Source organism: Schistocerca gregaria, chromosome X (genome assembly GCF_023897955.1).
Source record: "Schistocerca gregaria isolate iqSchGreg1 chromosome X, iqSchGreg1.2, whole genome shotgun sequence".
Taxonomy (NCBI): domain Eukaryota; kingdom Metazoa; phylum Arthropoda; class Insecta; order Orthoptera; family Acrididae; genus Schistocerca; species Schistocerca gregaria.
The window spans coordinates 512,861,036-512,933,124 of NC_064931.1; the positions used below are offsets into that span (position 1 = coordinate 512,861,036).

General features: G+C 39.3%; 1 protein-coding gene across 1 annotated transcript; it reads right to left on the reverse strand.

Moving 5' to 3' along the window:
* Window positions 1-4,360: 4,360 nt before the first annotated feature.
* On the reverse strand, window positions 4,361-46,304 carry LOC126298712 (leucine-rich melanocyte differentiation-associated protein-like). Its single transcript, XM_049990135.1, has 6 exons — window positions 46,026-46,304; window positions 44,818-45,045; window positions 31,889-32,028; window positions 27,067-27,190; window positions 9,384-9,468; window positions 4,361-7,132 (listed from the first exon to the last, which is right to left on the reverse strand). Exons 1-6 carry the CDS (start codon window positions 46,107-46,109, stop codon window positions 7,053-7,055), a joined length of 741 nt encoding a protein of 246 aa, XP_049846092.1. The 5' UTR covers window positions 46,110-46,304; the 3' UTR covers window positions 4,361-7,052.
* Window positions 46,305-72,089: the final 25,785 nt, after the last annotated feature.

Consider the following 72,089-nt stretch of genomic DNA (forward strand, 5'->3'; position numbering starts at 1 on the left):
TATCACCATCTTCAAAATTTCATGAATATATAGCCCATAAGAAGAAAAACTTGCAATGGGTGGAACATATTGCTTTGACATCAAATATTTGGTTGTTAGAAAATAAAAATTTGTTTTCAGTTTGATCACTGATTTCGTATATGAAATTGCAATCAAACCAGTTCACAAACCATGCATATGCCACTGAGAGAAATTAACACTATTAGGATTTTCCTACCAACTCGGTTTGGTTACCGCATCTTAACAGAAGTTACGATCCAAGCAGATGTGAACATGGCTAACGACATCCTGCTGACTGCAAAATTTTGGTTGGTTAACTGAACTGAATTGTAATTTGTGCTGATGTGAGCGAGAGAACAATGTTTAATGTTCTCTCAGCCTTTGTTCCAACTAGGTTTGAACTTGGCTTACGCACAGTTTCAACTCGGTTTGGTGTAAACTCTTATTGAATCCCCAATAGGGTCGGTTTGACAACATCTTTCAACACAAGCAACTTATCTTTTGGCACCTGCCCTCTCCCCCTTTTCCCTCGTAGGGTTTCAACCATGTCAGTTTTCACTACTACCTGTAATACACACTGTATACAACTCACACTGATGCTTGTTCCCGCTTGTCACCCCAAGCAGCTACTACTAATTGTGATATGTCCTGTATAGAAAACTTAACAACTGTCTCTCCCCAGGTGTTCCTTTCAGCTTGGCACCCTCCAAGCAGTGGCTTGTGTTGCACAAGCCCTAAATCAGCACCGGCACTGTCGACACACAGTCCATGTGATGCCTGTTTGGTAGAGGTCATTTCTTTATGATATTACTATGAACAACTGCCACTGTGACAACAGCGTGCATTTAGTCTGTGGTTGAGAGAAAGGCTTCTTCTCACAGGTAGGGCATGTGAACTCATGTACTGCTCCCAGTTAATTCTTAAATAGTCTTTTCGTTTTTTTTTTTGTTTTTTGTTTTTTTTTTTTTTTCTTTCTTTCTTATGATCAGTTCCTGCACCCCCTTTGCACCTGCACCCTTGGCAGAGGCCAATCTTGCCAAGACCTTGGTACGGTCCTGGTCATATGAATTAGAAAATGAATTCCCTTTTCCATAAGGTGTGATATAATAAACGTCTTTCAACTTATTTAAACCTCTATACATATTTTGCTAGTTTGAACACATTGCTTACTAGCATTGCTACTGCTACCCAGTACAAGTGCCTGAGCAATAATATTTTTTATCTTTATGTGTAGTATATTGTGCGAGAATATTACTCATCTGGTAAGCTACCTCATATAAACTTGAAATCTTATCTACTTGTATAGCTTTTCAACCATTATTTCATCAACAGACTATGTGAAACAGACAAAATATACATAAGAAGGAATAGTAATAATTGGATTCTACTCCGTCAAAGACCTTGCATCGTGCTGGCTGTAAATGATAGAATTTTTTTTTCCTCCACTCTTACTCTGAGTCTAATGGGTGTGAGCACTGAGATACAGATTAAGCTTTGTCAAAAATAAGAACACAACAACACACTGATGGAAAGGAAATTCACAACACCAAAAAATAATTAATGTTGAGTGATGAAATTTCAGGAATGCATTTGTCTAGGTAACATATTTAAGTGGTTGACATTGCAAGATCACAGGTTAACGTAAGCACGAGATAAGCTGTTGCAAATGTGAAAAGCTGGTACATTAATAACGAGTGTAACCACAAGAATGTTGCACGCAGGCATGCAGACGTGCATGCATTGCGTTGTGCAGGTGCGAGATGTTAATTTGTAGGCTGGAGTTCCATGCCTGTCGCACTCACCACATCCATTCTCAAAGGTAATTAATGCTCACAACCGTTACAATGTGTATTTAAAGCAAAACTGATCTGCATCCTCAGAGGCGCTACTAATGCCACTCTTATGCAACTGGCACAAAATTTGAAGAGACATCATCTTTCAGGTGTAGAAACATGCCTACCAACTTTAGTTTGTCATGCAACTCCTCCTCGGTGTTGTGATTTTTTTTCCCCCCCGTCAGTGTATTTTCATTCACTATTCACGGATAAATGCTTCACAAACTACATTTAATATAAAATGTAGTATTTATATTCATTTTTATTCCTTGCCAGTTTGTGTGGTTATTAATACAGTAGCAACTGCAGACAGTATGATTTCTAAATAAAATAATATTACAACTCCTCCTCAACAAAATTGGTGAAAATATCCACATCTCTTGGCAGATTATTTCCCTCCCACACCATTTATTTGCAGCATACCTTAATCATTTTCAGTATATTCATGAAGTTCACACTCAAACACACATCTCTGTCCAGTCTCCTCCTTTTCTCAGACTATGACTGTTAGACTCTTATTTTGAATTTGCAATATCAACATATTTGGCAGCATACCTTTTGCCAGTGCCTTTCACATTGAGAAATCATATCTCTCTCTCCCTCCCCTCCCCCCCCCCCCCCCCCCCCCTCTCTCTCTCTCTCTCTCTCTCTCTCTCTCTCTCTCTCTCTCTCTCTCTCTCTCTCTCTCATCCTCCCCCCCACCCCTCAAAAAAAGTTATTGCTATTTGTGATGATAGTAGAGGAACAAAAATACATACACTGAGGTAACTAAAGTTATGGGACATCTGCTAATGTTGCGTCGGACCTCCTCTTGCCCAGCACAGTGCAGAAACTCAACATGGGATGGACACAACAAGCCATTGGAAGTCTCCTGCAAAAATATCGAGCCATGCTGCCTATGTAGCCATCCATAAAAGGGAAAGTGTTGCCAGTACAGAACTTTGTTCACAAACTGATCTCTTGACTAAGTCAAATAGATGTTTCATGCTATTCTTGTCAGGTAATATGGGTGGCCACTTCATTCGCTCAAATTGTCCAGAATGTTCTTCGAGCCAACTGTGAAAAATTGTGGTCTGTTTACACATTTGATGGGAACATGGAGCCACCACCAGATTGCACAGTGCCTTGATGACAACTTTGGTCCCTGGCCTCCAGATTGCACAGTGCCTTGATGACAACTTTGGTCCCTGGCCTCAAGGGAATTGTATCACACTCGAACCCTATCATCAGGTCTTACCAACGGAGATTGGGACTCATCTGAGCAGACTACAGCTTTCCAGTCATCTAGGGTCCATCTGATATGGTCATAAGCCCAGGAGAGGTGCTACAGGCGATGATGTGCTGTTAGCATCAGTCATCTGCTGCTGCACTCTACTGATGGATACATTCACTGTAAGTTCCACATTGAGTTCTGTGGTTATTTCAAACAGTGTTGCTTGTCTGTTAGCACTGACAGCTCTACGAAAACGCCGCTGCTCTGTCGTTAAGCAAATCAGAGTGGCTACTGTGTTGTCCACGGTGAGAGGTAATGCCCAAAATTCAGTATTCTTGGCACACTCTTGACACTGGATCTAAGAATACTGAATTCCCTAATGGTTTCCAAAATGAAATGTCCCATGCATCTAGCTCCAACTACCATTCTGAGTTCAAAGTCTGTTAATTCCCGTAGTGCAGCCATAATTACGTTAGAAACCTTTTCATGTGAATCACCTGAGTACAAATGACTACTTTCCACTGCACTGCCCTATATTTCCCTGTGTACACAATACTACTGCCATCTGTGTACGCACATATTGCTACCCCATGACTTTTTTCACCTTAGTGTAAGTTCATATGAAAAAGAAACTTTGTTATGTCCAGACCAGCAGAAGAAAAAAATATATTAAGTCACTTCAAGTGTTACATACTTAGGTGCTCTCTAATCTTAGACTACTCACTGGATAGTTTCAAGTTATATATGCACACTGTGGTGTTCCTCACTGCACAGTTTGAAGTTACCTATCCTCCCCAATCAGTGTCCCTCAGTGTACACCATGAGGTTACATTCAGACACATATGCAAATATGTACACAAAAGGAGAACATCATCATTCTATCCTTCTCCCCCACACATGAGTGTGTGCCACATATCTCCCCCCCCCCCCCTCCTCCCCCCAAACCTTCAGCACTGCCAACATACTTTAAGAGTCAGTTATATTTTATGAAAAAATTACTAACTATTGCACTGAATACAAATATTATTCTTGCCCAGCTTATGCTGCTAACAGTCCATGCCTCTGAATTTGAACTGAATTAGTTTCATTATTTTTGCAGTTTTGGAACATAATATGTATACCATCATGTCCACTCCTTCTGTAGAAAAACATCTATGTACTGTAAGTAGAAAGTTTCAAGGCTGTTTAGTCTTCAGACGACACTGTTTCACTTACAATAAAACTACCCAGTATTGAATGAAAAAGGAAGCCCTATAACAGCAAGAAATACACTGAGGATCATCTAAAATGTAGAGGACAACAAACATTAACCAACTGTTAACTATATTTATTTACAAAATCTCGCATACAATACAAAATCTGTTACGTATCAAAGAGTTATACACACAAAGGCCTTAATAGAATAACATGATTCATATGAGAGAAGTATTTGTACATGTTTCAGATCTTTGTTGGTGACATCACAGTTGTTAGATATACCACTCAGTTTATTAAGATAATAAAATATTTTTCTACAAAAGTATCAAGAGATATTTCACAATATCAACCGCTGAAAACAAACATCAATACCTTCTTACCGTCATGTTATTAAAGAGTATCATTTCTCACATGAGATTCTTAATATTGCAGTAAAGCTCATACAGGATTAGTCTATCTTGGTCAAATTTATTTCTGCCATGAAACAGTGGTACAATGTTAAGGCACAACTTTTATTTTTGCACATGACTATTCCACTTTCGCAATTTTTAAGATCAACTTATAATGGTAGTAGCAATTGTAGTAAATAATAACAATGGCAAAGTTTATTAAGAATATGTTTCTTCTGTAGCTTTTGTCCAGTTTATCTCTAAGATGAGACTTGAACTGACAGTTATGAAATTAACAACTCCTACACAATTTTATTGTGTTATGAATGACCACAGTTTTCATCAATTTTTCTTCTTTTTATGACCTGCCAATACAGTAGTCTCAAAAATTAGGATGACTAACTTTATCATCATTAGCTTTCACTTTTCTTTGACACATTTCTAACATGTACTCAATCTCCTTGGTCAATTGTTGCACAATTCGTTTTGGAAACAGATCTAATGACGCAAAACACACTGTATATTTTAGTGAAAAAAAATGTGGTATTAAATTTGTATTTGATTCAGTAGTTCTCTCCATTCAAATAAAAGATCAGTTAACAATTGCACTACTTAAAATGGCCATAGGCATCAGAACCCAATTTACAGGTAGAAGTTTATAACTTGTCAATTATAAAATGACAATGGCTACATTTCATGTTAATGTCAATTCTAACTATATCACAAAACTTATTTTCTGTGCTGCTGCTGCTAGATTAGGTTTTCCACTTGATATAGAAACAATAGTTCCAAAGCACCCAAATAATGTAAATTCAATCATATCTGTTAACTAGATCTGACATATACATCTACAGTCCTATGGCGTGTAGTGGAAGTAATGAACATGTAATGGATTCACATATTGTGAATTAGCATCAGCTACTTGTGGCAAAAATAAAAGTTTGTGCTGGACTGGGACTCGAACCTGGATTTTCCACTTGACACTAGCAACTGCCTTAACCACTCAGGTTATCTGAACATGCCCTCAGTGGTGCTCCAAACATTAGATTCAGCTATTTAAGCATGCCCCCCCGTACCAATCTGAACCTTGGATAGCCAAGGTTTGGACCGGCAATGAGGGCATGCTCTGACAGCCGAAGTGATTAAGGCAACTGCTGATGACAAGTTGGAAATCTGGATTAGAGTCCCCATCCAGCACAAATTTTCATTTGTTACAAGTTGCTGATGCTAATACATATTCATGATATGTTAATCCATTTCATAATTCCCACAGCTGCAAATCATCAAAGACAGTGTCTGTTTGTTCAGACATGGATGCATGTCTGAAGGACATAGTATTTTAATAAATGCAGACACTGTTGCCATTAATAATGAACAGATATTAATTTCATACCAATCTAAGAAAGGCCTGCAGAGGTAACCCCATGTCAGAGTAACAGAAAATATTCACTAACACCTGTTCTTGTTACTGTTGTAATGTACCAGCACCTACCTCAATTACACTGGATTACAGGGCTCTAGGCATCAAGGGAATGTAATTCCTATTGTGGAGTTTTTAGTTCAATGCAATTCTGTCACAGGATGACAAACTGAGGTGTTTAACAGACTAACAAGATTGACAAATTTCACTTCTTTTATGATGAAGTTGAAAAAACATTTACAGTTACAACAGAACTCTGCTTGCCACAATCAGCAGTGACTACTTTTCTCAATGTATCCAGGTGGTTTCATTTCCTACTCTGGAAATTCCTTTCTTTTTGGCTATCTGAAGCAGTAAATATTTCATACTAGGTTGGTAAATATGAGGTAGCTGAAAAAATATATATAAAATGACATACCAAATCATGTCATGGTTAGTTTGAGCAATGTGTGCAACATAAAAGTGTACTCTCATAGTGTGCCAATATACAAGAAATGTACTTCACACATGTACGCCACAGAATGTAAGCTAGTAAGTGGATTTTCTTTTTGATACATTGAACATAAGCTCTCATTTACAATTAAAATAAGTTCTGTAAAACATGAAATACTTATGACCACTATGCTGTCTATAAAAAAAAAAAAAAAAAAAAAAGGGAAAGGCACAACAAAATAATGGTTACACATCATTGCTTTTGGGCAAAGCCCTTCAGCAAAGAAAACACACATACACATTTACACAAGCAAGTCCATGTTTTCTTTGCTGGAAAAATCTTTTTGTTCTGCCTGACTACAACTCAATGGGCCATTTTTACAGTGGGTAGCAATCTATCCTTTTCCTAATATTGTTAATATTCCAGCCTGGAGTTTCCACTGTTTGATTATGCTATGGGAAAGTAACTTAATGATTATGAGAGAAGTGCAAGGAGAGAAAACAAGATAATGACAATACCACATTAAATTTACAGTGACATCAGCTGCATGTCTTGCTTCTATTTCCTAAAGGTCATTATTCTTAATGAAACGATTCCCTTCAGAGTGTTTCCCAGAGTAGCGGTACCGACATTTACCATATGCACCTGAAAAAAGGAGACACTAAGTATTTACTTTCTGAGACTAATGATGATTATAAAATATGTTTCAATGTTTTGTATCAATATGTAGTTCAATAAACAAATAGCAATTTGAATGTGGTGCACAAATTTTTAGAACTACAAATTAGAATTACTATTCCTTTTAGGGACTGGCTCTGTAGATAATCAATATATTAATTTTCATGCTGGTGAAATAAACTGCATTTTTAGAAGACCCTGAAAATTTTAAAAAGAATGCAGTTTTTTTCATATAATTTTCAGAAGCAATCAATGTTGTTTTAAAGCTTTCTACAAGACATTTTTCATGGAACAGCCATTTTGGATTGCTGTAACTGCTGTTAGTTAAGGTGACATGTCTTAAATGGTTGGAGGATGTGACACAATGGAATTCTAAGTCAGTCCATGAGGCACAATTGGTTGGTGTAATTATTAGTGCACAGCAAACAAAATGTAGAGATATGTACAAACTAGCACAGAGTTTTAAATTGAACATATAATCCTTTCCCGGCAGCTCTCTCTCTCTCTCTCTCTCTCTCTCTCTCTCTCTCTCTCTCTGGGAGGTGAGAATGCTTCAATACTTCATTAAGGTTTGCTAACCACCTGTCCTATATTCACATGTTGCTTCTGATGTGGCAAAACCAAATAGTACATGCGCTATAGAAATTATGACCAAGCTCAACAGGAAAGTGACTTATGGAGCCTTGTCTGTTGCGTCTCAAATGTAGTGTGTTGACTCAACTTGTGTTTTTCACACAAAATTGGACAAGATACACTTAAGACATTACTTAAGTGACCCCTATCTAGTAAGGCACATCCTCATACCATGACAGTAATACAATATACTCTGTAACTTCTACTCTCAGCCTCAAGTATTTGTGGCACCACAGAAATGTACTAGTACTTTGATTTCCACTCATTCTTAACAGGTTTCAGCACCCAGAATGGTTGTTTATCGACCATGGCATATTTAACTTTGGACATCAGGGGAAATTTGTCACACAATTAATCGACATGCTAACATGTATCAGTATCCCTATTTAGCTGTGTTCAACTTCATAGTGAGTTTCCTTAGTCTATGAAACACAAAAACTCTCTACAGTAAATTGTGCTGTAGAACTGCAGCTCAGCACAGGTCCAGATGTCTACGTGATTCACAGGTGGTAAAGAAGATTGGAGGCAGACAGTTCCCTAAGCGTATGTTCTCCATCTCTGTCATCTCGACACACTGATTAGCAGCTGGATATAATGATCTTTAAAGTAACTTTGATTGGCAGAACAATGACTGCCAGAGACATTTCAGCTACTGTACATACCAATTAGCTGATCTCTTGCTGGTAGTGGTACTATGTTCCTTTGGTATGTTTATCATTGACACTGGTTTATCTGAGAGTCTGTTTCTGGTATTAAGCTGACTGTCTCTGATGAAATGACAGTTTTATGTCCTTAGATGTGATGACATGCAAAACACATTGTGGGCTCACAACCTCTGTTCAGAACCAACAGGTACAATAAGCTGCACATGCCAATTGTCGCTGGGGGTGGGGGGTGGGTTAATAATCCGCTAATCCAGAGGAATCTGGGAATCTGGCAAGTGATTTTTTACATCTGTGTGGTCATCAGTCCTGTCACCAGAACATATCTGAACCTTTTTCAGAACCCAATCTGACAATGCACATCTCCACACCACTTGGTCAATGTAGCATGCTCTGTATCTTCTACTTGAGCTGTCTAAGCAACTAAATCTCAGCCCCATCAAGCATACATGGGACAGCAGAGCTGTCATTGATGTCTATTAGCGCATTGGCCCATAATGGCCACAATCCAGTTACACCAAAATTAAATAAAAGCCTTTGTTTCTTTAGCACAAACACACATTCAACACCATAAAAACACATCACAAGAGATATTAGATTCTTGTGTGGTCTCACACACTGGCCCTACTCATTATCAAGGGCTATTAGCTCAGAGAGAGAGAGAGAGAGAGAGAGAGAGAGAGAGAGAGAGAGAGAGAGAGAGAGAGAGAGAGAGAGAGAGTTAAAAACAGGAAGAAAGTGAGACAATAATCTTTCTGGAAGACTGGACTTTGCTTTATTAATGAAACTGAAGTGCGAGAAGTCTACGCACAATACCATAATTCTAAAATAGCCAAAAAAACATGCTGTATATTTTAATAAAAATAATCTTGCAACAATATTTGTACGGAGAAATTAATATGATATTCTGAGTCTTTATTCACCTTGATGATCTCCAATACTTCGCTTAGAACCTGGTAGTGGTGTGTACTTGGAATTGAAGGTTGCAGGCGAGTCATCTCTACCTTCCTGCAGAATTAACAAAAACGAAAGTACTGTATAAATATTTTTTGCAACACATTTTGCTGTAAAAGTTGATTACTTTCTAAACAAAATATAAGAGCTGATAGTGATAGTCTTGTAAATCACTACTGATCAATTACCTCATCAATCCATTTAAATGTCTTAATTGTAAACTATTCCTCGTTTATGCAAAAATCCCTTGATTGATCTTTTATTATAACACCGCTGCTGTTATTCTCAAAGTGATAAAAAAGGAAGGAAGGAACGAAGGAAGGTAGATTAGAGATTGTCTCATCAACAGTACAGTCATTACGGATGGAGCACTAGCACAGATTATGAAAGGATGGGGAATGAAATCGTCCATGTACTTTTTAAAGGAACCATCTCAGCATTTGCCTGAAGCGATTTAGGGAAATTGTGGAAAACCTAAATATGGATGGCTGGACAGGAATTTGAACTGTCGTCCTCCCGAATGTGAGCCCACTGTACTAGCCACTGCACCACTTTGCTCTGTCACAAAGTGACAGTTTGTAACAAGTGTAACAGCAAAAGTTCATTACAAAATTTATTTATGAAACTTTGGTGCAGGATTAGTAATCGTACTTTACAGGACCAGATTGTGATTTAAGATTTGCTCCCTTTGGTGCAAGTCAATAGAATTTATTATAATATGTCAATTGATTGTGTTTTCTACATTACACACACATTGTACAGTAGATGGTGGATTAAATTTTTTGCATGATACACAATGCAAAATCAGTTTTTCATGTCCACTATATCCAAAAGATACAGGTTGTACATGGGCTGTTAATACAGCAATGCAACAAAACAGAAATCGCAAAGGGAAAAAAGGACAACAAATCGGTACAACTACCACTTTTGGCAACACATTTTCCTGTCATGATTCATTAATTTCTGTATCAAAATATCAAAAGTTCGCAATAATAGCTAATTTTAATAGTCTTATAATTTACAAATGATACATTAAATTCTCTACAAACCATTTTACAAACAAGATACAGAGTGAGGTGGTTTAGTGTTAAGGAACTAGACCCTGCATTTGGGACGGTGTGGTTCAACGTTCAAATCCAGCCATCCAGATTATGTTTTATGTGCTTTAGATAAGTAGCTAAGGTGAATGCTGGCATGGTTTCGCTGAACGTGCCACAGCTGACTTCCTGTTTCATCCTTTAAGAATCCAAAGCGAGCTTCCTTAGTTTTCTCATAAAAACACTTGTCTCAAAATTTCTGTAATGTATTTACATGTTTTATATTATTATATCAACAACCATATGTTATATCAAGAAGTAACTAAAAGTAATAGAGCATATTTCCTAATAACGCCATAGTTGCTATTTCTTTCAGCCATATGCTGAAAACAGTCTTTAACACTCGAACCCCTTGTTTCTTTGGTGTTATTTTTTGAAATTTCATGCAGCTCAGCCCCATGTGTAAAATATAAGTGATGGAGTGAACTATTAGCCCTTAATGTCCAAATAACTGAAGGGAATGCAGCTGCATGGCATTGCTGACAGCTGCAGGTGGGTTTTTACAATGTCACTTAGTTGCATTCCCAAGTTATTTGAACATTGTATATGTCGGGAGAAACTGAGGTCTCACATTAGCTCGTAATGTTTGTTCTTTACATGGTATATAAAAATGTTATGTAATCTTATAACACATCCTATATTGTAACCAGCAGAAGGAACAGGCAACTGTCTTTTTTTAATTCCCTGAAATGAATTTCATGTGACTTGGTGTTCACTTTTGTAGTGATAAAAAATAGTAACGCTCTTCCTCTTTTAGTAAATAGGATCTGGTTGTGCATTTGAAATATTTTTTCATCCTAATAGGGATTTACAGTTAATTGTTATGTTTGAAAAAATTCTTCTGTGAGTGACATGTGACACCACAGTAACAATGATCTTGATCTAACTTATATGATGAACTTGAAGGTTAAGTGGAAACTGTTAAAGGCAAAAAGTAGTACCAAGAAGCTGTTTTGAAGCCTCCATTTAAGATCTTACATTATACAGTTTTTGGAAGCACAATATACCATAGTGTTATCTATGCACTGAGTAGGACAGCAGCCAACACATACAGTGGTACAGACAACTGTCCACAATGTCACAGAGCAATAAGTGTTATAAAACCTGATATGGAGCCATGGGGGCAAGGTGCATGTTTGTGATTGCAGCATATTGACTCTGACAGGGAGTCAAGACACCGATCTGCCGTCAAAGTGATGCAATACTTAGCACAAAAATCACATGAGATGTGACCATGGTAGATGTAACACACTTTACAACCAGTGGTAGTGTGGCCACAAGCCAATTGCTGCTGTTTTGAGGCTTTGTGTCTTGTGCCATACAAATGTTAGTACCACAACCCTGCTGTCCAATGGATTTCTATGGAAATTGTTTCCAATTTGTTTATTCACTACTGACGCGGCATTCTCTTCAGATCAGTGCTCACTTTGTGAATCTCATCACTTGTGAAGCAACTGCTACATCTCACCAAAGGTGGACTGTAACAACTATCTTAACAGACCTTAGTATCTGGTATCAGGACATTATACCAAGACATGTAATGTGGATCTACAGCATTGTATATTACACCCAGTACCAACGTTAGTCGATCTCAAAGCCTGTCTGATCATTACCCAAAGTCAACTACAGAACTGGACCCACCCGGTACACATGCAATCTACAGCTCCCAACGCACAGCAGGCAATGGTTGGAAGGACCACACAACAAAAGGAGTCACAGCTTCACGTCTTGTGGAGGAGGAGGAGGAGGAGGAGGAGGAGATTAGTGTCCAATATCTTGTCAACAACAATGTCTATCTTGTAAACAACGAGGTCAATACAGGCAGAGCACAAGCTCAGATTAGGGAAGGATGGGGAGGGAGATTGGCTATGCCCTTTCAAAGGAACCATTCTGCCATTTGCCTGAAGCGATTTGGGGAAATCACACAAAACCTAAATCAGAACGGCCGGATGCAGGTTTGAACCATCGTCCTCCAGATTGCGAGTACAGTGTGCTAATCACTGCCTCACTTCTTGCACAAATGAGGTTCATTAGAGTGACATCTACATAATATTCCATCATGAAAGATTAGCATGTGACATAGGTGTGTCTTTATGGAAAATGAGGACTGAGCGTGAACCTTTTCAGTGACACATACTGTGCAGCAGGGGAGGGACTAAAGCTCCATGGCCACAGAATGTGGTAGAGTCCATCCTCCATGAGAACAGACTGGGTGCAAAAAAAATTAAAACTTAAAATACGGAAATTGTTTTGGTATGAAAACGAATCAATCAGCCAGAAAAAAAAGTGTTATGAACAGTAATGAAAGACTAAATGTGTAATGAGTGCCCATGGAAATGACACAGAACAGCCTGTCATGCTTGGGTGCAAGGAACAAATGAAAGAAGACCTTGGTGCTGTCAAGAGGTGTAATAGCACTTGTGGAAGGTCCTCAGTAATACTAAAATAAGGAAGATATGACTGCAGGCAGTGAGTTGCACTGGAAGCATGAGGAACTACATGGGGTGAGCATGAGGGGCACATAGTCTCCAGTTCAAGATGAGCCAGTCATGTGGCAATGGCAAATGATGCTCTGTGTAAATACAGCAGTAAAGTTAGAAGGGTGTAAGTTATGCAAAACAAGCAGCTAAAAATTATAGAAAAAAGGCAGCTGCAGCATTCGAAATGCAGTACTGATGAAAAGACAAATGTATTACACCAACTAGAGATGAATGAAAACCAGAAACAGATCTCGACATAAATATAATTTATATATAAAGTAGCTGATCAGTGTATTAGAATGAATGATTAAGGTTTGTTCTGTGTAAATGTGGCAATAGACTTAATGAAGAAACTTTAATGTGGTAAAGAATGCAAAAAGAGCTGTGCCTCAGTTACATAGTGTGTGCAGCTGGTCCAGTTTATCTGTCATGTATAGGTTAATAACCAGAGAAGGTCTAGGAGAAAAGTGTATGCTGCAAAGTGAGTGACATAAAAACTGAGGCTCGGCAGCAGTGGTGGTGGTGGTGGTGGTTGTTGGGATGTTTAAGGGGGACTAAACAGCTAAGGTCATCAGTCCCCCGGCAGCAGTGGTCCTTTAAAGAATGTGTACAGGACTGGCTGAATTGAATGAGTCAAGGAAATGACATATTGACAGAACACTTGGACAGTTTAAAACACAGTAGTGTCTATTGCAGTTGCTATGTTATATTTTTATTTCATGTACATACAATTATGTGAGAAGAAAAGGAAAAATTTAAGCATATCAGTTATAATACTAGTAATCTCTTTCAGGGTTATGGATGTTTATACTGATCAGTGGAGATAAAGATAGTGTTATGTTTTATGTAATGCCTAAAATTTAAAAGCAATTCAAGTCTAAGTGGCAAGTACAAACATGCCAGAATACTGTGATGCCACATCAAGCGATGAAGTGATTTCTGGATTAGGAAGCAGGGCTGCTCCTGAAAAGAGCAATAATGAAGCTGCCAGCATCCTTTGCGTGTTTATGTGGAATGCATTGTGCTGTGTATGTAGCCATATGATATACAGTAAGACCAAGACCACGCCACCAAGCAGACACTATTCATGCCATAGTGGCACACTGAGATCCAACCCATTGTCACCTACATGGCATTCATATTATGGAACTGATTTCTTCTTCTGCCAGTCAGATCCATGTGCTGCTAATTCTGTCAGCCATCACAAGAGGCACTGATACTCTAACTGCTTTTCTGTTTTTGCCAATGAGATTGCTGGTACAAAATTATTCCACTGGCTGCAGATAAATGGAGATGTGCAACCACACTCACCCATTTTCTGCAATTCCACAGCGGCAGATACAGTTACGATTCATCAGTTTTTCTGTGCTACAGTTCCAACCAACACTGATCATCCACTGCCACCACAACAGCAAGCCACTAAATATGAGCGATTGCTGGACAGTTCAACACTGAGTGTCTCATGAAATTCACATTCAAAGACAGAACTTAACAACTGTCATAGACAGTAGTCCAAACAGAACTTCATAGACTAGATAGTTGGCTACACCTGGAAAGACAGCGTCGATTTTGATCCGATGACGGAATATGCCAGCTGGGGGATAGTAGACATACTGATAATGGTTTCAACGTTATCTGATTACAGATAGTGTAGTGGCATAACTACCAGAGCACTATCTATGTCTACTATTCAATAGGGAATGCTGACAGCAAGACGGCTCAGTGTAGTGCAAATGCCTGAAGCAAGCTCGCAACCATGTCACAGAAACACATTCTTGCTTCCTACCGTCAACTGAGCAAGTTTGAAAGGGGTCAAATTGTGGCCTTCCGAGTTGCACGATGGTCCTTATGGAGAATTACCACACCAGTTGCATGTGCTGTGTCAATTGCGCAACAATGCTGGCATGACTAGTCATGTGAATATTCTCACACCCGTAGATGCAGAAAGCCACCAGGATTATTGTATTGAGATCATACACCTACCACAGCACAGATGTGTCAACCAAATTTTTGCGAATCAGTTATTCGCAGTGGGACTATGGGCACGTACACCTCTAGCCTGTCTCCCACTCACGCAACAACATTGAAGTGCATGGCTTGACTGGTGCCATCAGAGGATCACTTGGAGGACGGAATGGCACGGTGTGGTCTTCAGCGATGAAAGCACATGCTGCACGCATGCAAATGACGGTCATTTGTAGGTATGATGTACACCTGGTGAACCCTGTCTCACGGAGTGCATTCATCCAAGCAACCTTGAGGTCTGGGGTGCGATAAGCTACAACTTTCGTTCACCTTTGGTGTTCCTGGAGAGGACACAAGCCAGCACTTGGTACATACAGGATGCTGTTAGACCATTTCTTCTGCTGTTCTTGCAACAGGAATGTTGTGTGTTGTTCTAACAGGATAAGGCTTGCCCACACACTGCCCGTTAAGCTCAATGTGCTCTGCAAGACATGCAGCAACTTCCCTGGTCAACATGATCTCCAGAGTTGTCTCCAATCAAGCATATATGGGATATGATGGCCAAGAAATGACTCGTGTGACTCATCAACCAAAAATTCTTACAGAACTACATGAACAGAACGAGCAGGCATGGTATAACATATCCCAGGATAGTATTCACCATCTGTACGATTGACTGGATGGCAGAGTCAGTGCCTGCATTGCTGCCTGTGGAGGCCACACCACGTACTAATAGGGGTGTTTCAGCTTGGCTCGATACCTGGTACATAAGAACTGCTTGTGCTATTTGTGCTATTGATCTGTAATCATTTCATGTACTCCATATGCATTGTTGCAGCAATAAATTTTGAATGGAATGGAAATGTTGCAAAGGGTGTACTATTTCTTTCCAACAGCATATATGTTATTTTAAGAAATGCTTATTATATGTTTCATATTGTGTTACCCATATTAATTGTTTTAGAGATTATGTCCTGTAATCACATATGTTGCAAAGTGCGCACAGCTATCTTTTACATCATTGAATATTCTGTGGTAGGAGGTTTTCTTCCTGCTACCTATGGATTTTGGGTGCTAAACTTGCTTTGTGAATACATCAAAGTGGATCCCCAATATGAGGGCCACATGCATGCAAAACATGAAGTTCTTGTTGTTTTACTGAGAGTGCATTCTGGTTGGCAAAGTGCTACAGTTAATTAAAGATGATTTATGAAGCCTAAATGATTGTAGCAGAGTGAAAATTTGAAACGAGTAACCATGGATTTCTTTATCTAGGAAAGTATATTTGTGGCAATGAATAAGATTTTTGTAAACTGTTTTTAAATTATTAAGTATGGTCTCCCTTATAAAGGTTTTAGGTATGTTCAAATTGTAGCAGTACTGTGCCTCACTTAGTACAGGATGTTGTCTGTATTCTCTATGATAAATATCTATAATGTAATATCTATCGAGTTACTTCATAAGTGACAATATGTATGGGCATACAAGTAACTAAGAGTGGAAATTTTGGTAAAAGATTGTACTGTAATAGTGCTGATTGAATTTTCAAATTGCATTATGTGTTTATTAACGAATCTGCCAACAGGTGCAGTACATACGTTTGGCAACTAGTTTCGAACCAGCTGGTTCATTTTTCAAGCCTGGCCTACTGTGGATGCACCGTTAACAACAAACGTAAAAATGGCAATACATGCTTTATAAAATTATCGCAGAATGAGTTTGATTTGTACGTGCTAAGAGGCACATGTGGATTGTGACAGTCATTCTGCGAACATTTTATAAACCATGTATTGCCATTTTGATGTTTATTATTAAGATTAGGCACCTTCAGTGCAGCCTCAATTGGCCAGGCTTGAAAATGAAAAAGTTGGTTATAAACTGCTCACCAAACATATGAACTGCAACTGTTGACAGACTCGTTAATAATTGCTTCATGGAATAGTAAAAAAGATGCTGGTTCCACGTCAATAAAATGTTGAAACTGAAGTTTAAAACTCTATCATAATTGACATTTAGCACTGACCCTGCAAATACTTGTCACAGAATATGTGCTGTAATCCTGGTTCAAACTTGTTATGCATGTTGGCATTCATTTGTATTAGTAAATGAATAAACACAGACTAGTTTGCTACAGTGGTTTTTCTCTGCAGCAATTTGATAAATATTTACTATTAAAAACAGTCTTGATCACGATTCATGTATCAGGTGACCTGTTTCGACCACTACTGTGGTCATCTTCAGACCACTGAGTAGGAACCTCTTTCTGTTGGAGAGAGTGAGTCTCCAACAGAAAGAGGTCCCTACTCAATGGTCTGAAGATGACCACAGTAGTGGTCGAAACCAGTCACCTGATAAATAAATCGTGATCAAGACTGTTTTTAATGGTAAATATTTGTAAGACATTGATCACTGCCTTCCCCACAATGTATTCAAAAGTAATATGATAAATGACATTAATGATTCAATGTTTAGAGTTATTTATCACCATTAATCAGTTTACATGGTCTCATTTCTTGACTCACTTCTTAAGTAACTGAATCTTCAATTAGACATTCCCATGAATAGCTATCTTCAGCTCTTCCTAATATAATCTGAAGAGATACACTGGTAATTTTCTTTGCTTGACCCAGCCATCCACTTGCTGCTCTTCGTAGTGGCCTTCTGCTTTCAATTTTACCTTGCAAGATGCCTTCTCTTCTAAAAATATGCCCAATTAACTGAAAGTATCTTTGACTGGCACAAAATGATTAACTTCTTGTTATTCTATGTTCTCCTATAATGGAAGAAACAGTTTTTTCCGCTATCATACAGATGGAATGTCTTCCACCAACACTGCATCTCAAAGCCATTACTTCAGCCTTTGTCACTAGCTTTCAGGGCCAGGGCTTGCAGCCATACAAGTGATACGAGCAAGCACATCTTTGCTGTTCTGGATATTGCACAGTTCTGTCAGAACTTAGTGAGTTAAACCATTGCTGCTTGGCCAAAGATGATTTATTATTTTATTTCTTTATCACACTTTCCAGTGTCCTAGTTATACACAATCATTCTCTACCTCCACATCCTTTAAGCAACCTGTATGACAGATTACATCTAAATCTTGGCAATTAATAACCATTAGTTTGCTCCTTTTCATGTTCATCTCTAGATTGAAATTTATAGTCTTCACTCTGGGAAACAACTCACCAAGTTTTACCTCACTTCCTGCAATGAAGGTAGTAGTATCAGCCGGAAAATTTAGATTATTGATTTTCTTGCAGCTAACTGAAATTCTACCATCTAATCCATCCAGTGTGCTCCTGATGACACAGTTTGCATAAATGTTATAGAGTTGATGGGATACAGTCTTGTCTAACATCATTTGTCACCACCAACCTTTATGCTTGAAGTATAGCTGTTATAAGACTTTTAGTAATGATACTAGGTGTCTTGGAAACCCAAATTCATTTAGCGCATGCCACAGCTTGTCCCACATGACACAAACAAACATGCTGCACATGCCCAGCTAGGCAAAATTTTATTCATTGGCAACTCCATAGAGTGTTGTGTGCACAACCACCATATACGTGAAAGTAGAAGGAAGGTCAGCGTTGTCCGTAATTTTGATACTTTATTGACAGCAAAATAGATTTTCAATCACATAGTGATCATCTTCAGTGCTGTAGTGTACAAATTAAACTCATAGGCACTGGTGTCAAGTTGTCATCAGAAACCAAAGCTATGTAATGATCACAATAACTCATTGCGATCGTTACATAGTTTTGGTTGCTGATGATAACTTGACACCAGTGCCTATGAGTTTAATTTGTACACTACAGCACTGAAGATGATCACTATGTGATTGAAAATCAATTTTGCTGTCAATAAACCAGCAAAATTACAGCCAACACTGACCTTTCTTCTAACAAACAAACACCTTTTTAATCTAGGGTGTAAGAGAAGGCAGGTAAACAGAACTCATGAGATTTTTCTATTATCTGCCTCAAATTTGTGACTGCTTCTAATGTACCTTTACCTGTCACAAAATGTGCTCATTCTGCAGACATCTGAGATTGCAGAAATGTCTTAAGGTGCTGATTCATTATGTACAGGAGGACTTTGCTAGTATGCAATAGTAATACTACGATCTGAAATTGGAGCAGTCCATAATTGAACCTTTTTATATGAAGAGGAATTAGAACATATGTAGTCCTGTCTTTTGACCATTTACAAATGCATTAGTATTGTTTGTAAAGCAATTTAAGAAGTATAATATAATAATATTTGTTACAAATGTCAATATACTAACTACTTTATGAAATAGTTTAAGTGAGTTGAATGAGACGGTCCAAGTTACCCACTGCCAATGTCCATAGCTTGATTCTTTTTACTCTTTTCCAACTTAATGTTTTTTCATGGAAGTTTTCAATCCACAAATTTGCAAATTACTCTGAGGGGAGACTATGTGATGTCTCTGGACACATCTGTCAACTTCTTTTATTCATTTTACAGGAGCCTCATAGTCACAGTGTGTATTGTGCATCGACTTCGCCTGCAGATACGGAAAATGCATTATCACAGCAAATTTTGTGAATAAATGAGAATTTTTGACTGCTTGGACATGTGGAACGCCTCTTGACATACAAGGGGCATTCAAAAAGAAATAAGCTGGAGGCATAATTACAGAAACCAGTACCTGTATGTTAGAAGTATTGGCCCTGGCTGTTGTGACACAAGGTGGTGAATGGCTGTCTCATAAAATTCCTGGGGCTGCAATGCTAACCAGTTCCATACATACAGCCGGACATCGCCATCCACACGAGTGCAGGAAAGGTTATGCTGATGTTCTTCTTTGACCAAGATGGCCTGCTTCTGATTCTCTTCTTGCAGCACGGGACAACAGTGAATTTCCAGCGTTACTCGTGAACCTTGACCACCCTTTGCCAAGCGATCAAATGAAAACGACCAGGCAATCTCACCTGTGGAGTCATTCTGCTCCACAACAATGCAAAGCCTCATATAGCCAACACAGTCGTGGCACTCTTGCAGAAATTCAAACGGGAGGTTCTCGTCCACCCTCCACACAGTCCATACCTCTGTCCCTGTGATTATGCCATTTTTGGTCCCCTTAAAAAGGCTCTGAGGGGCTTGCAGCCCTGGGAATATTATGAGACAGCCATTCACTGCCTTGTGTTACAGTGGGACCAGTGTCTCAACAGGCAGTGTCAATACTTCTAGCATACAGGTACTGGTTTCGGTAATTATGCCTTCAGCTCATTTCTTTTTGAATGCACCTTATATTAACATCCGTTTCATATATTTTGAGAATTACTGTGGCTTGTGTTTCCAAATTTATATACAAACATAGCAAGCCAATCATAGGTGAGCAGAACCAATTGCTCACACCTGTAGCTATATCTCAACTGACAGCTAATCAGTAACTAAAATCTAAGCATGCCACAACTCCATGAAAATACACATGGGCTTACCTATTGGCTAGCACAAAAAAACTAGTATGCAGTTAAAATTAAAAGCACTGAACACACACATCAAGGAGCTGGCCCTCCCTTCCTGACAGAGGAATGTAATAACATACATCGAGTTCAATGCTCTTTTCAATGTTATTCACCTGTCATTGAAGCAACTGAACTATTGTCCGATTCATGAATGAAGCAAGCCTGTGCATGGCAAGGCACAGATGGTGGTTGCAGCACTGTGGGTTCCAGACGACAGTTGCAGTACGTGCATACAGGGGTTTTGCACTTGAAGAAAGTATGTATCCTGCAAATTATGTTTATTTTTTGTTTATGTAGAAGCTGTTGCTTACCACCATCATCAGCCATGACAACATGCGGCAAATGCAATAAAAATTCACTGAGAAACTAACTACGATCAGATTTAATGCTCGCATGGACTATAACACTCACAGCAGAGGACTCGTGAGACTACTGAATGCCCACTGGTTGACAGAGAATTCATGGCATCAAGTGCACAGAATGAGCCCAAACTTGATGGCCTTCGTTCATGACTTTGAATATAGGTGGCAGTGGTACTTATGGTAGCGACCATCTATGCTGCTACAAATAACATGAACATCTGTTTTTATGTCGTGGAATATTACCATACGATAATGGTTACCAGACCACTCACTCATATCATGCCATGGAACATTATTACTATTTCACACTCAGAATACAAATTGCAAGTTTATGTCACTGTATGCAGATAATAAGGTATCTTGTCAGCAACAATGAGTTTTGCTGAATAAAGTTTAGAAATTCTGTTGATAGATAGTAAGTTGCAGCATTCATTAATAGCATATTGCAGTATTAACCTAGACATTAATTCCTGAGGTTGAGTGCATACACAAATCATACAACAGAATTTTTTTTCAGGTATGTCAGTGTTTCAGTGTTTGTGACACATCTTACTTAATATGATTCCCTATAATTAAAAAACTAAGATACCCACAGGTATACATTTAATTAAATAAATTACTCTTTCTTTGTTATTCACAGTGGTATCATTTTATCAATTGACATGGTGGTACAAATTGTGAAGAGAGAGAGAGAGAGAGAGAGAGAGAGAGAGAGAGAGAGAGAGAGTGTGTGTGTGTGTGTGTGTGTGTGTGTGTGTGTGTGTGTGTGTGTGTTTCCCTGTCAACCACACACCTGTAGTTAATTGTAATTTTGTATAATTATTGTTCAGTTAATCTAGTAATGTTCAACCACAATGAGTAGCAGAGACAGTGGGCCTACTCTAACAGTTAACAAATTCGTCCATGATATATCAGTTGCTCTGCTTGACACCCAAGAAAGCACATGTTACTATGAAGATCAACATCAATTTAATACTTCTGGAGATTTAGTCATTTGTTTGACCCCATAGTGCAGCTATCAACACTGCACCAGTGAGTTTTCAGCAAATTTGAGCCATAATATCTCCGGCAATATTTTCTTGAAAGAAATGAAACTTGGTCATCTTGTACACCTTTTTGTGCTCTCTTAAGTGAAATAACACAGAAAAAGCCTTCCTGAGTGATTGCATATGGACAATTTGAAGCAAACATGGCCAAAAAAATAGGCATTAAAAAATGTTAAGTTTAGCTTTTTATATCTCCAGAAGTAATTGTGGGGTACAACTGAAACCTTAAACATAATAACTTACCAATACAAGATCTACACAATTTCATTCACCTACTACTTTCCAATAGTTTACAAATTGAGGGCACACATGACAATTTTTCTAAAAATGACAAAAAGGCTACTTCTGACCCACTTTTACAAAAAAAATTGTCTTCTGTAAACTCTTTTAAACCATTGTAAGCAAGTTTCCAGTATCATGTCTACATTGTCCTGACGTGCGTGTGCGTGTGTGTGTGTGTGTGTGTGTAACTGTATCTGGTGACTGCTCTTGTTAAGTTTCACATCGATTCTGTGCTGTTTTATATGGTGTGGTGCAACTTTTTTTGTCATGGTTTTAGAGTGCAAAACTGCTACGGTCATAAGTGCTGCATTCTACAGCTTAGGGAAGGGTAATTAAAAAAAAAAAAAAAAAAAAAAAAAAAAAAAAAAAAAAAAAAAAAAAAAAACTGAATGTGAAATCAGCACCAACGGGAGCAAAACTCAAGCAGGAGGGAAACTAAAAACATAAGGAAATCTTAGAAAACTACTATTGAAGGGGGGGTTGTATTCCCCCAATAAGAGCTTCAAATGACCGACCTCATCTCACTGACACTGATATAATCAAGGACGCGATCAGCTGAGCACTGTAGTGCTCCCAGAATTTCACAAAAGTTTGGAGACACTTGTGTTCCACCCGTTTCAAACACACGTTATTTTAAAGCAGGGCTCAAGGGGATACTGCACCCATTTATTGTTTGTGCAGGCGAAACTAGAAGGGAGAAAATTTGTCGGCACTGGCAAGTGTTCAGCACGACCTGCCAAGAATACACACATACGGCCCGCAAGTTCCATGGCCGGCTGCAAGCAGTAATGTAGCTTTGTCTTGTTGAAAAACAAATTGAGTGACTCGAGATAGTGCTGTTTAGTAGACGTTGAACTGCTGTTGAGAGTACATGGACTGGACGTGGATAGTCAGCCACAATAAAAGCTTGTGTGTTCATTGTGTTCAAAAATGTGTAATTAACTAATCTTGGGTGCCCGGTAATGTGTGGGCTTACGTCATAAAGTTTAGTTGTTTTTTTGTACAAAGTGGAAATAAATATGTTCTGGTGCATTGAATAATATTCCACAAGTAGCGTATTTTTAAATAAGAAGAGAGAGAGAGAGAGAGAGAGAGAGAGAGAGAGAGAGAGAGAGAGAAAACTTCCCCTTCCTAGCAGTGAAATCTTCGGAGAAGCGTCCAGTGCTAGCAGAAGACATTGGCGCTGCAAGAAAGCAGAACCAGCATTCTTTCAACAAGTAAGTCCATGAAAACGCTTAAGCAGTATAGAGGGAGCTTAACATTACACCGGGCCACCGCAGCACGTGTCATCTGCCAAAAGGGAAGATATATCAGGCGACAACTATAAACGGGCACGTAGCGGATTAAAATGGGGGCATTGAAGTAAAAGATGTCTCACTGTCCACGGTTGAGAGCAGTGAGGACAAAGTAGGAGAGGATCACCATTTAAAAGATGTTTATGTCTAAAAGGACAGTGCCCTATCCAGAGTCTAGTTAAAATTACCTCCTCTCAATGACGAGGCCGGGAGGAAGAGGCGCAAGCACACGGAAGAGCTTTAACATCTCGTAATTTATTATCAGGAAGTGTAGACCAATGTGTGTGCCATAAAAGAGTAACACAACGACATAAAACGCTCTGCAGATCAGCAAATGGAACCATTTGAACAGCGAGCCGAAGAAGAGAGACTGCAGCCTTGGCCGCAATATCAGCTGCTTCATTTCCACGGATATCAACATGCCCTGCGATCCAGAGTAATGCCACAGAGACTCCCCCCAAGTAGAGCAAGTAGAATCTGTCCTAAATCCAGTGGAACAGAGGGTGGACGGGATAAAGAGCTTGGAGGTTGAGAAGAGAGCTGAGAAAAGCCAAACATATAATATACTGTAGCCGCTTATGGCAATGGATGTATTGGACAGTCGGAGAACAGCATAAAGCTTCGCAGTAAAAACTGAACATTGGTTGGGAAGCAGAAATCTATTAGGGGGGTGTCGCCAACAATACAGGCACTCCCAACACTAAATGTGGTCTTTGAGCCATCAGTGTAAATAAATGTGACATCCTTCCATCCTCCATTTGTGTGCATAAAGCAGCAAACAGCAAATGTCCAACGATAAACTATGGTGGTCGGGGGGGGGGGGGGGGGGTGTTACTATTCTTGGGGTACATAAAAAATCTTCACGAGCAGGTTTTTTTTTTTTTTTTTGGGAAGTCCAGGTGTCCAATTTTGAGGCCCGTGATTTAGCAGGAGCCAATCAAGTGTGAGCCTGAGAATGAGCAGGTGATAGTGGAAGATGAATGGGCGATTGATTTTTGGGCTGGCCAATCTGATGAACATAGTGCTAAAGACGAGATCGCAAGTCTGTGTGGCTACCTCCTTAGTACGCCGAGGTGATGCAAGGACAGTGCTATATTTACCCGCTGGGAGCACAGTGGGCTTTCTACTGGTGAATAACTTATGAACAGCAAAAGTGGACACCTTTTCCTTCACTCTGATTTTCTGAATAACTCGTTTATCTTTGAAAACAGGGCAATCTCTAAAAACAAGGTGCCATTTTGTATTTGGGAACAAGACTTTACAGGACCAGCAATTGCATTGACGCCTTTCTGAATAATGAAAGGGTTGACTGTGGAGAAGTCTTGACCTTTGTCACACAGTGAAACAACTAGGAACTTTGGCACTAATGGAAGAATTGTCCATGGCTGAGGCTCCTCAAGCTTTCTCTTGTGGGCAGAAGTTGTAAGAGTAGAGAAAACCATTGTAAAAGTATCCCCCCATGATTACCGGCATCTCCAATGGCACGCTCCTTCCTTGTGGGGGACTTCTCTGAGGGCACTTCCGCCTTAGATAATTGTCCACACCTCAGGTCACACCTCCCGAGAAACGGACAGAGGGGGGGGACCAATCGGCACGTTCGGAAGGTACCAGCTCGGGTAATCACCCCTCGCTGGGCCTGGCCTTTACCAGGGAGTACATACTTGTCCTACTTGTATACCCATAAAAGAAAGAGAAAGGGAGGAGCACAGAAAAGGAAAGAAGAGAGGTCTCAAAATGCTGTAGTGGAGAAGAGGGTAAAGAGAAGAAGCAACAAAACAGAAGAACACAGAGGTGACAGACTTTCCAGCAGAGAGAGCAAAGAAGAGAAACTATGTCTAAAAGTTACAAGTGTCCACCTCCGGACGTAGGCACGAAACATACTCCTGAAGAGAGAGAGAAGGGGAAGGGAAGAGGTGGGGGGAGGGGGCGGATACTCACGTATCCACAAAAAGAGTTGTGGACCCCTGAAGGGGGGGTGGGTGCAATATTTTGATATGATACTGTAAATATTCCTTGTATTTTCTTAACAGTTCCTATCAGAGTTCTATACTTACATATCTTCTATGTAAATATAAAACATCTATAGTGATAACTGTCAAAAAATACAGGAAATATCACCAGATACTATCTCATCAGATGTTACATATAGATCAGGACAACGTAGATGTACTTAAAAACTGAAATCTTCCACAACATCTGTCATAATAATCAATTAAACACATTAAGCAGTTATATTGGAATCTTTCTTACAATGTCCTTTCAAAACATTTAGTTCACTGTAGGCCCAGTCATCAAGAAACTAATCTTTTAAGCCATTTTCATTAAAAAGACCATGTTTTAAGCTGCCTAAAAAGTTATATTTGGTTTTGCAATGTGAGCATTAAGGCCCTAAAAAAATGACAAGGTGGAGGAGGTACAATGAAAATGGGTCCATATTCTGCTAATGCTCAAATTAAATGTGACATCTTTCATTATGTTCTACAATTGTTCAGTAGTCTCCGGGGAAGGCAGTATCAAAAGTCTTGATGACTAGGAAATGAGGTAAACTCCGAATAACTCACAAAACTTCAGAAAAAGGGAGTGTGTTTTGTCATGATTCATTGTGACATATTTCAGTATGTTTTTCTACCATAAGTACATAGTCAGACTGGTTACACACTTCACAATTCAATCATGCACTACCAAGGCAGTGTAAAATATGGTAGTAAAAATTTTTCTTAACAGCTGCTACACCCATCATATAAATAGCCTTCAGGTTTTACACAATTGTCATATTGTCTAAATTTTGGTAAAGCTCACAGCAATCTTACTGACATTTTTTCAAATGGATTCGTGTTATAGAGAATAATTAGTATATTTTGGATTGTGTAATGCTACTTATGTGCTAGTTTAATTCTGGTTTAAGGTACAGTGTACTTTGTGTTAGCTTAGTTACCAGTTAATGTGGAACACCAGTATACAAATGAAAAATTGTACAAATGTGTTGGTATGGTCCAAATTCATAGCTTTCCTGCCACATGTTGGAAGCCTGTTCTCAAAATTTGGCTGGATTCCCACTAAGCACAAAGTGCTTTTCGCCCTCCATCGAAGACAGTAGCAATTTTTGGGGTTCCACCAAAGATGTCTTGATCCTCTACAATCCTGATGTTTACAAGATCCTCTGTGAGTGGGGCTTTCATACATTTCATACATCGGACATAGTACAGTCCATGAAAGATTCATGGAACACTGTAGGTACACCTAGCTCTTACAGTCCACTAAATCAGCTGTGGCTGAGCACTACACAAACACCAGTCACCCCATGTGGTATGAAAATGTTGAAATTCTTGCACGGTCTTCATCTTTTCAGGACTCGGTGGTGAAAGAACCAGCTGAAATTCGTTTTGGTGTAGAATTTAATTGCCAGAGACAGTGGTTTCAACCTGGACAAATCACGGAATCCAGATCTTTGTTTAATAAACTCGGAAGACCTTGCTACAGTGCAGCTAATAATGATACATCAGTATCCCAGTTACAACTCAGTCCTGTTTATGTGAAATAAATCTTATGTTGCACTGAATTCAGTACCATATCTCTCTACAGGAAAATGACATATTACTTAAGAGTAAAAGTTACTTTTAAAGTACATACCACATTTGTTGGGCAGACCACCTTCATCAACTGACCTCTGCGACTAGCTTCCAAACGCTCTTCAGTTGTTACCTTCGTTGAATCAAGAAATTGAAGATTAGGTAGTCTATATAGTACATAGTACCTACAACAAAAAATACACATATATAATAAAGAATGCTATCACTCCACAGCATCCTTTCTCCTTTATTGCCTTCCCCTGTACCCCTACTTCCACCACTGGAGGGAGGGATGGGGGAGGGAGAAAGGGGGGGTAGGGGGAGGGGGGAGTGGGAGGGAGAGAGGGATAGAGGGAGATATATATTTTCCACTGATTCCTGGAATTGTGTACATGAGTTCTGACATTAAAAACTCTCTGCCAGAGTTTCATCAAAACCCGATTAATGATATGGATGTGGCTTTTCTCAAGAAATGGCACTGATCTTCAGCTAGGCTACTTTGGATAGACACAACTCACTTGAATGAAGATAAGTGATTCAGGTTCTTCCAAATTTGTGAATAGTATTACATAACACCACTAATTCACTGAATTTCATTCTAGGAAAAAAAACTACAATTTAAACAGAAAAGTTATCTTTGATAAAGTAATGAAAACATGACTTGGTCAACAAATTGTAGAGTCCATTCAAAACAGGAAACAGTGTTAAAATATTATATATGGAAACAGATTCAGTTGTAAAATGTGTGGCTAAATGTTGTAACTATCAAAACTAAACAGCCACAAGCTTTACTGTTCACATGGAGAAAATAGTCTTCAATTTGTAACACATAAATAGTCAGATTTAGTACAACTAGCACACACTTTTTAAGATTATGTCAAGCAGATGGTAATGAGTCAACATCTACAAATGTAACACAGTGAAGGATTAAAACTACATGCCAGAGCACGCCTAAAAATGAACCTTTGATTTTCATCAAGCAAATCCGAGTTACAATGCAAATTTTAATGTCTTCTCTGATGTAAACAGCAAGATTTAATTTAAAAGCAAGTGTAAATTTGTGACAGAACAGTTCTCTTACAAGAAATTTATGATGGTGCTGAAAACAGTGCTTGCAGGAATTAGTTTTTCCTGCAAGGATAGTCGCTGTCTAGCAGTAATCCAGGCAAATTAAAATGCTTCAGATGTCATATGTGATAAACCAACTTGAGGTAGATTAGATATCAGCAGTAAATTGTACATGCATTGCTAATTCTGATCACTATCTTTTTGAGAAAAAATCGTTTCAACTTCATCATGGAATAACAATAATGTGTATTGCAGGAAAATTGACAGTTACTTATGTCTCAGACACTTGTCCCAAATAGAGGTGGAAGTAAAAATCTGATGTAGAACAATGAGTGACTGTGTAGTTGCACTATACTTTGTACAGATAAACTGTTACAACACACTGTGCACTTATCCTGAAAGGAAGTGTCTCTGTAACTCCAAGAGATTCAAAACATGTAAGAGTACTGTCATAAGCTCATCAGGCATCTGTGAGGACTTAAACAATGTATACCTTTTCCAACAGACTGAAATGATTAGACATCTCATGCAGTCTACCAGAGGGCAAGGTCTACTAACATGGACTGTCTTCTTGCGAGACACACACAAAGAAAATGTGTCTGCACATTGGAGATAGAAGGGCCTAACAGCTTTCAAGATCTGAATGTAATGGTTTTGTATACCAGTGCATCTCCCATGTGATAATGTTAGAGGATGTTGGTCCAATGGTACATGCTCCTACATGTGTAAATACTCTGATCCGATGTATGAGAGGACCTGCAGGTTAAACAAGTAAATCACACAGGAGAACATTTCAAGGAGTCACTAGTTTAACAAATTGATTCCAATACCTTGGTTCACATCAACTGGCCAATGCATTCCTTTTTGCCATAAAACTTATGACACTTCTTTAAAACTGAACTTTTCTGCATTACATTCACAGCCAATAACTGAAAATAAATGTCAGGAATCAATTTCTTCATCTAAATAGATCTTTAAAGATTAAACAAATATTTTACAGCTTTTATGATGCAGATCTTAAAACATATGACTCTCAAATTCACATGTTTTGTAATTTCTGCACAAGAGCTTCCACATCTACATATATACTTTCCGAGCCACTGTACAGAGGACAGTGCTGCACATTCTGAACCAAGATGAGCAACTTTCTTCACTGTTCTATTCACAAATAAAACACGGAGGAAAAGACAGTATGTTTGTCTAATTACATGCCCCAATATATGTGTTCTTATTCCAACAGTCTTCATGCAAGTTACACAATGGAGATAGCACAACAGTTGCAAAGTCCCCTTGAGTACTGGCCTTTAAATTTACCTAAGAGAGTTTTACCATAACAATACTTCCTTTCTCCCAAACAGTTCCATTTAAGTTCTCAGGCCATTTCTGCAGCATTTCTATATAGGTTACAATTCTAGCAACCCATCTCCAACTTTATTAAATGTTTACTTGATAAGAATGGAGTGGTACTGTGGAAAAGGTCTCACAAGTGACTTATGTTTAATTTCCTTTACAGATGCCCTACACTTTTCCAGGGCACTCCCAGTAAATTCAAGTCTTGTATTTGCCTTCCCTACAACTGATTTTATATATTCATGCCACTTCATATTGCTTCCTAGTGTTATCACCAAACATTTAAACAATGAGATCGGCTTCAGAATTTTGCCATTACACGCCTACAGGTTCCCTCTCTTTGTCGTGGGTATCATCTTCCATTTACCCACATTTAAAGAGAACTACTACTCAGTACACCAAATTCTGCATTTCCTTATGAGCATCCAGTAACAGCACCTTTCAGGTAACAATCAGGGCACTGCAGTCTATCTGTTATGTATACTGAGAACAGTAGTGTGAATACTGATTTTACTTCCACTTTTGTTGAAAATTAGTTTTCCAATATCATGTTCTCGGTCCTCTCGGCCAAATATTCTTTTAGTTTATCACTTTGGTTACTTACAAAAACAACAGAGAAAAAGTACTTGAACAGGAACTGTATAATTTGTTAACTTTACCCACATGAGATCATTCTTAATTTTAATCACAATGAAGTGACAGTAATGGCCAACTAGACAGTTGGACAAACTGTTAACTCGGTAATCTATATCACCAGCACCTCATACTTTCATTAATATGACTCCTTTTTATCAGCAATGGATCACTAAATGCTTTGTTATCACACATTAACACTAGAAATTTTGCAGCTACTTCTATAAGGCTGGGGATAAAGCACCTCATCAAATAAGTGCTGCTATGATGAAACCAATCTGGTATAATACGTATATTAGGCTATTATTGGAGAACTTTGAAGATACTAACAGGTATGTAAGTCTGTATCCAAGTGAACATGGAGAGATCTACATTCATTTCTCTATGAACTGCAGTTACAATGTCTATTTCCACATCAGGTGCTCATTTTTCAATTTTCCATGAAAATGCACATGTTTCTCGGTATAAGGACAAAGGTAATTTTCGTGTGATGTGTTACCGCCAAGTAACAAAGCTCAATGAAACTTGGACCATACATAGAAAGAGCCACTACAATATAATACAGAAGGTAAATGAAAGAAATATTACACTGAAGTCATCATGATTTATGGTGATCCCCTGGGTATTCGAAAGGCAGGACATGGTTCTTAATATAGTGTGTGATCACCATGGATGGCAATGCATGCACCGCAATGTGCTCTTATGCTGATCACAAGCCTGGTAAGGAGTTGTAGAGCATTAAATTCCTCTACAGGTGTGGTTGACTATTGTTGGATGGTCATTGGTGGAGCAGACATGCTGCAATATGTCTTCCTGACACATTCCACTTGTGCTCTGCACTATCATTCCTGAAAAGATGCACATGGGGAAGGGGTACAGTAACACAATAACACTGACCGGTGAGTGTACCGTGGTCAAAGATTTGGAAGTCAGTATTCCCATGGTAACTACATTATTCATACCCACACCATAAAACCTGGACCACCAAAACAATCATGTTTGACAACATTCCTGGGTGCATTAAGTGTTCCTGCCTCTCGCCATATGGTGCAGTCACCCATTTAGCACATGTGGGTAGTGTTTGGGAGACATATTGCAGCAGCACATTTACATGCACCAAAGACCATCCAGCTATAGTCAACTGCAATGGTGGAGGAATGGAATATTCTATCACAGGAACTCCTTACCAACATTGTGATCAGCACGGAAGCACGTTGCAGAGCAACCACTATCACCCGTGGTGAACACACTCCCTATTATGAAACATGTGCCACCTTTTGTGACATCTAGAGGACCATCATATATTGCAGTGACTTCACTGTAATCATTTCAACTCGGCTCATTGCTTATTTCTTTCAGTTTTCTTCTGCACTTACTGCAGCAGTTCTTTCCATGTATGGTCCCAGTTTCATTGAGCTGCATCAGTCACCAGTGATACATCATGTGAAAGTTACTTTCATCCCTAAGTTTTGCACACCAGTGTATATAGGCATCTAATGCCCTTAATGTACTGCGTTTTTATCTCCAATTATAAATGTTAACTTTGTACTTCTTGCTCACATACAAATGATTCAGATACAATTTGTTAACAAAACATTTGGGTATTAGCCACACTAGCTATAGTTGCAACATAGTTTGCAGCAATAGTAACTGTCACCATTTAACAGAGGTACAAACTGTAGCATGAGACAAATAAAAATTATATGGTATCTGCAGATGTACACAATTCCAGCTGTACTCACTTCTGAGAGACAAGAATGCCTAAAACAAAAAAAATAAAAAATATTCAGTTACTTGGAATAATATTTTCTGTCCTTTTCACAATTGATTACCTGTATCTTTGGTAGTCCTCTTCATCTTTTTCCATGTCTGACAGCTGATTTGGACATGCTACATTCCCCAAAAGGCTCAGGTACCGTAACGCTGGCAAATTATTTGATATTTTGTTCAACAGGAGCTCTAAGTTGACAATCTAAAAGCAGAAAACTTTTTTTCATGCTTATTTATTGCATTGGCATTTTTGTACAGCGTGAAATTAAGTAACACTGTACAATTTTGGGTACCATGAATAATTTCTGCAGAATTTGCCAGAATACAAGTTATGTGAGGTACTCACACAATGAGTCATGAACAATTTAAAACTAATGACAGCAATATGAAGCAAACTGGTGACATAAGAACTCAGAATAAGTCAATCGACTCGCTTAACAACTACAGATTTACAGCAAAAATAATCCTCACATATGATTAAGTGGGTGGTTGACTACTTCTAGATTGTGCAGCAGTATCAGAATAGATTGATGCCTCGCCTCAAAATTTGATAGCTTGTTCCAAGCGTGGGATATTTTAGGTCAAAGTGTCTCAGGAAGACCAGCACCAAAACACTATAAGACTCCCCCACATGGAGCAATTGGTCATAAAAGCGAGTTCTGGTTGAGGATAGACAGTACAGAAGTGCAGAACACATGTCTTGGCAGCTGAAAACTGGATGCCACGGGTGAGAGCTCAGGACTGTGCCTTTCATATGGCATCCTGCAGTTAGCATTCAGCCACACCCACAGTGGAAGAGAAATCCCACATCCCACAGCTGCTGCCAGATCATTGATAGCACTAAAAAAAGGGGCACACTCAATAGAGAGCCCAGCAGGACCCCAACTTTCGTTTTTTTTTTTTTTTTTTTTTTTTTTTTTTTTTTTTTTTGGGGGGGGGGGGGGGGGGAGGGTACAGTGGGAAATAACAATTTTTACATGGAAAGTACAGTGTTACAAGAAGTTCCAGAAAAAAATTGGGAGCAGGCCCCGGAGACTCCATTCACGAAGGGTGACGAAGATGTGATGATGGCATGTGGTATCATAAGGCTTCTGCAAGTCGAAGAAGACAGCGATAAAGTGTTGATGCCAGGAAAAAGCTGACTGGACAGCATACTCCAGACAGACCAAATTTTTAGCAGTAGAATGGCCTTGGCAAAAACCACCCTGGGACGGGACTGAAAGACCACAAGACTCGAGGTACAAACTCTGCCGCTAGCTCATCATACGTTCGAGCAACTTGCAGAAAACATTAGTGAGATTAATTGGGGAATCACTCTCCACCTCAAGGGGGTATTTACTCGGTTTCAGTACTCGGACGATCGCAATTTCTTGCCACTGAGACAGAAACTCACCCTCACTTCAGATATAGCTGAAAATGGAAAGTACATGTTGTTGGCAATCCACTGATAGGTGTCTTGAGCATTTGGCTGTGGAAGTGGTCTGGCCCTGGAATGGCATCAGTGTAGAGGGCTAGAGCACTGGGGAATTCCCATTCATTTAACAGATGATTATAAGGCTCCAGGCGGCGTGTATTGAAAGGCTAACGACAAAATGGCTGCAGTTGTCCTACACGAATATCTCCACATGGTAGGGTGCTAAGAGTGAGACAAAGGACAAAGGCATCCTAGTCAGCATTTCCCAGAGCCCATCTGGATGGACGACCAGGCTAGTGACGTTGAGAGAGGGACAGGACGATCTGACACAAAGATCATTATGGACTCTCCATGAATGGAAAAGACCAGGGTTGCAAATGGAAAGACAAATGGCCAAATAAGATCCTTATGACACACTGAAGTGTGTAGGGTCACAGATATTCAAGAGAAAAAAATCAATTTCTGAAAGCAACATTTTGATAGCTTTATCACAGCCAGTGTTCATAGTTCCAAACCACAAATCACTGTGGGTATTGAAGTCACCTAAAACAAGGAAGGGTAGGGGGAGCTGAGAAATCAGTGCACACAACATGTTCTGAGCCGCTGAAACATTGGGATTGAGCTACACATTACAGACAGTAAAATCGAGAAACATCCTCATACAAACAGTCACAGCCTCCAAAGTTGTATCAAATGGCATGTGTTCACTGCAGACAGTCCAGAACATACATGCGAACTCAGACCGACACTCTTTCATAGTCAACTTTATTCTTAAAATAGCCCCAATAGTCATAGAGGGTAAGGGTTTGGAATGCTGTAAACTAAGTTTCCTGGATGGACATGCAGAAAGCTGGGGAAATGCATAAGAGATGTTGTAACTCAGCCAGGTGGTGGGAAAAACTGAGACATTTCCACTGGAGGATCATGCTATTGGTTTCCTGTGGGGGTGTGAAGGTACCAAGGAGGCAAATATGCCCCAGGGTTGCCTGCTGCCACTGGTTGCAAGGACATGGCATCAGTACACATCAGTTCAGAAGCAGGTTGTTGGGGGTGAGTGGGGGGGGGGGGGCGAGGGGGCTCAAGTGACACAAGAGCCACCAGGAACTCTGCCAAGGGTACAGAGTTTAAACATGCAGGGTGCAGCAACACAGGAACCACTGGAATCACATTTATCTTTATCTTGGACATCATCTTATTGTTCCTCTTCTCCTTGAATGATTTCAATGTTGGCGAGATCTATTCTGCACAAGTTTCAGAGACAGAGGAGGAATGCGAAGCCCCAACAACCAGCAACATGTGACTCCTTCAGCCACAGCCTGGGATCTGGTTGCAGATCAACATAATCCTGGGAGGGGAGAGTCTTGCAGGACCCGTTCCTGGTGAGAGATGCTGGAGAAGGGAGTCGCTTTTCTGGCCTGGGGTTGGGACTCAACGTCCCCAGTGGGTGAAGAAGTCAACACTCCCAACTGCCAGGGGAGCATATGTAGTTCAGCAATTCCCAAAGGCCCAATGTGGGAGGCGCAAAGGGCAGGGTCCTATTGCTAGAGAGGATGATGATGTTGTTGTTGTTGTTGTTGTTGTTGTTGTTGTCTTCAGTCCTGAGACTGGTTTGATGCAGCTCTCCATGCTACTCTATCCTGTGCAAGCTGCTTCATCTCCCAGTACCTACTGCAACCTACATCCTTCTGAATCTGCTTAGTGTACTCATCTCTCGGTCTCCCTCTACGATTTTTACCCTCCACGCTGCCCTCCAATGCTAAATTTGTGATCCCTTGATACCTCAAAACATGTCCTCCCAACCGATCCCTTCTTCTAGTCAAGTTGTGCCACAAACTTCTCTTCTCCCCAATCCTATTCAGTACCTCCTCATTAGTTACGTGATCTATCCACCTTATCTTCAGTATTCTTCTGTAGCACCACATTTCGAAAGCTTCTATTCTCTTCTTGTCCAAACTAGTTATCGTCCATGTTTCACTTCCATACATGGCTACACTCCAAACAAATACTTTCAGAAACGACTTCCTGATACATAAATCTATAGTCGATGTTAACAAATTTCTCTTCTTCAGAAACGCTTTCCTTGCCATTGCCAGTCTACATTTTATATCCTCTCTACTTCGACCATCATCAGTTATTTTACTTCCTAAATAGCAAAACTCCTTTACTACTTTAAGTGTCTCATTTCCTAATCTAATTCCTTCAGCATCACCCGATTTAATTTGACTACATTCCATTATCCTCGTTTTGCTTTTGTTAATGTTCATCTTATATCCTCCTTTCAAGACACTGTCCATTCCGTTCAACTGCTCTTCCAAGTCCTTTGCCGTCTCTGACAGAATTACAATGTCATCGGCGAACCTCAAAGTTTTTACTTCGGCTCCATGAATTTTAATACCTACTCCAGATTTTTCTTTTGTTTCCTTTACTGCTTGCTCAATATACAGATTGAATAACATCGGGGAGAGGCTACAACCCTGTCTCACTCCTTTCCCAACCACTGCTTCCCTTTCATGCCCCTCGACTCTTATTACTGCCATCTGGTTTCTGTACAAATTATAAATAGCCTTTCGCTCCCTGTATTTTACCCCTGCCACCTTTAGAATTTGAAAAAGAGTATTCCAGTCTACATTGTCAAAAGCTTTCTCTAAGTCTACAAATGCTAGAAACGTAGGTTTGCCTTTTCTTAATCTTTCTTCTAAGATAAGTCGTAAGGTCAGTATTGCCTCACGTGTTCCAACATTTCGACGGAATCCAAACTGATCCTCCCCGAGGTCTGCATCTACCAGTTTTTCCATTCGTCTGTAAAGAATTCGCGTTAGTATTTTGCAGCCGTGGCTTATTAAACTGATAGTTCGGTAATTTTCACATCTGTCAGCACCCGCTTTCTTTGGGATTGGAATTATTATATTCTTCTTGAAGTCTGAGGGTATTTCGCCTGTCTGATACATCTTGCTCACCAGCTGGTAGAGTTTTGTCATGACTGGCTCTCCCAAGGCCGTCAGTAGTTCTAATGGAATGTTGTCTACTCCAGGGGCCTTGTTTCGACTCAGGTCTTTCAGTGCTCTGTCAAACTCTTCACGCAGTATCGTATCTCCCATTTCGTCTTCATCTACATCCTCTTCTATTTCCATAATATTGTCCTCAAGTACATCGCCCTTGTATAAACCTTCTATATACTCCTTCCACCTTTCTGCCTTCCCTTCTTTGCTTAGAACTGGGCTGCCATCTGAGCTCTTGATATTCATACACGTGGTTCTCTTCTCTCCAAAGGTCTCTTTAATTTTCCTGTAGGCTGTATCTATCTTACCCCTAGTGAGATAAGCTTCTACATCCTTACATTTGTCCTCTAGCCATCCCTGTTTAGCCATTTTGCATTTCCTATCGATCTCATTTTTGAGACGTTTGTATTCCTTTTTGCCTGCTTCATTTACTGCATTTTTATATTTTCTCCTTTCATCAATTAAATTCAATATTTCTTCTGTTACCCAAGGATTTCTAGCAGCCCTCGTCTTTGTACCTACTTTATCCTCTGCTGCCTTCACTACTACATCCCTCAGAGCTACCCATTCTTCTTCTACTGTATTTCTTTCCCCTATTCCTGTCAATTGTTCCCTTATGCTCTCTCTGAAACTCTGTACAACCTCTGGTTCTTTCAGTTTATCCAGGTCCCATCTCCTTAATTTCTCACATTTTTGCAGTTTCTTCAGTTTTAATCTACAGGTCATAACCAATAGATTGTGGTCAGAGTCCACATCTGCCCCTGGAAATGTCTTACAACTTAAAACCTGGTTCCTAAATCTCTGTCTTACCATTATATAATCTATCTGATACCTTTTAGTATCTCCAGGGTTCTTCCATGTATACAACCTTCTTTCATGATTCTTAAACCAAGTGTTAGCTATGATTAAGTTGTGCTCTGTGCAAAATTCTACTAGGCGGCTTCCTCTTTCATTTCTTAGCCCCAATCCATATTCACCTACTATGTTTCCTTCTCTCCCTTTTCCTACACTCGAATTCCAGTCACCCATGACTATTAGATTTTCGTCACCCTTCACTATCTGAATAATTTCTTTTATTTGATCATACATTTCTTCAATTTCTTCGTCATCTGCAGAGCTAGTTGGCATATAAACTTGTACTACTGTAGTAGGTGTGGGCTTCGTATCTATCTTGGCCACAATAATGCGTTCACTATGCTGTTTGTAGTAGCTTACCCGCATTCCTATTTTCCTATTCATTATTAAACCTACTCCTGCATTACCCCTATTTGATTTTGTGTTTATAACCCTGTAGTCACCTGACCAGAAGTCTTGTTCCTCCTGCCACCGAACTTCACTAATTCCCACTATATCTAACTTTAACCTATCCATTTCCCTTTTTAAATTTTCTAACCTACCTGCCCGATTAAGGGATCTGACATTCCACGCTCCGATCCGTAGAACGCCAGTTTTCTTTCTCCTGATAACGACATCCTCCTGAGTAGTCCCCGCCCGGAGATCCGAATGGGGGACTATTTTACCTCCGGAATATTTTACCCAAGAGGATGCCACCATCATTTAATCATACAGTAAAGCTGCATGTCCTCGGGAAAAATTACGGCTGTAGTTTCCCCTTGCTTTCAGCCGTTCGCAGTACCAGCACAGCAAGGCCGTTTTGGTTAATGTTGCAAGGCCAGATCAGTCAATCATCCAGACTGTTGCCCCTGCAACTACTGAAAAGGCTGCTGCCCCTCTTCAGGAACCACACGTATGTCTGGCCTCTCAACAGATACCCCTCCGTTGTGGTTGCACCTACGGTACGGCCATCTGTATCGCTGAGGCACGCAAGCCTCCCCACCAACGGCAAGGTCCATGGTTCATGGGGGGGGATGATGATGTAGCAATAGCAAAAATCATCACCCCATGTAAAGGATGCAGATGATCATATTTCTTCTTGACCCCGATACCCCAGTTGATAAAGGGTCTTGTATTCTTGGATTTTCTTTTCTTTTTGGAAGACAGTGCAGTCCAGTGAACAGGAGAATGGTGTTTCTCCGAGTTGACATAGAAAGGGGGTGGGGCACGAAGAGCGCCTGTGTACAACGGGAAGACATGTGCTTTAATATTGTGCGTTTCTAGCACCGCATGGGAGGGGAACATACGATTTCACATCACACGGGTACACCATCATGATGACATTTTCCAATGAGTCACTTTCAAAGGCCAAGATGAAGGTCCCAGTATCGACCCTACTGTCCTTTAGTCCCCACTTGACATGGCAGACAAAATGCACACCCCCATCTCCCCAAACTGGCATGCAACTCATCATTGGTCTGTAAAAGGAGGTCATGGTGGAAGTTGATATCCTGTTATGTGGAGGGGGTGAGGTGATAGTAACAGGGATGGAATCCAGCTTGTCACAGGCAAGCAGTGCCTGTGACTGAGCAGGCCCCGCAGTTTCAATCAGAAGCTAATGACTTTTTCATTTTCCTCATCACTTCTACTTCCCCAAACCTGTTCTCAAGATGTTCAACAAAGAATAATGGTTTGATGGCCACAAAGGAATCCCTGTTGGTCCAAGAGCAAACAAAGTATACTGGGGAGTATTTCTCTCCTTGTTTCTCAGCCCTGTGTTCCCTCTATGGCATAGGCAGGAAACATTGTGGGGGTCATATCTCTCTGTATTGTAGAAATTTTTTCCTTCAAAAGGAACTTCTGTTGCCAAACAGCCAGCAGTGGAAGGAAGTTGAGGGCGCTTCATTTGCAAGTCATCTGCCTTTGTTATTGAAGAGAAATAGTAGGTAAAGCTCAACAATGGAGACCATGTAGTGAAAGATAAAATGGTGTATAAAGTGCCAGACAAAAGTGTCCCCCCAAATCCAAACATGGCTGACATACAAAGATCGTGCAATGGCAAGTCAGTGGGGGAAAAAAAGAATAGGAGAAGGACAGACTTTAAGCACAAAAGGGAAGTAGTGCTGTCGCAGCTGGGGTCACATGTTAGTTAAACACGTACTCACAAAATAGATGTGTGCCCCGTGGGATGAGGGGGGGGGAAGGAGTCTGTAAGATGTTTCAGCATGGCAATGGACCTAATTAACCAATGGCTGAATACACCACACCATACATTTAAAGACGAATGTAGATGAAAATGTGCTCAACAGTGGTATGTGGATTTTTTTAAGCATCATCCCACCACAAAACTGTATGAAAAGAATTAATCATTGATTAAGGAGTACCCACTCAGAAATCTCCATCTGTTGAGAAGTACCATCTGTACAAAGATGTAGCAATGAATGAAAAACAAACCACACTGACTTAACATTCACTGGACTATTATGTATAGATCACAAATAGGTATCTAAATGTCCCAGATTCTACGATTGTAACTACATTCTATCAGCTGAAGAGTGGCTTCTACTTCCTCCACATGTGTCCACTTTCACACTCAGAAGATATATGTATAAAAGGGTTAAAATACGCTAAGTGGTGGATAACTAACATACATGAAGACTGAGAACTGAAGCTCACAGCATTCTCTGCTATGATTATGTGAGGTTTCAGTTTATGCAAGAGTGCAAAAGTCCCTGTCCCCAATGTCTTATTTACTTCAGTAAGTGCATGACAAAAACATTTTAAGACACTTTACATCAATGATTCACTTTGAAGCTGTCCACACTACTTTCTCCTTTGATGAGACACTAAAGCACCTGCTGATGTCCTGACTACAATGTCAGTTATGCCATCCTCTTCGTTAACACTACCTGGGCCAGAGTGGCACAAAAAGTATACTCTCTCTCTCTCTCTCTCTCTCTCTCTCTCTCTCTCTCTCTCTCTCTCTCTCTCTCTCTCTCTCTCGTGGTGGCAACTGAATAGCTAGAAGTATGTGCAGTTGTATGACATTTTACTCTGGCAGAGGAGAATCTCGCCACAGAGAGACCGATGAATCCAAATGGTGAAGCTTGTGGAGAACAACAATGAAATGTTTCTGTACAAACTCATGGTTTTGAGTAGGTCCAACTTTGATTTATTTCATGCCAAAAGCAGCAGATAGGCAACAGAAAAGGATTAAGGAGACATACTTTACTCTTTACTGCACAGACCTCAGTATATCCCAGTTCATTCTGTGATTTAGATGATTGTTCAACAAAATGCAGTACAGTTACATTAATGGAGTTCTCTCACTGGGTCCTGTGTTACTGTGGTTAGGGAGACAAGATCTGGCTGCAACATTAACAGAGAGAGAGAGAGAGAGAGAGAGAGAGAGAGAGAGAGAGAGAGAGAGAGAGAGTTTAAGCTATGAAGTAATATATCCTCAATACATGTACCAATGAACTGTTTCAATGTTTACAAAAATTAGACAAACTATAAAATATGTATGATTTTTCTTGAGTAACTGATATCCCATACATTACCAAGATATTGTGGATGTTGGCTGTGAAGTATGCAGAGAGCATAACTAACAGAATTATTCTGATGGTGTGCATCCCAGAAACTCAAGAGCATACCCCAGAGACAAGATAACATTCCACTCCCATGTACGCCTAAATTGTGTCATATGGATTATTGTGGAAACATTACTATAACAAAGCACTGCTTCAAATCACACTACAAGCCACAAAATAAATTATCTTCAGGGTGGCAATCAGGCTAGGATGATTATAATGTCAGGGGCAACTGAAGTTTGCCGTACCATCCATCTGCTTTGACCAGTGACATAACCATGATGTGATGTGTGATGTCATGGTGTCACAGCATATTTTAAATAGACTGTATTTGCAGAAGGTGTGGTTGTAGTATGGACTGACACTCTGAGGTGTGGGATGCTTATGTTTCCGAATTATTTGAGAGTGACATTAATGATTCATTGTACTCTGACTATTTTTTGTGAGAATAATATGGGAGAGTTTGTGGCGGTTGTTAGTGAGTTATTTTGATGTTGGAGGTTATTGGCAAATAGGTTAGTTTCAGAATTATTATTGTGGTGTGTTGTTTATAGTTAGGGATTTAATTTTATATTTCGTTTTTTTTATTAGTTATGAATATGACAACGAAGTTCATGAGTATGACACAATGGAGAACATCATGTGGACCACAACTGAATTCCAAAAGTTATTCAGTTTAATTGTTGAGTATGTTTGTGGAGAATATATGAGACTGAACAAAGTTGCTGAATCTCTGACCTGCCAATAGTATACGTGGTGTGTTCGGCAGGATGATGTATGGCATTCTATGTGGAGAAGTTTCTGGCTTGAGAATCAAAGCTAGCCATTTGGGAGATTGTGTTAATGTCATATTATTTTTGCTATCACTAGACTGCTAGATTTATCTGTCAACGGACATTGTTTGGTAAGTGTGCAATTTTTTCTTTTATTTTTAGTATGTATGGTATGTGAGTTTATGTGCATAACTGGGTGTTCCTTGTACACCAAATTTGATGTTAATGTAATTTTTTATGAATTTTTCAGCTTTGTTGGTAGATGTGAGTAATTATGCTGTATTGTAATTAGTGAATATCATGGAATTTGTTTTACCTAAATCGGATTAGATTAGATTAAATTCAGTTTTCATTCCATAGACCCAAAAAATGAAATGATTCTCGTGGGTGTGGAACATGTCAGAACATATAACATTTGAATATAATACTTATTACCCTCTCATCAACTGTCAAGAGATTGTCGAAATAGATGAATACAATGTGGTAAACTGGAACAGCTAATATTTACAGAATTAACACTCTGTCAGAATGAAGAATTGTTATGCACTATTAATAAGTTTATCATGCAAAAAATACCTAATCTTGACTGTTGTGACCAAGTACTGTCAAAGCTGAAATCTGACAGACATTTTTACTGAAACTGGCTTACCACTCTCTGATAACATATTCATATACAGAGTAGAAGGAGTTGCCCATCAAAAAGTCTTTCAAACTCTGTTTAAACCAAGCTTTATCTGAAACCAAGTTTTTAATGGTTGTTGGTAATTTATTGAAAATGTGTGTTCCTGAATATTGGACCCCTTTTCAGACCAAGGTGAGTGATTTTAGGTCTTTATGTAGATTGTTCTTATTCCTAGTACTGATACTATGTATTGAGCTATTGGTTGGAATAAAGTCATATTACTTGCAACAAATTTCATTAAGGAATAAATATACTGAGAAGCAGTGGTTAGAATACCAAGTTACTTAAAAGGTTCCTACATGATGTTCTTGAATTTACACCACAGATTATTCTTATCACATGCTTTTGCACCCTCAAAACTTTTGCTCGGTTTGATGAGTTACCCCAGAATATAATCCTGTATGACATAATAGGCAAAGTATGCAAGTTTTTTATATTCATATCTCCTACATCTGACACCATTCTCACTGCAAATACAGACTTGTTTAGGTGCTTAAGCAATTCTGTGGTATGCCCTTCCCAACTGAATTTATTATCGAGTTGTAATCCCAGAAATTCAACACTGTCAACCTCTTAGATCTGCATGTCTTCATATGTTATACACATGCTGGAAGGAAATCTCTTACAGGTTCTGAACTGCATATAGTGGGTCTTCTGAAAGTTAATGACAGTGAATTAGCTTTAAATCATTTATTAATGTGAGTGAAAATTTGATTAGCAGCTATTTCTAAATCTGTACTTCATTTGCCACTTACTGCAATGTTTGTACCATCTGCAAACAAAACAAACCTAGCATCTGGCAATGTAACAGATGAGAGATCATTAACGTACACAAGAAAAATCAATGGACCCAAGATGGAACCTTGAGGAACACCACATGTAATTAATTCCCAATCACTTGAAAACTGACTGACTTACTGCACAGGTATTTTGAAACAACACTCTTTGTTTCCTGTTAGATAGATAAGACTCAAACCAATTCGCAGCATTGCCGGTGATATCATAATATTCTAATTTACTTAAGAGAATGCTGTGGTTCACGCAGTCAAAGGGTTTTGACAGGTCACAGAAAATGAAAGCAGCTTCTAATTTATTATCTAATGAATTAAGTGCATTCTTACTGTAAGTGTAAATAGCGTTCTCTACATCAGAACCCTTAAGACCTGGTTTCAGCTTATAGGTCAAGTGAATTGTTAGATGCTGGATTTGATTTGTATATGGTTTTGTGGTATTGCATATTTTGTTTGATTTATACACATCAAGTGAAATTTCTGGTACCAGGCTTTTGAGCTATGCATCATGAAAATCATCTGAGCAATATAGGCCATGTGAAATCTTTGGCACTGGGTTTTGAAGCTACATGTGGGATCATGGGCTTGGTTTTAGCTATAAGTGTCAAGTGAAACGTTCAGTATCTCTTTTTTTTTCTTTTTGTAGCTTTGTGTGGTTTCTTGGTATTGTGGATTTTGTTTGCGTCATGTAAGTCAAGTAAAATTTCCAATACCAGTTCTTTTTCAGGTGTTTTTTTATTGTAATTTTATTGAATGCTAACAATTTCATTAATTTGACCTTTGCATTCGTGATAGGTTTGACATATCTTCATCATTATGATAGCCATATATTTTGCTTGTCTCCACTCAAAACACCCATAAATCCTGTTGTCCAGTTAGTTTCAAATATTTCTGCAGTTAAATATTTTTTTCATATTATCTGTGTCTGTTCATGTGTGTAATGAGTGACATCATGGTACCCATATTGTACAATGTTGGATTCATCTGACAGAAGTTAGCAGTCTTTTTTGTGTGTCTTTTGATGAATCAGCACCTCTCCTATTCAGTTTTGTATTTGGTTTACATTACTTGATACAGTTTTGTGTTGGATACAATAAAAATTTATGAGCAGGAAGAGAACAGGATTTGAGAAATATCTTCATTCTTTTTCCTAAACTATTCACAAGTGCCAGAAAATTACAATGATCTCTACATGTGTACTTTTTTTGACCCTCAGATTTCTGTGTGATATGTGTAGGGAGGTGACAACAATAACTTCCTTTATCTCCTTTCAGAAAATCTCCCACTGGTAGCTGATTTTTTCCACACTATGATCTCTCACCTTCCTAATGGGATTTATGGAACACAATGTTCAAAATTTCATTTGTCTTGGTACTAAAACAAAATCGTACCACAACTTACAGATTATATGAAATTATGAGAAATTTAAAGAATGAGGAACCAAACTAATGGAATACAGTAGCATAATTCTATGTGTTTGTGTTTCTGAACTGATAAATAACAAGAGAGAGCAATAGGTGTTGATGATGAAGTTTGGTTTGTGGGGCACTCAACTGCGCGGTCATCAGCACCCGTACAAAGTCCCAATTGTTACGTAGACCAATTTTTACACAGTCCAATCTAGCCGCTGTCACGAATGATGATGATAAGGATGAAATGATGAGGACAACACAAACACCCAGTCCCCGAGCAAAGAAAATCCCCAACCTGGCTGGGAATCGAACCCGGGACCCCGTGATCCAGAGGCAGCAATGGTAACCATTAGACCACAGCCTACAGACAGCAACAGCTGTGAACACCTGAGTGAACAGCCAAGGCAAATACATGAAAATAATTTAAATTGTAAGAGTTAAATATGTTCTTAATGCATACAGTAAAAAAGTCATCAGATTTTTGGCACAGACTTACATTATTCTTATTGAGGGAAAGTGTATGCAAATGCTGCAAACGTGGCAGGCACAACGTATCTGTTAAATTGTTGTTGTCCAACACCAGTTCTTTCAACAAGGTGAATTGTTCAAGGCCCTGAAGAGTTGAGAGTTGGTTGAAGCTAAGGTCCATATACTGCACACTTGGTGCATACAGTTGTATCAATGGAGATGGAATACGCGAGCAGTCTTGACCCACATAGGTTAGCTAGAATAACAAGAAAAATCAGTGTGCATTGAAAACTTGCAAAATTAAAAATAAGCTGTTTCATTCCTTTGCTATTTCTAACATTATACTCTCTGAAATAATTACAGATTTCAACAAGCCATTGTACTGAACAAACAATTACAGTATTATAAATAAATGCACATTTGCTTCTCCTATCTGCTGTTATTACATAATCTGTGTGACATAATGGGCAATAAAACTCAAATAAAAAGTGATCATGAACCAGAATGTTGGTTTGAACACTACAGGGCTTTATCACATATGCACTTGCAAAAGGGAAAATGTCTTTCCCTTCCTCTGATCCGCATATAAATGGGGTGTACAATTTGAACTACACGGCAAATAATTCATTTTATAGACCTGCATTACCACAGGCGAAACTTAAGTTTTGTGGCAAAATAAAACAACAGGAAAAACTGGGTACTCAATCCCGAATATTTTAATTTGTAGCATGCCACTTCTCATTGTGCCATCCACATATAAGGTCATCTTCTCTGTCATACTACTTTATTTTAGGTCTGTCATTATATGATGTAAATCTAGTAATAATCTGAAGCCAATACTTAGTGATTATTTCACAAAATATTAGATGAAACGTTAGGCACAAAAATTCCAAAAATAAATACTGGGAACTGGCATCTGTCGCAGTCCAAAAAAATTTGGTTCCAGGGCATGTATCTTGAGGAAAACACTCTCAAGCTTGCATGTAGTTCCCTTTGATGATAAAACAGGGCCTTAATTTGTGATACTATCCCTAAATAAAACTAGTAATCAAAATACCGACGACATTCTCATTTTACATGTACTGTATCGTAGAGTATGTTCTTTTGGCTATTATTAAAAAAAAATACTTAATGGAAAATGATTCTGTAACACACGAGCTCAGAAAATACATTTAAGGAACACCACCAGAGGCAGCCCACACACGTCAACGGCCCTTTAACAAGACCGTGTCTCACCTTACTGTTTTCGAAAATTATGGCATTTCGATTCACTTCGGCACATTTAATGTCCTTTTCCAAACACAAATCACTGGTTTTCATGATCGAATTGTGTTTATAAATCTACGCGACACTGTAAACAAATCACTTCACATTGCAGAGATTATATTTTGTTCCATAAAAATTTTGACGTTTATCATTTGTTTACGAGTCATTTGAACTGTGACGCAAGGCTTAAATGGTCCGTGCGCACACAATGAAATGCATGCTCAAATACTTGCGCAAATACGAGTGCATGCAGTATCTTGTCGCAAAGCTCGTGTGTCCGCTTGACAAATTTTTATCCTCTATTGGTCTGTCATATGTCCGCTTAAGAAAGAACTTTAAGGAGCAAGTGGCTAACATCTCGCGAAAAATACTTCAGTTCCGGACAATGTTCGCAACTCGGCTTAAAAAAGTGTTAATAATGTGTTAGATGTAGAAAGTACAATGTAAGTGGTCAAGACATTGCCTCCTTAAGGTAGCTCAGTTTTCACATTTTAACTTACCAGTACCTTTTGAGTTATACGGGAAACCTGACGACTGTCGAAATTATTTGCGATTGTACAGCAATGTTCAAAAGTATCCGAACGAACTGAATTGCATTTCGCCTTATTCGCATGCAACCCGCATAACGCAGCTGTCTAGCAGGTCCTCTAATCGCTCTTCCGTACAGTCGTTTGACTATTGAAAATGGTTCCAACAAGTAACCACTAGAAAACACTGATTTGTATCGCAATAACTCAAGATATAAAGTAATACCACGATACTACAAATATCAGGGAACGCCTTATCACAGATAAGACTGTCCTTAAGGCTTGTAAGCTCACATTTATTACAATAAATGACACACCTGAAATGTTAACATTCTAATTATTACGTCAGATAGTTAATGCGCGTGGTTAGTTCATAATTTCCTCTTCAAAGTAACATACCTTACATAATATTTAACACAAAATGACCTGAAAATTTAAGTTATTCACGAGCAGCTAGTTGAGAATATGTATGAGCTTCAAATGACATGACGAACCGTCTTGTTCTGCATACGGATTCAAACCCAGGCCATGCAGACTAAACAAAGATTTCGTGACTGACGAAAACTAGCAGTAATTCATGAGTAGGCATACAGAGAGTGATAATCTTCGATTTCAGACAGTATCAGTTGCAAATATCAACTTTCAATTACACTACGTAAACATTTTTAACAGACACAATTGCTACTCAGCATCTATTGTCCCTGTTAACGAACTACGAGAGATGTTAAATATTTCTTCTTCACAAGTAACTTACTTGAAATGTCATGAAATAAAGCTTTGTGTTGGATAGAGCTGGCGAATAGATATCTGCCTTGGTTTCCTCTTACAAGGCCAACAGTGGCTAGAACTCGTAAAGTGCTATTTGAAGGACGAGATTAGTTGCGATTTCCACGGGCAACGACTTTACTGGGCTGAAAACCGTAAATTAACAATCTTTTGTTACACCTCAAGCGATAATAACTCAGGTTATTCCATGGAAATGACAGGAAAAATCAAGTGCACTTTGAGTCTTAATTCTGTGCACACCAGGAAGTAACTCGTCGATCACAGAGTTGCCAAACATAACTTGCCTAGTTCCCAAATCTCAGTTACAATACCAGCAGGAAGAAGAAGAAACGATGTGATCCTACAGCGGGCTGGGAAGTGACCATAGTTGGTGTCTCAAAGACGTGCCTGCCACGGCCTGGAATACGTACTGCATCTGATTCGCATTTTTGTAACCAAATCTAAACTTGAAAATGAAAGACAACAGATTTTGTAATAAATTGGGACTCCCATCAAGGCCCTTTCGTCACTGTTAACTAACCACGAAAAACGTCTGATATACCTCCATTCAGAAGTAATAAAGTGTGCATGCATTTAAAGTTGAAGTGCATGATGTGAATTTCTGTGATGGAGATAAGAATCCAACATGTAATCGGATTGTTAACTAAGTAAAATCAAATGTTGCATAATGGTTTTTCTTACCAGCTCCTAGGTGTTTAAATCTAAAATTAAGATACAAATGTTTGTACCTGAGCGACAATCGACCCGCACACCTACCGCCCTTCTTTATCATCCACGAATATAGCTTAAGTATCAAGCAGTGGACAGACGTTGTTGGCAGAAGGTGAGGCAGCGCAGTGTCTCAGCCCCTGCCGGTAGGCAGCAAACGGGTCACAGAGAACTCGTATGCATGCGCTGTTCACAGACAGATGGTCCGCCAAGAAATCTCTTGCTAAAATATTGTTGAAACAAGCTGTTATTACCAGTGTGACAGAAAGCGAAATATATTGCAGATCCGCTTGAATTACACTCATAGCTTCAGCACCAAGAGGAACAGGGCGGAAAAAGTTTTGTCGACGTGTGCTTTCGATTGCTAGACGTCGTATTAGCAAGTCTCGCGTTTTACCTCAAGACTACGGTCGTAGTCAAGAGTTATCTACTCAGACTACAGTCAAGACTTCCTCCAGGAAGTGCCACAACCTGCGATGTTGCCAGATCGAGCATACTGCTGGACATAGAAGTATGAGGGGAGCACAGCTGTATTGTCCACCTTGCGTGAACGACTCGGCGGTCAATTTTTTTGTCTAAGTTTATGGGAGCAACGTTAACTGTAGCGTTCGAAGTATTCATAGAACTGTATATGTGTGTGTAAACGCTTTTCAATGCCCACTCAAGGAAGACACAGATACACAGTCTAGCATCAGTATTATAAATAAGCCTCAGTTTGTGGATGAACTCAGACTTAGGTTGGTAATCATTTTGAAAATTTAGCAGTACTGTACCCATTGGTGTTAAAATCGTTTTGAACCAATGATTCCCACAGCTACAGGAACACTACTTGTGATACCTCTAAGACAAAATACTTATGCAGTGCTACCAGACGAAAAGAGCAACCTGACACAAACTTTGGGAAGTTTCTTTTACAACCTTTGTATCTCGATAAAGAGCTTTTCCTATTTGAGATAACTGCGAACGTTGTTGCATAAGATAATTTAAGAAGAAACTATTTTTTTTTGTTGAAAGAAATCGTCTTATCGGCACTAAATCGTGGTTTGTGAATCGTTTACCAGCCGCACTCTGCCGCCTTTCGCTGGTTGGAAGGCAAAAAGCTTACTGAGAAATATCGCAGAAGGAAAAGGGGGACGAAATGCCTCCCACTGAAAGGTCATGTTGTTTTATTTAAATTATTACAAAATCAGGTAAAACGAACAGTGAGGTTGTCTGTTTAAGCACATTGCTGTTGTCAGTATGATGTTGCACTGCCCATGGCCTGTAATGATGAAGGGCACGTTTAGGTCAGACATATTGTATACAGAAGTGGAAGAGAGAGTACCACTAAATTCTATAATCCGTATGCATTGCATACACACAGAAATTACTGTTACAATGTACTTATAGAGCCCAATAAGTAAACTGCGTTTTTCCCAGTGAGAAAGAGAAGTGGTAAACAGTATTCGCTACATGAGGTTACTTACACTAGTGTCACTCTGTGCTAGAATTTGTGTTCAGCGACTAAGTGTGAGGTCAATGAGTCGGATGCAGGTTTTGCAACTGTGAAATACTTTTCTACATTATAGAAGCGAATATTAAATTTGAACTAATATTGCGTAAATTTTGAACATGGATAGCTTAGAATGAAAATCTTTCTGTTTATTGCAAAGGAAGGCAATTGATTTTCTAAAACACTCCCTGTCATACACAACTTGAAACAGGTCACGTCGACCAAATCATATTGAAGAACTTACAGCGACATATATTGGAAGGCAGTAAAATCCCTTGGTTTTTGGTTTGGCAGTATTCGACAGCCATTTCTAGGCGCAAGTAAATGATGAAAGGCAGCGCGTTTTTGTTATCAAGTAACGTCTTCATCAATTACTTTAGTTTTAATATAATCTACGACTAATTGCTGATGTTTGATATGAACATGAAAGAGAATTCTGTGGACAGGGAAAGAACCTGTTCTTGGGCAACTACTTCTATAATGACCAAAAGACATTAAATGATCTTCAAGCACATGTGGTCCAGCACCGGTATGAAGAAAATTATAGTAATAATGACGGTAATAATCGAATTATCCGGTAACTTCACACTTCACAACGGATTTTCTCGAAATAAGAAATTTTCTGAATTAATGAAAATTTCAAAATAACTCCACGAGGCTATTACGCCTAGAAGAGACTTTACATTCTTCTGACATGAGAATAGTATAATCTCCGTGTCAGAAGTTTGCTTCTACTTAACCATTTAATAGACTTGCATTTTTTCCACTTTGAATAGTTTTGTAAGCTAAGCACATCATTCGTTACAGCACACTCCTGGGACTGGGAAATGTGGCCACAATGGTCTGATGGAACAAACTATCACGGGTGCAATGCGTGGGTTCAGGCATTTACTTTTAATAGGCACAAACAGATTTACTTTACCTCTGGGAACCTCAAGAGAAGGACGTTATAATCCAGGATCCGCATTAAACATCACGTTCCTTCATTACCAACTGGGCAGAGCAGGTTTATGTTGGGAAATGACATAGGCGGAAGTCATCGTAAACAGAAATACAGTCGCCAGTAAACTAACTTACATTAGAAAATTTTATTTTATTTGATGAACCGATAGCCATTTAAAGGAACAGGGCTCTTATTTTCTTGTACTTGATTGCGCAAAAGACGCTGAAAAATTTGGTGCGGGACTGTGATTCAAATTCGTATCTCCTCTTTCGAGGATCTGAATCTCTTGGAACAGTACAGTTCAATCGTTTTGTTCCATTTCCCAAGACTGCAATCTTCTCTAGGTCTCCTCCAAAGGTAAGTATGTGGGTCCAAATCCTGATCCAGTTAAAAAATGTTAATAATTTCATTTCAAGCCCTATCACGTGCACCCTGGCCTGCTACTGAAAATTAACGTGCATTTTTAATGTCTGTTCATGTGTTTCCAACAATCGCAATAGGTGACGTTATTTCTGCTCAAACATGCACACAACTTACTGTTGGTGTGTAAGCAATTGATACGTAAGCTATATTCGTGGATGATAAAGAAGGACGGTAGGTGTGCGTTTCGATTGTCGCTCAGGCACAAACATTTCTATCTTTATTTTAGATTCAAACACCTAGCAGCTGGTTAGAAAAACCGATACGTAACATTTGATTTTACTTAGTTAACAATCCGATTACATGTTGGGTTTCTATCTCTGTCACAGAACTTCACATCATGCACTTCATCTTTAAATGCATGCACACTTTGTTAGTTCTGAATGGAGGTATATCAGACATCTTTCGTGTTTAGTTAAAAGGGACGAAAGGGTCTTGATAGGTGTCATGGTTTGTTGCAAAAATTGTCGTCTTTTACTTTTATGTTTAGATTTGCTTACTGATATTGGCGAAAATTTCGGTAATTCATGACTCTTCATGGCTAGTCAGCAATATATGATTAGATTAGGTTAGAGTTGATAAAATTAATACTTGTTCCATAGATCATGAATACAACATTATGTAACTATGTGGAACATGTCATTTTAATGAAAGATTTCTGTACATACCATGATTGAATTTCTTTACAACAATTTTTTACTCTCTCTCTCTCTCTCTCATTCTTTTTTATTTTATCTCTCTCTATCTCTCTCTCTCTCTCTCTCTCTCTCTCTCTCTCTCTCTCTCTCTCACACACACACACACACACACACATACTTTTTTTATTTGTTTGTTGTGCCCGACTATCAGTGAGGCACGAAAACGTCTGTGAATGAGTTGCTTGGTTTTGAGTACACTTACGAAAGAAATATAAAAACAACTAGGAGAGTTACTGAATCATGATGCTTAGTCTGCATTCAGTTCTGAGTATTATTATTAACTACGCTCCAGTCCCTAAACCTAGGTACAGAAATGCGAATCAGATGCAGTACGTATTCCAGGCCGTGGCAGGCACGTCTTTGAGACACCAGCTATGGTCACTTCCCAGCCCGCTGTAGGATCACATCGGTTCGTTTTCTTCCTGATGGTATTGTAACTGAGATTTGGGAACTAGGCAAGTTATGTTTGGCAACTCTGTGATCGACGAGTTACTTCCTGGTGTGCACAGAATTAAGACTCAAAGTGCACTTGATTTTTCCTGTCATTTCCATGGAATAACCTGAGTTATTATCGCTTGAGGTGTAACAAAAGATTGTTAATTTACGGTTTTCAGCCCAGTAAAGTCGTTGCCCGTGGAAATCGCAACTAATCTCGTCCTTCAAATAGCACTTTACGAGTTCTAGCCACTATTGGCCTTGTAAGAGGAAACCAAGACAGATATCTATTCGCCAGCTCTGTAGTAACCTGCTGGCCTACGAAAAAGTTTCTTTTATTGTTTGCGGTTCCAGTCTCGCTGACTGTGAAGATCTTATCTCGTCTGTGAAAGAGCTACAAGTAGTCAGATCAAACATCGATAAGGAAATTGCAAGAAAATACTTTCGGCTCATAGTGCAATGGTGAAAAATTACAATGCAGCACAACAGGTATCGCCTCTTTCCACTGCTGACAAGAAAATGTTAGGTTTCGAGGAGTACATAACTTTATTTTTGAAATGCCACATTTGCATACCTCTTGAGTATGAAACAGCATACCAATTAAACACATACCCAATCCAAATCTAAGTAAGTAGTATTTTACTAATTCGTGCCAGTAGAGGCACACTTTCGTACAGATACTCAGTCTTATTAAAACAGACTTTCATCATATGGTTATCGTGGGTAGTTTTATTTCATTTCTTATAATTTTTAGTGTTGTTAAAACAATTGTAAACATAAGAGAGAAATTAATTATCAACGATGTATGCGAAGTCTCTGATGTTATCTATAACCATCTGACAATGCACATGCAGTTTATTGATTACATGCATGTAGAAAACTTGTTCTGAGTTAAACCTGTCAAACTAAGTTTGAAGGAGAATAAAATGCCACTACCACACGTCATCTAAGTAGAAAATACTTTCCTGACGTATTCTGGCACGATGCGCTCTCTCCATAGATAATACAAAAGTTTTTAGATGCATCTGCTGCCTGGCCGTCTACTAATGCGAAAACAATAAAATGTCACAGAAGTTAGCCCTTTTTCCACATGTTACTACTCTGGGTTGAGAAGTGAAGGTAATTATGATCAAAGTTCCATTAACTGATAACTTCAGCAGACAGCAGAACTGTGTTTTAAAAAATGTAGCAGTGAATGTACTCGAAGTCGCGACATAATGTCTACAGTGCGCGACGCTTACCGTTACGCTACTAACTAATATGTAACTACAGCCGTTACGGAAGTAAACAACAATTCCTCCAGATCTTCTGCATTCCACAGTGCTGGGAGATAATCCATATGACCGGATCTAGACTTCTGAGAGACAGACAGTTCCAGCTTTTCTTTTGGACTGCACGGCGTTTTCAACAAACAGATAGCCTAATAGAGTAGTTCAAGTGGAAAGGAACACTTCCTATTTAAATTTCTGCATCCTACATTTGTTGGCAGTTCTGTGTAGGTGACAGTCACATGATTTTATTTCGATGATTACAAAATAGAGTCGAATGTATGCACTGGGTAGCCGAGGCAGCTAGTTCATGGCGATTTAGTCAACTAAGTAAATGAATGTACTCAATTTGTTGCAAACCACTCCTGGGAGCCTGTGTATCAGAATTCTCATCCAGTGTAGCGCAACAGAATTACGATAGAAAAATAAGTCACACAAATGGGGATTTGGCGGTTTGTTGGATTTATGAAAGTTAGGAGTGACAACATGAAGGAATTTTGTCAACTGTAACCTTTCTTATACTAGTTGTTTATTTCTAGTGACGAAACAAACGCTATGTAGGCTCATAGGACACATTATTTGAGCTCTTGTATGTCGATAAAACTGGTTCTGAACTGGGAATGCCACTCAGACCGCCCTTAACGAGGAATTTGATCCTTCGTGACAATACAGCTCGACTACAATTTATTGTTTGTTGAAAACTGAAGATTCCTCAACATCTCCACATATTGCGGGTGAATGGGTTCGAATCCTGTCCCGGAACTAAATTTTTCATTATGTGTTATCAAGCTCTAGCATGTGAACACTTATCTGTTGGTGGATAATAATTTTAATTTTTAGTGTATTTTTATTTGTTGTGAACACTAACGATATCTGACGTTTTTGACCCACAGTGAGGCACAGAACTATTTGCGAGATCACTGTAAGTTCAAGGATGTTATTCTGAGCCGCTAGTAGAGAAAAATTCGGTATCGTGTAATCAACAACGATATGTGTGGTGTTCGATTCCCAGTCAGCACTGAACTCTTCGTCGTATTATTTCTAGTTCAAACAAGCTCACATGTCGCTGCTGTTGTGTTAAATAATGAGTAAGGTATGTTACTTTGAAGAGGTACTCATGAATACGACGAACTAACTACATGCATTAACTATCTGACGTAATAATGAGAGTGTTAACATTTCAGGTATTTATTGTATTAAATGTGAGCTTACAAGCCTTAAGGACAGTCTTATCTGTGATAAGGTGTTCCCTGATATTTGTAGTATCGTAGTATTACTTTACATCTTGAGTTATTGCGATGCAGAGCAGTGTTTTCTAGTAGTGACTTGTTGGAACCATTTTCAATAGTCAAACGACTGTACGGAGGAGCTATTAGAGGACCTGCTAGACAGCTGCGTTATGCGGGTTGCATGCGAATCAGGCCAAATGCAATTCTGATCGTTCGGTTACTTTTGAGCACGACTGTACATGTAAATATTAATTAGCACTCCTAACTTCTCATGTAAGACTGTAAAATACTTGTATGCAGAGAGTAATTTCACAGCACAAACCGCTGATCGCGATATTGCGATTGCTGGCAATAAGAAATTACAAAGTTTTAGATTTTTTGGCAGCAATATCCAAAAAAGTATTGAGCAAAACAATACCTGACACATGCGAAGCTATATAATTGTAGCAAAGAAGGATGCCGTGAAGAGTAATATCAATTGTGAAAAGCTGCAGATTATACTTATAAGATACATTGTAGACATGTTCTGAAGTTCATACATTTTAATAAATGATAGAAGGAAAACCAATGTGCACTCTTTTACTTTGTTTCTGAGTTTATGGGAATTATCAAATCTCTCCCTGAAGTCCCCCAGCAACCTATTATAAACTCTTGCACCTGGATATAAAACTCGATTCTAAATTCCAAATGGAGATTCATAATCTATATTGACAGCCTTGTCAGTAGTATTGTGGTAGTGAATTGTGCAGTTTATCTTTAATTCAGTCTTGTTGTGGACAATTTACTTCATTAGGGAATAAATGCATTGACACATAAGCATTAATTTCCTTTTGTCTCTGAAGAGACAGCTGCAACATACAAGTTTAACTTCTTAAGACAGTAATCTGACAGCACTCTTCTCTATAATAAATACTTTTAACTTTTACTATTATTTTATCTACACTGGCACAAAAGACTGTGGTCCCCACATGTAACGATTGGTCTGCGCAAATGTCAATGCCTCCAATAAATTGTTGTAAATGTTGTGTGTTCACAGGACACAAGTTCCAGTACACTGTCGGTCTAGAAAAGAAATTTCAGTGGCAAGGGTCGTCTATGTCAGGGGTCGTCAAACTGCGGTCGAGTCAAATGTTCATGTGGCCCATAGTTCTCATCCATATTTCGTAATAATGTGCTTCCAGCACTTAAAAGCAGAATCACCTGGCGTCGAGAACTTCTTAATAGTGTATCCTTGTAGCAAGTAATATAAAATCAAATTAAGTCTTTTATAATACAATGCAATGAGTAACAGAAAAATAACATTCAAAATGTTTAATAAACATTAGTGATCATGTCTTATATTTCAATTACTGTTATTAATTAATGTAATACACTAATTTATGTAGTTGAGCATTTAACAGTAAGATCGTTAGGGGAGGGTGTGGTAAAGTGGCCAAAGCGGAAAAAACGGCCATTCTTTGAATTCAGTAGAAGGGTAACAGCAGCAGAGGCAGCCAGAAACGCCTGCATAAAGTACGGGGATAATGCCACTGGATGGAGTATGGCAAGAAAATTCTTTTCTCGTTTTATAGAGGATCGGTTTGAGATTGGTGACTATCCACGCTCGGGAAGACTTTGGGCTTTGATGAAAATCTTTTAAATGCATTAATCCACAATGATCCATGTCAGTGTATGCGAGAATTGGCAAATGTGATGAACTGTAATCATTCTGCCATCGTGTGATATTTGAATCTAATGGGGAAGGTTCAAAAATCGGGTCAATGGCTACTGCATGCTGTAAGCCAAAATCACAAAAAGCAGCGAGTGGTCATATGTGTAACTGTGCTTGCTCGTCATCAACTGGCTCGTGAACAACAACAACGATTCCTATCCTGTATCATTACTGGTGATGAGAAATGGTGCTTCTATGCTAACATAAGGAAAAGAAAGGAATGGTTGAGCCCAAGGGAGAAAAAGAAAGAAAAGAAAAACTGCAGCTCGCCGTACAGAGACCTGAGAGCATCCACAAAAGATAACGTTTTGCATCTGGTGGAACAGCGATGATGTGGTGTACTACAAATTGCTTCTCTGAGGTGTAACCATCACTGCTTATATTTGTTGTTACCAATTAAGGCGTCTGGCGGACGCAGTCCAAGTACAACAACGAGGAAGAGTGCATGAAGTGATGCTACTCCACAAAACGCTTGCCCGCCTTCTGCTAGACTGACAGAAAAACAGTATACAGCTGTTTCGTTGGGAAGTCATTCTGCACCCACCTTATTCACCTGATCTTTCTCCTTCCGATTTTCACGTTTTCCACTCTGTATCAACCTTCAAGGAACTTCCTTTCTGAAAGAAAATGCTCTCTGAACATGGCACGCCGAGTTTTTCGCCTCAAACCGCGTGATTTCTACACTTACGGAAATGAAAAGTTGCCCCAACGTTGGCAGAATGTTGTAAATAGTGAAGGAGAAAGTATTATTGATGACCAAGTCTCCGTTATGTGTATCTCCTGTATTTATTACACTTATGTAAAAACGCTATGAACTTATGCTCTAACAGAATAATTAAACTTTCGCTTCATGAGCCAGTACAGACGGAAAACTATTTACCATGTGGATACCTAGCTTTATAGGAAAGATATTCAGACTGTGTGCTGCAGGATTTGCGTTGTTAGTAGTGTTAGTGTGGTGAGTGCCGTTAGGTGCTGGTACTGGTATGGCGATGTAGGGTTGAAAAACAAGCATATGTATTACAACTGCAGACAGTCAACATGGGTCTGGACAAGGGTAGCTAGGCTTTACTCGCAAAACTGTTGTATCAAAACAGCAGCAATACTGCTGTTGCTCTCCCGAGTATTGATGCATTGATGGAATATGGAGAGGTCCTCTTTCCGCCATAGGGTTGTGGAATATGATTAGAAGTTTCGAATTAACTGGCGATTTGGGAATTGCTTCTGTGGGAGGCGTAAGGCCAATTGTGCCAGAAATTGTTGAAGAAGTTACTGTTGCCACGTCTGAGAATGGTGAAGAAAATGAAGGAAACTGAATCATTGGTTGATCGTTCGAAACTATGTGGCCACCAAGATCACCAGATTTGATTCCTTGTGATTTCTAGCCATTGGGTAACCTGAAGGACAGGGTTATGAACAAGACACTAACACACATTGGAGGTTGAAGATGAATATAACGAGGATGGTAGCCAAATCCCAGCCGAGATGTCTCATGCGGCAGTAGAGCAATCTTCAAGGCGGTTCCAGGCTGGTATGGAAGCAGATCGCCATCACATTGAGCATCGTTTGTATCCTGGAACGTAAATGTGGTACACAATTTAAAAATTCTATCCTTTCGTGTGGAAATTAAAATATGCTTCCTTTCCGTGGTTTATTCATTATTTCCCTATTGCATGTCTTTGCAAATGTTCCTACATAGTTTCATTGTCATACAATCACTTCCTTTTTGGCGGGGGCCCTCTCAAGTAGCGAAAGTTTTATTATAACCTTCCTTTACATCGCCATTCTTGTCAGTGAGATTGAAAGAGGAAGCTTGTTGCGTCATTTTTTAGTAAAAAATAGTATTCTGTTGTAAGATAAGTCATTTATATTATTCCTGTTAATTGACGTGTTGTGAGTTTGATAACTTTTTACAGTATCAATGTTTAAACAACGCCTTTTGGTCTATAAATGTAGTTCATTGTTGATTATTTCAATCTGACAATTTCTTCTGTGGACTGCTAATCTCGACATGGAGTATGATACGAAAAAGTGGCCACTCTGCTCCTTGGGAAATGTGACCAAAGTGTTTACCCCAATAACAGTGAGTTACCTCGAAAAAATACGCATTATACAACAAATAAAACTGTCTTCTGAGCCCTTTTATACTTGTTTACAAAGTTATCATCCACCATTCTACCCCCAATAATCAAAAGGAAGTTTTCGCACAAATATACATCGTGAGTTGCAGGGCAAACTCGACGACTAGTCTAATTACTTGCAGATGGACTTGGAAATATGTAATTACCTTTTGACGCTCATAACACCTTATGCTTGTGTAATACGGAAAAATACTTGTGTACGGAGAGCAATTACTTCAAACGAACAGCTGACACTGACGTTAAGATTCCTGGCAATAGCTACAAGGTGTTTCAAAAATGACCAGTATATTTGAAACGGCAATAAAAACTAAACGAGCAGCGATAGAAATACACCATTTGTTGCAATATGCTTGGGACAACAGTACATTTTCAGGCGGACAACCTTTCGAAATTACAGTAGTTACAATTTTCAACAACAGATGACGCTGCAAGTGATGTGAAAGATATAGAAGACAACGCAGTCGGTGGGTGCGCCATTCTGTACGTCATCTTTCTGCTGTAAGCGTGTGCTGTTGACAACGTGCAAGTGTGCTGTGGACAACATGGTTTATTCCTTAGAACAGAGGATTTTTCTGGTGTTGGAATTCCACCGCCTAGAACACAGTGTTGTTGCAACAAGACGAAGTTTTCAACGGAGGTTTAATGTAACCAAAGGACCGAAAAGTGATACAATAAAGAATCTGTTTGAAAAATTTCAACGGACTGGGAATGTGACGGATGAACGTGCTGGAAAGGTAGGGCGACCGCGTACGGCAACCACAGAGGGCAACGCGCAGCTAGTGCAGCAGGTGATCCAACAGCGGCCTCGGGTTTCCGTTCGCCGTGTTGCAGCTGCGGTCCAAATGACGCCAACGTCCACGTATCGTCTCATGCGCCAGAGTTTACACCTCTATCCATACAAAATTCAAATGCGGCAACCCCTCAGCGCTGCTACCATTGCTGCACGAGAGACATTCGCTAACGATATAGTGCACAGGATTGATGACGGCGATATGCATGTGGGCAGCATTTAGTTTACTGACGAAACTTATTTTTACCTGGACGGCTTCGTTAATAAACAGAACTGGCGCATATGGGGAACCGAAAAGCCCCATGTTGCAGTCCCATCGTCCCTGCATCCTCAAAAAGTACTGGTCTGGGCCGCCATTTCTTCCAATGGAATCATTGGCCCATTTTTCAGATCCGAAACGATTACTGCATCACGCTATCTGGACATTCTTCGTGAATTTGTGGCGGTACAAACTGCCTTAGATGACACTGTGAACACCTCGTGGTTTATGCAAGATGGTGCCCGGCCACATCGCACGGCCGACGTCTTTAATTCCCTGAATGAATATTTCGATGATCGTGTGATTGCTTTGGGCTATCCAAAACATAAAGGAGGCGGCGTGGATTGGCCTCCTTATTCGCCAGACATGAACCCGTGTGACTTCTTTCTGTGGGGACACTTGAAAGACCAGGTGCACCGCCAGAATCCAGAAACAATTGAACAGCTGAAGCAGTACATATCATCTGCATGTGGAGACATTCCGCCAGACACGTTGTCAAAGGTTTCGGGTAATTTCATTCAGAGACTACACCATATTATTGCTACGTATGGTGGATATGTGGAAAATATCGTACTATAGAGTTTCCCAGACCGCAGCGAAATCTGTTGTTGACAATTGTAATTACTGTAATTTCGAAAGTTTGTCTGCCTGAAAATGTACTGTTGTCCCAAGCATATTGCAACAAACGGTGTATTTCTATCGCTGCTCGTTTAGTTTGTATTGCCGTTTCAAATATACCGGTCATTTTTGAAACACCCTGTAGAAGCTACAAGGAGCTAGAATTCTCATTGCAGTTTCTGAACAAGCTTTGAGCGGAATCGTACCCAACATGTGTGAAGCTATTTACTCTGTCCTGAAAGATTTTATGAAAGCAAATACTGTACCTCAATTCTGTAACATGTCTATCCTCGAAGTTGCAGACAGTATTTTTAGAATTTTATATGAGTTTGAAACAAAGCATAGTCTTAGAAATTATAGGTCAATGAGCTTTAGTTTAGTTTCTTTTCCGAGTCGGGATTTCGCTGTCTGAAGTCTACCCACAACCTGTTATAGACTTTAGCACCAGAATATACGATTCTGATCTCTAGACAGGTATTCTTAATATATCTTGAAAGTTTTACTTCTGGTATTGTGGTAGTGAATTCTACAGTTAACCTCTAATGCACTCTTGTTATAAACCACATATTATTTTAGGAAGTAAAACAAGTATAACGAACTCTAAGTCTCCTCAAGACCTCCGATTATCATCTTAACACAATATTATGACTGCACTCTTCTTTACAATAAATAGGGCCTACTTCTTGGCTACACTGTCTTGTAAGATTATGAGATAGGACAGTACTGAACGAAAGTGTGCTAGCAATCCCTTTTGTAGATCAACATACTGAGAAAGATTTCTAAATGCAAAACAAGCAGAACTGAGATTTCAGTAAAGTTATCCACATGCTAGTGCCACCTCAGTTTCACGAAGTGATTTCTATCTGTATCATCAAAAAGAGCAATTGGGTAAAACTCTGTGGTCATATCTGCAGTCATTTTCCTGAGTTGTTACTCGCATGCTTTTAGTCTTCTACATACGTAAGTAGAGTTTCAAAAGGCAAGTAATAGTCAATGATATCTACAAGAGAAACCTTAATCTCTATCTCATGTGATTCACCTACATTGTAATCGCTCAGAAACCAGAAGATGTCGAAACACCACAAACTTGGCTTATTAGTTCATCGTCCCCAGTACCAGAACAAATAGCTTTTGTTAACTCGCATAGCTCCTTGCGGTCACTGACCAGTAGAATTGTTGGGCATTCCTTGCTTGACATGTATGTAGGTTAAACATTAAAATGTTATTCCTGCTGATCCTCTCAGTGTGGTGTCATCTTGTACCTGCCTTCCTGGATTGGCCTTAGGTAATGTGGAGATGATTGTCCTCATGTTGCTGCATTATTCTCGCAGTAAGACTGACCTGTGGTGATGTGGAGGTGAGTTTACCTCAGGGTTGTTGTGGAGAAAATTATCTCACAGCCGGTCAGGGCAACATGTTTTCAGCCTGTGGTGCGGTTGGTAGCCCATTTTCATGATTAGCTGACTGTAGGATTGATCCAAATTAATGTAGAATGCATGTACACTTTGCGGGATTCTGTAGCGTAAAAGCGGAAATCGAATATTTTCATGCAGCAGAAGAGTTTAATACAGCCTCGGGAAGTGCAGAACGAGTTTCAGTGCTCAGTTCTGAACCCCCTGGAGCCTTTCGATGTGAGTTGGCTGTCTTCTCCCACACTCCAACACTGGTCTGACCAGTGTCTGGTAAAGTGTAATGCAGTGGTGCAGCGGTAGCGACGACTGTGGATTAAACAGCGGATACAGGGCGTGGAGGCGCCCGACTGCTCTACTTCTGACGTGATGAATATGTGGGACCCAGGTGAGTTTTTGGTCGAAAATCAACCTGAGGTACTTTGTGGTCTTCATCCATGGGATGGGGACTCCCATTATGTTTACAAACGATAGGTATGGGATCAGCTTCCTTTGGGTGAAGATTACTGGCCTGTCTCTTGGTGGCAATGAATTTAAGTCGCCAGTTCGTCGCACATGGTCCCATTGTATCGCACCCGATTTGTATGCGGCGTCTCATCAGGATGTTCACATTGCAGATGAGCACCGCTGTATCACTGGCTCTTTGCAGTAAACAGTCCACAACAATTTTGTTTTATTATTGTTTTCCTTATTGTTGTAGGGCCAACCTCTAGTAATTTCTCTATTAAAGAATAATAAGAAGCTGCCTTCTTATCTTGATCGCTGTAGTCCTTGCTCTTAATTTTCCACAAACATGTGTAACTCCTATATATTTCAATACACTCAGAAATGTAATACCCTAAAGCACTGAAGCGTATTAACCAGTTTACTGTGTACACTAAGGGAGAAACACAAAACTGGGCAATTGAGTGACTCAAACATGTTTTGCAAGCCAGATTTGCAGTGATCTTCAGTTCACAGTCTCCGTTTGTCTGTGTGCAGATGTGAAAGGGCGATAAATGGCCTAGACTGTGGCTCCCTGAGTGATGGAAGTTTTCTCACACTTAATGAGTCACATAGTGATCCCCATGAAGACACATAAATATCTGTTTACACTCGTAATTCCTCATACAGCTTGACAACATACTTTTATGACAGTAATTTCACCGCATGAACAGCCGATATCGACATTGGGATTCACGGCAACAGGAAGGAATTACAAAGATTTTTAAGGTACAGTCAAATGAAAATGAGGCCCACATGTTGCCAAGGTTATTTTGAGTACGCTGCAGAAGTTTCGTTGGGAGGCACTTACGCATTATTTGACTGCCCCTCATAGAATTTTTGATAGCAATGTCCCAACAAGCACTAAGCAAAATCATACCTGACACCTGCAAAGCTATATACCGTGTGATCAAAAGTCAGTATAAATTTGAAAACTGAATAAATCTCGGAATAATGTATATAGAGAGGTACAAATTGACACACATGCCTGGAATGACATGGGGTTTTATTAGAACCAAAAAATACAAAAGTTCAAAAAATGTCCGACAAATGGAGTTTCATCTGATCAAAATAGCAATAATTAGCATAACAAAGTAAGACAAAGCAAAGATGATCTTCTTTACAGGTAATGCTCAATATGTCCACCATCATTCCTCAACAATAGCTGTAGTCGAGGAATAATGTTGTGAACAGCACTGTAAAGCATGTCCGGAGTTATGGTGAGGCGTTGGCGTCGGATTTTGTCCTTCAGCATACCTAGAGATGTCGGTCGATCACGATACACTTGCGACTTCAGGTAACCCCAAAGTCAATAATCGCACAGACTGAGGTCTGGGGACCTGGGAGGACAAGCATGACGAAAGTGGCGGCTGAGCACACGATCATCACCAAACGACGCCCGCAAGAGATCTTCCATGCGTCTAGCAATATGGAGTAGAGCGCCATCCTGCGTTTTGGCTCTAATAAAACCCAATGTCATTCCGAGCATGTGTGTCAATTTTTACCTTTCTATCTACATTATTTCGTGGTTTATTAAGATTTCAAATTTGTACTGACTTTTTGATCACTTGGTACATTGTGCTGAAGACAAATTTATTCAAAAATGGTTCAAATGCCTCTGAACACTATGGAACTTAATTTCTGAGGTAATCAGTCCCCAAAAATTTATTAATGACAAATGAAGTATCACAGTTATGTAACATATTAATTGTCACAATTGCTACAGATAATATTTTTACATGTTTAGCCATGTTTCGATGTCCATACATTGTAATAAATTATACTAGTGGTACAAGGGGTATCTTTTACTTTCGTTCAAATTATATGGGGATTTTCAATTCCCTGTCCGAAGTCTATCAGCAACCTATTAGGAACTTGTGCACCAGAATATAAAATTATATTCTGAATTCTATATATGAATTTGCAGTCTATTCAGAAGTTTTATTTTTAATATTTTGGTAGTGAACTGTACAATTTTCCTTTAATTCACTTTTGTTATGGACCACATATTTCATTAGGGAGTAAATGAACCATATTGACACACAAGTTTAAGACCCACTACGTCCCAGTCACTGCTGCAAGTGCTCCTTTATCAACTTAACACAATATTCTAATTGCACTACTCTGTATAATAAATAATTTTAATTTTATTTCATCTACACTGCTACGAATGATTATGGCAGAGGACAATACTGATTAAATAATATATTTGTTTCAGTCCACAACTAGTCTATCTTCCTCTGTTATATGCTGAGAGTGCTTTGAGACTGTTGCAGGACTGAATTGTTGTTGTGATTATACGAACAGCTTGCTTAGATATGGTGTGGTCTATTGGCGAAATACAGCTATGGCAAAACAAACTTTCGAACTTCAAAAAAGGGCAACCAAAATAATAAAAGGAGTTCCCTACAGAAAGCCATACAGGGAAATATTTAAAGAATTTAAAATAATGATACTTCTTAGCTTATACGCTTATTCATGTGCTCTTTCTGAAAACTCACCCAGAATTTCCAGTGTAGAATAATCAGATCGGTAACTACGAAACAAGAAGCAGATTATTTTCATAGAGATGCTCAGAAAAGCCCTGTCTCACAAAAGTGAATTTTATCAATCCAATATACTTTTAGCGCATTGCCTGATACAATAGACAACATCAAATGATTTCATAAATTCAAAGCAGAGCTACAACAATTTGTAAGCACACATAGCTCTTATAGCATTGAAGAATATCTGAAAATGATAAAGTAAAATTGTTTGCATATACTGATTTATTTAAATGTAATTTTGTAAACAAGCTAAGTATAAGAGCTTTTATTGCAATTACCTCTGGCTATGGACTGACTACATTCATAGAATGTGTATTGTTAATGGCTGATTGAAAAGACTGAACTGAATTCAACAAGTGGCTGCTTCTTTATCTTGATCACTGAAATCCTTGGTCTTAACTTTCCACATATTTCAGTAAATTCAGCAATAAACTCCCTAAAGGACTGATGCATGTCAACCATTTCAGATTTCACGTTGTAGCCTACAGGAAAATTAAAGAGACCTTTGGAGATAAGAGAACCACCACATCAAGAGCTCAGATGGAAACCCAGTTCTAAACAAAGAAGGGAAAGCAGAAAGGTAGAAGGAGTATATAGATGTAGTCAAAGACAAGAAACACTACGCTGCAGACTGAACAAACAGCTTACTCAAGCATGTTTCACTTGCCAATTTTTGGTGACCTCCTGTCTACAGGCTACGACTTTTCCTACACAGATCTGATTTGCGTCCACATGTTTAAGCAATTGTGGTCAAACCTCCAACTTCCAGTTTGCACACATATTATATTTGCACAAATCTCCTGTCCTCATGCTACAATCTGTTTGCGCAACTGTCATGGGTGCAGACATTTGTGCAGACAGATCGTTATGTATGGACTAGCTTTAACTTCTATACAATTTTGTAGTGTGTCAAGACAAGCGACTAAAATTAGGATGCCACAATTGCTTTCGGCTGGTGTTCGCCTGAAATCGGAAATAGGTCACGTGACGTCCCTCACTCGCTACTTTTGAGATGCCATATTTTACTCATCGTATTTTGTTGTTTCTGTATTATAACTTGTGTGTTATGACAGTATGCCATTTCAACACACTTAAGGTACGATTTGTTTTAATTAAGTGTCATTTAATGACATCTCAGCTGTAAAAGTCCTAAGACTATTCTAACATGAAAGATAATAAAGCTCAAAATATGCAGGTAATCAATTATGAAGTCGAAGGAAGAACGCTCGTTTTCTGGTACACACTAATATTTATTTGTCCATCTTCATGTTTGTAACACATTCTTGGACTTTCTTATTCACATAACAGAAGAATGTTCTACAATACTCGATGTAACCCACGAAGGGTGTTCAGTAAGTAATGCAACACCTTTTTTTCTGAAAGCAGGCTGTTTTTCTTCAGGATTCCAACACACCCTATTAAACATAAGTTACATTCAATTCGATGACCTTATGCCACCTTACAGAGAGAGCTCGTACTCCCTCATGGGACCACTCTAGTGGTCGACATTGGAACCAATGTCTTGCTGCATGAATGAACTCCCTATCATCTACATAGTGTGTCCTGCGGAGTGCATCCTTCAGTAGGCCAAACAGATGGAAATCGGAAGGTACAAGATCCACGCTGTGGGGTGGATGCAGAATAACAGTCTAATGAAGTTTTGTTAGCTCCTGTCGGGCATGCAGACTTGGGTGAGGCCTTGCATTGTGATGGAGAAGAAGTTCGTTTGCATTTTTGTGGTGATGAACACGCTGAAGTCGTTTCTTCAGTTTCCTGAGGGTAGCACAATACAGTTCAGGGTTGATCGTTGCACCACGAGGGAGAACATCAAACAGAATAACCACTAACTGAGGATGAGGCTTTGAACTTTTTTCATCAAAGAAGAGGTAGTGTGGTACCATTCCATAGATTGACATTTTGTTTCCTGTTCGAAGTGACGAACCCATGTTCCAGAATATTAACTTTATGTAATTATGCAAAGTAAAGATGGCAGCCATGAAGACATGTAAGAATATCTCAGTCTACCTCCATCTTGTTTCCAGGTAGAATTGTTGCTACAAAAGTTGTTAAAATAAATTCGCTTCTGGTACTTTTAAAGATAAACTGAAATAAAGTATTGAAGTTGCTCCTTCAGAGGTGGTGATCAAAATCATCTTCGTAGACACAGTTTTTGTTCAGTAGATCTCTCGTAAGGTAAGGCCACATAGCTGCAAGTTGTTTGCTACAGGGGGCAGATTAAACCAAATCCAGGTAGGCCATACAAAGTTTTGTGTGTGTTATAACGCGTGTGGCACAGCAGTCCTGAGAATCGAGTCCCATTGTTCACACCTCGCTTTGGTGAGATGTTTAAAACATAGTAAGTGCCTTGCTAATAATAGTATACTGTTCGGTAACACATGTCAAAATTTGTGTTAGAGACTTTTGCTATTGTTAGTAAAAACAACGTAATGTTGAGCAGTTCGATGAAAATACTCCTATGTGCGAACGAAAAACTATATTTTTCTGAGAAGTGACACGTAAGCAACGCGGAAGGGACGAAGGTTCGTCTTTTTTGTAAGGTAGTCCCAGCAGGTAGCGGTACACGGAGGGGTGGGGGTCATAAACCCGACCGCTAAACGGATTCACTTTCGGTAGTGCGGCCAAAGGCAGAGAATGATGCAGAAATTATTCTGAAAATTATTACCTTCATGTTAAGCAATATTAGCAACTCAGCCAACTAATTATTGTCATGCTCATAGTTAAAAAGTATTCATTTCCCTGTTACGCAACGTTAAAACCAGTCCGATTACACACGATTTGGAATTGGCCGGTTCAGTTACACCTTCCTTAGGCACTGTATATGTTGCTCCATGTTACTCACAAAGACGGTTGTATCAACAGGACACAATATGCATTGACGTAGTTTCAACCTTCTGAGAACTCCATTAAATGACCTATGATACGTCACAGGTGCGTTTTTTAATCCATAAGGCATCCTTCAGAATTGATAATGTCCCCATGGCGGAGAAAAAGCTGTTTTTGGTCGGTCCTCCAGAGCGACTCCTAACTGATGATAGACACTCCTTAATTCCACCGTCAAGAAATACTTGCACTGGCCTAAATAGACTATGGTTTCCATAATGTTCGGCAGAGTGTAGACATCTGTTACAGTCTTGGTATTGAAGTGTCGATAATCGCGACTAGACCTATATTTTCGTGGTTCATCTACTGATTTTTTGGGCACGACGACAATTCGAGCTCTGTAGCGGCTATTACTTTCCTCAGTTATCCCATCCTTCCGCTGCGAATGAATTCCTCTAGAACTAGCTGTAAATATCTCAGTGCCATATATGGTTTGTGGTAAACTGGTTATTCATTTCCCATTAGTATTTGGTGCTGCGTAATATGTGTTCCTGGCGAAAACAGTTTTGGAAGAAACAAATCCCTAAATTCCGTCTATTGTTTATGACTCCCCCTCTTCCTTGTATTGCAGTTTTGGTAGTGTTTGGCAACTATCTCTGACTGATGCCTGTCGTGTCCCATTCATCCTCCTCCAAGAGATCCATGTTAGTGAACAAGAACCCATTTGTTAACATTAAATCCTCTGTGATGAAATTATCCACAAAACAGTTATCATTTTTCTCACCATTTAGCTCCTGTATATGTACAACAATTCTTTTCACTAAACAACTTGCCTGATCCAATACTACATTTACTTCCAATGGTTCCACCACAACATCTGTCAGTACATTAGACTTAATGTTAACCCAAAGGCATGTCCCGGTAACCTTAGGTATATAAATGTGTGAAACACATTTTAGTGTGATTGTTCGTGATTTCAATGGTTTGTCATACTTAATAGACCTCCCTCAAGACATCACTACACTGGAATGGGTTTGCCCAATGGGAACATTTTTCCATGAAGCTCCACCATGTGTTGCTGAAACTCGATTTTGCACAATGCTAATGCAAGAAATCCAACCATAGAATCATGTCATAGCCCCTGCTCACTTGTAGCACAATCTCAACACATTGTCTGAACTGAAATGTTCCCAAACAAAAATCTATGTCCAATGATTCCAACAATGTCACAACACTAACCCCCACCTGACACAATCTATACTCCCATGGGTTCTGTTGCATATGTTCCACCAGATCACCACTGACAACCGATACTTCTGTCCCTGTGTCCAACGATATCCTGCAATTCTTCTTCCCTACTGTTCCTTTGATGACACTATCCAGCTCTGCATATGCCTTCATAGCGTCTAATTCAATCGGGAATGTCCATAGGTTTCCCATTGGCGTTTAACACCTGCTTCATTCCTGGTCTCCTATCATTGAAATTACCGCTGCCATTATGTTGATCTCTGCCTCTGCTCCCACTCTCCTGTGGTTGGCAGCATTGCTTCCACGTGCCCCATCTGTCTATATTCATAACACCTTATATTGGCTGAAAACATTGTCCATCTAATACGTGATTCATCAATTTCTTTGCTTTCTACAGCTAGTCTAAACCAATCGATACCTCTTTTCGTACTGTCCTCATTTCTGAGGGCAACTCTCTTAAAAATGGTCAAGTGCCCTCCACTCTTCCTCCTGTAAAATTACTCCATTCGCTATAGAATTCTGTCCCAGCTCATATGTACAACCAGTGAGCTTCCTTAGTCTATTCGCATATTCTTCTACTGATTCCATATGCCTGTGTTTCAGCATGTCCAACTGTTTCCTTAAACGCCTTACACTGTTCTGCTTTGTGTACATTTGAACTAGCTCCTTTTTAAAGTCTTCAAATTTCCTGCTCCCTTGAAAGCCTCCATATAACCCTCACAAGCTTTTGCTTTTCCAGTTAATTTTGCTCCTCTCAAAAGTTCTGCATCAGACCACCCTTCCATCTACGCCAAATTCCTAATATCCTCCACAAATGCTTGCACATTCTCAGTTGTTTTACTAGAGAAAGAAGCAATTAAACTTGTGGCTGACAAACCTATATTACACTGTGGTGACTCGCCTCTAATAGACTATTAAACTCTGTGTGAACAGGCCTTGTAAGGACCAACGGTATAGACCGACCGCCGTGTCATCCTCAGTCATTGTCGTCACTGTATGCAGATGTGGAGGGGCATGTGGTTAGCACACCACTCTCCCGGCCATTGTTAGTTTTCCTGACTGGAACTCCCTATTAACTGCTGTTAATTATGCTACCCTTTCCAACAATATACTGCTTCTGGTTCTGATACTCCTTGTATCTCTGACTATGCCAAAGCCTTCTCCTTCTCAATACTCATGTTGAAACACCAACAATTACAAGACACATAAAATAAAATAAAGTAACTTGATTCTTAAATATAATAATCAGCCATTCCGATTCATAGCACTATCTAGCCTTATTCCTGTAACACGTGTGAAACATACTACTAATACTAATTCTGTACACTGTGCTGAATGACCTTCCAAATTACACTGCATACATGTGACAGCTACTAGCCAATCATGTCCCCCATTACCTCTAAAGAGCGAAAAATCCACTAGTTACTTGTTGTTGTTGTTGTCTTCAGTCCTGAGACTGGTGTGATGCAGCTCTGCATGCTACTCTATCTTGTGCAAGGTTCTTCATCTCCCAGGACTTACTGCAACCTACATCCTTCTGAATCTGCTTAATGTATTCATCTCTTGGTCTCCCTCTACGATTTTTACCCTCCACGCTGCCCTCCAATGTTAAATTTGTGATCCCTTGATGCCTCAGAACATGTCCTACCAACCGGTCCCTTCTTCTTGTCAAGTTGTGCCACATACTCCTCTTCACCCCAATTCTATTCAATACCTCCTCATTAGTTATGTGATCTACCCATCTAATCTTCAGCATTCTTCTGTAGCACCACATTTCGAAAGCTTCTATTCTCTTCTTGTCTAAACTATTTATCGTCCACGTTTCACTTCCATACATGGCTACACTCCATACAAATACTTTCAGAAACAACTTCCTAACACTTAAATCTATACTCGATGTTAACAAATTTCTCTTCTTCAGAAACGCTTTCCTTGTCATTGCCAGTCTACATCTTATATCCACTCTACTTCGACCATCATCAGTTATTTTGCTCCCCAAAAGCAAAACTCCTTTACTACTTTAAGTGTCTCATTCCCTAATCTAATAACCTCAACATCACCCAACTTAATTCGACTACATTCCATTATCCTCGTTTTGCTTTTGTTGATGTTCATCTTATATCCTCCCTTCAAGACACTATCCATTCCGTTCAACTGCTCTTCCAAGTCCTTTGCTGTCTCTGACAGAATTACAATGTCATCGGCGAATCTCAACGTTTTTATTTCTTCTCCATGGACTTTAATACCTACTCCGAACTTTTCTTTTGTTTCCTTAATTGTTTGATCAATATGCAGATTGAATAACATCGGGGAGAGGCTACTACCCTGTCTCACTCCCTTCCCAACCACTGCTTCCCTTTCATGCCCCTCGACTCTTATAACTGCCGTCTGGTTCCTGTACAAATTGAAAATAGCCTTTCGCTCCCTGTATTTTACCCCTGCCACATTTAGATTTCTCTAAGTCTACAAATGCTAGGCCGTCAGTAGTTCCAATGTCGTCTACTCCCAGGGCCTTGTTTCGACTCAGGTCTTTCAGTGCTCTGTCAAACTCTACAAGCAGTATCGTATCTCCCATTTCATCTTCATCCACATCCTCTTCCATTTCCATAATATTGTCCTCAAGTACACCGCCCTTGTATAGACCCTCTATATACTCCTTCCACCTTTCAGCTTTCCCTTCTTTGCTTAGAATTGGGTTTCCATCTGAGCTCTTGATATTCATGCAAGTGGTTCTCTTTTCTCCAAATGTCTCTTTAATTTTCCTGTAGGCAGTATCTACTGAGAGATGAAGAAGCTTGCACAGGATAGAGTAGCATGGAGAGCTGCATCAAACCAGTCTCAGGACTGAAGACAACAACAACAGGCAGTATCTATCTTACCCTTAGTGAGATAAGCCTCTACATCCTTACATGTGTCCCCTAGCCATCCCTGCTTAACCACCTTGCTCTTCCTGTCGACTTCATTTTTGAGAAGTTTGTATTCCCTTTTGCCTGCTTCATTTACTGCGTTTTTATGTTTTCTCCTTTCATCAATTAAATTCAATATTTCTTCTGTTACCCAAGGATTTCTACTAGCCCTCGTCTTTTTACCTACTTGATCGTCTGCTGCCTTCACTACTTCATCCCTCAGAGCTACCCATTCTTCTTCTACTGTATTTCTTTCCCCCATTCCTGTCAATTGTTCCCTTATGTTCTCCCTGAAACTCTGTACAACCTCTGGTTCTTTCAGTTTATCCAGGTCCCATCTCCTTAAACTCCCACCTTTTTGCAGTTTCTTCAGTTTTAATCTACAGTTCATAACCAATAGATTGTGGTCAGAGTCCACATCTGCCCCTGGAAATGTCTTACAATTTAAAACCTGGTTCCTAAATCTCTGTCTTACCATTATATATTCTATCTGATACCTTTTAGTATCTCCAGGATTCTTCCATGTATACAACCTTCTTTTATGAATCTTGAACCAAGTGTTAGCTATGATTAAGT

Coding starts and splice junctions, on each gene's coding strand:
- LOC126298712 (XM_049990135.1), bottom strand. CDS start 46,109: ATGAAAACCAGTGATTTGTGTTTGGAAAAGGACATTAAATGTGCCGAA. Junction 27,191..31,888: donor GAGGACTACCAAAGATACAG/GTAATCAATTGT, acceptor TTTTTGTTGTAG/GTACTATGTACTATATAGAC. Junction 7,133..9,383: donor AAGTATTGGAGATCATCAAG/GTGAATAAAGAC, acceptor TCCTTTTTTCAG/GTGCATATGGTAAATGTCGG.